Below are 72,089 nucleotides of genomic sequence, written 5' to 3' on the forward strand. Positions count from 1 at the left end.
GAATAATGTTGCTATGAATATAGCTGAGCAAGTGTTCTTGTGGTATAATTGAGCTTCCCCTGGGTATATGCTCAAGAGTGATACAGCTGGGTCTTGAGGTAGATTGATTCCCAATTTTCTGAGAAATGACCATATTGATTTCCAAAGTGGTTGTACAAGTTTGCACTTCTACCAGCAGTGGGGGAATGTTCCTCTTGTTCCACATCCTCTCTAGCATAACAGAAAGCACTCTGTAAAGTTTTTTTAAAGCTAACTAGGAAAATGTTCTCTCTTGTGAGGCTGGTGGTGTATAATCTAAACTATGCTGCAACAAATTGAGAACTATCTAGGCAGAAACACAAAGGCAAGAGTTGACAGAATGTCTCTACTACATAATAAAAATAGTTGATTTCTTTGATTTATAAAGGTAAATGCCAGTGTAGATATAGACTACATTCATGCCCAGTTCCATCTTTCTCCAGGCATAGTCCCAAATCACTTTGCTTGTTATCTGTAATAAAGGAATATATTGTTTTAGGTAATAAATGTTATTTCACTTTTATCCCTTTTATTGGACTAAGTCACTTTTGTAAAGTCACTTAATTATTAAAATTTGGCACTTTGAAGGTTCTTCATTATCATAAATCATCTATTCATAATTTAAACTTCAATTAGTAAGAATGAAAAAAAATTGAGTCACAATACTTCCAAAATTTTTGTCATGTCATACAAATGTTGTATATATTTTGACTTTTCTTATATAGTTTAGTCATAAAGCTTTCCAAAAGTCTTCCCCAAAGCTACAGATACATTTTGCTTCTTTTGGAATATAATACTAGAGGAATCTGTGAAAGGGAAACAGCATACACATCCCCAGAGACAGAAAAACAAGGGCATGTCTGCCTAATTAATTTTGGCAGGCCTTTGGTCTGGTTCCCTCGGGAGCCATTATGCATTGTAGGAATGTAGAATGTCATCTGTGAGGTTGGGCTTCACATGAAACAAAGAAAAAGACTGCTGATGGACAGATTTCTGGCTGCAAAAATTGCCTCAAATTATCCCCTTGACTAATATTGTTAGTGAGAATACACTCACTTTGGTTATTAAGGAGAATTTAGCAAAACATGAATTGAAGAACTGGAACATAACTATGTCCTAAAACAAATTTCAACTGAAGAAACCATACCACAAATCAAAATGAATAGATGATTTTTCAGTGAAGATGTGAAGGGCATTGGGAAAGACACTGAATTCTAGCTGAGTGAACTTGAGAAGCAGCCAAGCCTTCTCAAAGTAAACCGAGAACCATTGAAGATTTAGAGACGATACAATGAGAAGTCTGATACAAGACTAGTTATTTCTCTATTAAATTTAGACATTTCATTAGCATCATACATTCTAGGTTTCCAGTGAATACATGCATAGAAATCATGGGATGCGAGCCTGTGATTCATACTTTGCAATGATCAAGATAAAATAGTACTTAATAGTTGGGATAACAGAGAGTGTTTGTGGAGCTGACGTCCAAGTATCAGGCACGTGAGTCACATGAGGCTGAGTTTAGCCAGAGAAGCTATGTCATGCATATATTAATATTAGTCATAGAATCCCAAACTTTAGTCAGTGGATGTACTCATTGACATACAGACATTTTTTGATTTGATTTTTAAAAAAATTTATGTGTATATTATTTGTCCAAAGTAATGAATTTCACTATGTAATTTTCATACAGGTGTATAATGTAATTTGATCACTTTTATTTTTTTACTATCCTCTTTTGTCTCCTTTCATTTCTCATTGTTCCTCTCCCCATTCCCAATTAAATATTAAAGGTTAAATAATACTCCATTTTGCTTTATTTGTCTGTTGAAGGACATCCTGGTTGAATCTATAACTTTGAAAATGTGAACAGTTCACAAACATGCAGGCATCTCTGTTGTATATTAGTTTAGGTTCCTTCAGTTGAGTACCCAGGGATTGTACAGCTGAATCACATATAAGCTCAAATTTCCAGGTTTTCCCACTAATGTCCATATTAATTTCTATAGTATCAGGACTAATTTACATTTCCATAAGAATGTATAAGGATTCTTCCTCTTATATCCTTGCCACTATTTGCTGCTTTCATTTTCTTGATGACATCCTTCTTTCTTTTATATTAAGATGAACCTTAAAGAAAGTAGATTGAGCTGAAGTTCTAAGGAAAACGTTCCCTTGGAGAACACCATATCTACCTTGTTAAAACCATTGCTTCAGGAAAAATTCATGAAATGATCTCTTTGTCCATCATCAAACTAAATATTTATAATTAAGTTAAAGAAAAGAATACTAGATCAGGGAACTCCAAAGATCAGTTGTCAAACTGAACAAACCATTAAGCTAGAAATATTGACAAAATCATGAATTTTTCAGATTGAGTAGGTCTATTATGTAACCCCGGCTGTCTGTAACTTGCTATGTAGACCAGGCTGGCCTCCAACTGTCAATATCTACCTTCTTCTGCTCTCTGAGTGCTAAAATTAAAGGCCTAAGCTTCTATGTTTGACTCCAAATCAATTTTCTAAACTCTAGAATCTAATCTAAAAAAAAGTCTAGAAAGAAGCCAATGAAGAAAAAGCAGCTAAATTTTGTCACAAAAAATATTAGTTCTGGGTTTCTTACCTCATCATTTCTCAGTAAAGTTACCCAGAGTTATTATTTTCACTTTTTTATGCTGCTTTAAGGAATAATTTTTTATTTTCACTTATTGATTATTAAAATGTATATGTTCAAGTAATATTATACAGACTTAGTAGCTTGGTTACACCTCCCCCACACATCCTAATAATCTTTCATAGGAAAAATGCAAATCAGTGTATCAGTGTATTTAGCAAACATTCTTTGCCCCACATTCTTCAAAGTCAATGCAAAGTCGATACTTTTAATAGATATTAAACCTTAGAAATATTATGAGTATGCCAGGAATTTGAGAACCACCTGGGGCATAGAAAAAATATTAGTTTTCACTGTTAGAGAAATCTATATAACAGGAAACAGATAGATAGAGCTCATTCCAAGGAAGCTTTAGGTGAGTTTAAAGTTTGGCACTAGTAAATCAACATAAGTATGCTTCATGGTCAGGGTTTGTGAACCATAGTAATTATTTTTTAAAAGGTGTATTTAATTTATGTATATGAGTGCTCTACCTGCATGTATGACTTTATGCCAGAAGAGGGCATCAGATCCCACTACATGGTTGTGAGCTATCTCGTGGTTGCTGGAAATTGAACTCAGTATGAGCAGCTGGTGCTCTTAACTGCTGAGTCATCTCTTTAGTTCCCAGTAGTTCTTATAGCAACTCTTGGAATTTGAGCCAAAAAAGCATCAAGTGCCACATACTGCAATGATAAAGGGTGGAACAAATAACGGAGATACAGCACAAATGCACTGATTCACACAGAGTCGTATTTAATATGAATAGACCTTTGGAGATACAGCAGAGACAAGAAACATGGTTTCGTTGGAGAGCTCATTTCAATTAATGCTTAGATGGTGGGAAAATGATTTTTCAGAGTTACTTGTGTTTTTTTTCTTAGCTTTTGCTTGTCGCTCCAACGATAAGTTCTTTGAAAATAAACATCCTTTTAAAATGTTATTCCCAAAGTTGTTTTGACTTGCATTTCCCTGATTGCTAAGGAGGTAGAGCATGATCTTAAGTGTCTTTTGGCCATTTGAACTTCTTCTGTTGAGAATTCTCTGTTCAGTTCAGCGCCCCATTTTTTAATTGGGTTAATTAGCATTTTAAAGTCTTTATAAATATATAAAGAGATCTTTATATATTTTGGAGATCAGACCTTTGTCTGTTGCAGGGTTGGTGATGATCTTTTCCCAGTCAGTAGGTTGCCTTTTTGTCTTAGTGACAGTGTCCTTTGCTTTACAGAAGCTTCTCAGTTTAAGTAGGTCCCATTTATTCAATGTTTCCCTTAATGTCTGTGCTGCTGGGGTTATACGTAGGAAGTGGTCTCCTGTGCCCATGTGCTGTAGAGTACTTCCCACTTTCTCTTTTATCAGGTTCAGTGTGTTCAGATTGATATTGAGGTCTTCGATCCATTTGGACTTGAGTTTTGTGCATGGTGATAGATATGGGTCTATTTTCATTCTTCTACAGGTTGACATCCAGTTGTGCCAGCACCATTTGTTGAAGATGCTTTCTTTCTTCCATTGTATGCTTTTACCTCCTTTATCAAAAATGAGGTGTTCATAGGTTTGTGGGTTAAAATCCGGGTCTTCTATATGATTCCATTGGTCGACTTCTCTGTTTTTATGCCAGTACCACACTGTTTTCATTACTGTAGCTCTGTAATAGAGTTTGAAGTCAGGGATGGTAATGCCTCCAGATGTTCCTTTATTGTATAGGATTGTTTTGGCTATCCTGGGTTTTTTGTTTTTCAATCAATAAAGTTGATTATTCTCCTCTCAAGGTCTGTGAAGAATTTTGATGGGACCTTGATGGGGATTGCATTGAATCTATAAATTGCCTTTGGTAGAATTGCCATTTTTACTATGTTGATGCTCCCAATCCAAGAGCAAGGGAGATCCTTCCATTTTCTGGTATCCCCTTCAATTTCTTTCTTCAATGCCTTAAAGTTCTTGTCAAATAGATCTTTCACTTCCTTCAGGGAAATGCAAATCAAAACAACTTTGAGATATCATCTTACACCTGTCAGAATGGCTAAAATAAAAAACACCAATGATAGCCTTTGCTGGAGAGGTTGTGGAGGAAGGGGTACCCTCATCCATTGCTGGTGGGAATGCAAACTTGAGCAACCACTTTGGAAAGCAGTGTAGCGGTTTCTCAGGAAATTCGGGATCAACCTACCCCTGGACCCAGCAATACCACTCTTGGGAATATACCCAAGAGATGCCCTATCATATGACAAAAGCATTTGTTCAACTATGTTCATAGCAGCATTATTTGTTATAGCCAGAACCTGGAAACAACCTAGATGTCCTTCAATAGATGAATGGATGAAGAAAGTGTGGAATATACACACATTAGAGTACTACTCAGCAGTAAAAAACATTGACTTCTCGAATTTTGCATGCAAATGGATGGAAATAGAAAACACTATCCTGAGTGAGGTATCCCAGACCCAAAAAGAGGAACATGGGATATACTCACTCATAATTGGTATCTAGCCACAAATAATGGTCATTGAGTCTATACTCTGTTATCCTAAAGAAGCTAAATAAGAAGGTGAACCCAAAGAAAAACATATAGTTGTTATCCTGGGTATGGGAAGTAGACAAGATTGCCGGGCAAAAAATTGGAAACTTGGGGGTGGGGTGGGACGGGGGTAAGGGGAGACGGGGAGAGAAAAGTAAGAAGGGGAGAATGGGGGGAACTTGGGGAAACGGGATGATTGGGAGAAAGGAAGGTTGGATAGAGGAGCAGGGAATCACATAACTTAATTAAGGGAGCCATCTTAGGGTTGGCAAGAGACTTGAACCTAGAGGGGCTCCCAGGTGCCCAGGGCGATGTCCCCAGTTAGCTCCTTGGGCAGCTGAGGATAGGGAACCTGAAATGACCCTATCCTATAGCCATACTGATGAATATCTTGCATATCACCATAGAACCTTCATCTGGCGATGGATGGAGATAGAGACAGAGACCCACACTGGAGGACTGGACTGAGCTCCCAAGGTCCCAATGAAGAGCAGAAGGAGGGAGAACATGAGCAAGGAAGTCAGGACCACGAGGGGTGCACCCACCCACTGAGACAGTGGGGCTGATCTATTGGGAGCTCATCAAGGCCAGCTGGACTGTGACTGAAAAAGCATGGGATAAAACCGGACTCTTTGAACATGGCGGACAATGAGGGCTGATGAAAAGCCAAAGACAATGGCACTGGGTTTTGATCCTACTTCATGTTCTTGCTTTGTGGGAGCCTAGCCAGTATGGATGTTCACCTTCCTAGACCTGGATGGAGGGTGGAGGACCTTGGACTTTCCACAGGGCAGGGAACCCCGACTGCTCTTTGAACTGGAGAGGGAGGGAGAGAGGAGTGGGGGAGGAGGAGAAGAGTGGGAGGAGGGGGAGGGAAATGGGAGGCTGGGAGGAGGCGGGAATTTCTTTTTTTTTTCTTTCAATAAAAAAATTAATAAAAATGTTATTCCCGTTTTGGTGGCATCAAATCAGTCACACTCAGAAAATTTAAGGGACACCTAAATTTTAAGATGATAACTGTGCCAAGTTAAGCGGAAATGGAAAGGTTGAAAACACTCAGCTAAGTTGAATACAGCAGTGGATGGGGAAATACAATAATATAAAATACACATTGCATATAATGCTTTTTCAAAAACTGAAACAGTGAATTTCTTTACCTTTAAATTTTATTTGACATACACTTTTTGACCAAGTTCTTAAAGGATTCTTTCACTTGTTTGTTTCTAAGGGAGTAAATAAAAGGATTCAGCATTGGGGCCACAGAGGTGTTGAGGACTGCTACACCCTTAGTCAAAGCCACTCCTTCTTTTGCGGAAGTTTTGACATACATGAAGATACAGCTGCCGTAGGAAATGGAGACAACAATCATGTGGGAGGAGCAGGTAGAAAAGGCCTTTTTCCTTTGCTCAGCAGAAGGGATTCTTAGGATTGTCTTAAGGATGAAGAGATAGGAGAGAATCACTAATGTTAGTGTTACCATGAGAGTGAATATTGCCAGGAAGAATGCCAAGAGCTCCAGGAAGGCTGTGTCTGTGCAGGAGATGAGGAGCATGGGAGAGGAGTCGCAGGCAAAGTGGTCAATGATGTTGGAATCACAGAAGTCCAGTTGGAGCCCCATGATCACAGATGGGAAGATGATGAGAAATCCAGCCAGCCAAGAGCTGATTACAAGCTGGATGCAGACCCTGTTGCTCATTATTGTGGTATAATGCAAGGGCTTACAGATAGCCACATAGCGGTCATAGGACATGGCAGCCAGAAGGAAAAATTCAATCGAACCCAGGAGTATGAAGAAGAACACCTGGGCCATGCAAGAATTATAGGAGATGCTCCTATCCCCTGTCACAATGCTCACGAGGAACCGAGGAATGCACACTGTGGTAAATGAGATTTCTAGGAAAGAGAAATTCCGAAGAAAGAAGTACATGGGCGTCTTGAGGTGTGAATCTACCAGAGTGAGAGTAATTATGGTCAGATTTCCAGTGATGCTTAAAATGTAAGTGAGAAATAGAAATATAAAAACCAAGATGTTTAGTTTTGGGTCATTTGTTAATCCCAAAAGAATAAACTCCCTCACGGATGTTCTGTTTTTCATTTCTTCTTGTGTTCTGCCAGGCGGAGAGCTGTGAAAATGAATTAGAGAGTCAGAATTATATTAGTTGTGACCAGTGCTTGTTTAATCATATCATTGATGGTTTCTAAGAACCTGAAACATTAAATCATTCACCAGAGTACACTGCATTTTAAAAGTGAATATTAATTAACACAAAACAAGTGCATGTCTGATGATTGCTTTGAATCTAGAAATATATATATATATATATATATATATATATATATATATATATATATATGATTTTCGAGACAGGGTTTCTCTGTAGTTTTTGGTGCCTGTCCTGGAACTAGCTCTTGTAGACCAGGCTGGCCTCAAACTCACAGAGATCTGCCTGCCTCTGCCTCCCGAGTGCTGGGATTAAAGGTGTGAGCCATCATCGCCCGACTAGAACTATTTAGTATTGAAGAAGTCACTTAATAGATCTAGCAAGTACATCGACAGATGAAAATAATGCCTCTACATATCTTCTGTTGTACTGTATGAGCAGATATATCTGAAAACTAGATAAAATACTTAAAATGAAAAATATTATTTTATTCTCAAAACTATCTCAACAGTGAATGCATTACTTTTGTGAATTAAACATTTTAAATGTTATTTGTCAATTTTAGAAAATATTTTAAACTATTCCTGACTCTGTGAAGAATTACTAGTTTAGCAAATGAGTCAGAGTCATCAAAACCAATATTTATATAACCCCAAACAAATAACTCAGAAATTTCCAAAGTTTAAAAACCTTTTTAGTGTTTCTTTACTGAATTGAATACTACTTTTTTTTTTTTACTTTATAGGAAAGATTCTAACAGCCAAATAAATAACTAAGGCCATAAAATAATTAGAAGATGGAGAAAGAATAAATGAACTACAGAATAGAAAATAGACTTAAAATTGTATAATGCTGTGTGGTCACAGCTAAAGAGCTCAAACCCAAATGCTCAGTTTTTTTTTTTAACTAACTCTTAGTGCTTTATGCCTTGCTTCTGGATGATGGTTCACACTTCTCATTTACGTCTACTGTGATTTTCATATATAACAAACTCACACAGTGTGTAGCTGAAACTTGGAAAGATAATTGGGCTATACACAGCAGCAAGAACATACTATGGGGATGAATATAAAGAAAATCTCTAAAGTAGGAGGGATCTGATAGGTGTTATGGTCTTGGGTGTTGGTAGAAACTGCCAAAAGTCAAACTTGCCCAAGCAATGTGTTCTACAATTGGTAGTCCAATTAAATTGAAAAATCCTTGGGTTTTAATAATGAGCTGCAAAAAGCTCGGTGGGCAGGCAGCTCAGGACAGTGCACTCTATATGTTTGGCAGTCTCAAACTGAAAAAGTATTTATTTTAATTGAGTAAAAGTGTATCTGGCTGCAACTTACTATTTGCTAAAGGCTGTGGTTACAGGACAGTGAAGATGACAACCGATTCAGAACCAGAAGTCATGGTATCTTGGATTGTAGTTAAGACTCTCAAGAACATTTAAGATAGATAGGAAGAGAAAAGTGGGGAAGGATGAGGATAGGGAAGAGAGGGGGGAGAAAGGAACAAAATGAAGAAAGAAAAAATGGGAAGAAAGAAGGCACATTGTCAAGGTATTTGAAGCAATACTTACAGCAAAGAGGCAATAAAGTTGTGTGTTTTGTTTGCTCCCTAGGTGAAGCTCTTAGCTGGTAAAAGAGGAAAAGACAAGAATCATGAGTGAAAATCAAAGCCATATGACCTATGAGAAGAAATTGTTGAGACAGAATATGACTTGAAATGCCTAGTTTTAGGTCTAACACTAAGTACCTGTTTTCTAAAATTCTAAGAAAGGACACAATACTTACTATGGGAACTATGAAAACCAACAAATACCATTTTTCCACTTTGGTTTTCAGTAATTCTTGGGATAGAAAGATGGGTTGTAATTTTAAATATTTTGCCTTTTACAGCACGGACAGATAATGGTTTTTCTAAGCATTCGTTCCAGAAGCATTTTCATTTTATGTTTTCACCTTCTTAAAACAGACACAAGGGATTCTCCCAGCAAAGCAGAGTTAAAACATCCCTGGGGAGAGGTGGTGTTGATGAGTGTGCCCTGAATAATTAGGTGAACTACAGAAATTGGCTTTTGAAATATCCCGTGCTAGAGATATGTAGAGTTCAAACAGTAGTGAAGAAACACCAATTTATTTTGTGTTTTTTATTTATTTTTTAATACAGAGAACTTGCAAAGGTAATACAATCCTGTTTCATATAAACATGTCGTGAAGCAGAAAATAGCAAGAGGAAGTACCCATTGGGACATGAGTGTGCCACGTAATGATTGTATTTGTTAATAAAAAAAACATACTGGGTAATTTAGGCAAGATGTAAAGTTAATAGATTGGCATATAATCAGGATACAATAAAACCTGAGAAATAATATTTTTACAATTCACAAAACTAGTATTCCAAGCATTTTCTCGCTAGTTATCTAGTTCATGTTAGAAAAAAAACAAGTTTACTTTTTTTCTATTATATTCTACTGATTTATTTAATCTGGTAAACAATTTGGGGTCTGCTTTATTACTGTGAGGCACTGAAGATTTAAATGTAGTATGCTTACTTATTTTTATGTGTTAATTTGGTATCCTGTTACACTGAGGAAAATGTTTATCAAATGCTCAACTTTCCTGATTGAGTCTTTCCTTGGAGTATTTTATGTTAAAGATAATGATCGTCTACAAATGAGGACCCTTTGATTGCTTTCTTTCCTGTTTGTATCCCCTTGATCCCCTTCAGTTATCTCCATACATAGAACAGGTGTAGAGAGAGCAGAGAATCTTGTCTTGTTCCTGATTTTTCTGGAAATGTTTTGAGATTCTTTCTGCAGAGGAAGGTGTTGGCTGTGAGAGGTCTGTATTTGCCTATACTATGTTAAGATTATGTTGTAATTTTCATCTTTCTAGGACGTTTTTCATGAAACAATGCTGGATTTTGTCAAAGGCCTTTTCTGCATCTAATGAGATAACCAGGAGTTTTCGGGGGTCTTTAAGCTGGTTTATGTGGAAGATTACCTTACTGATTTATGTAAGTTGAAAAATCCCTGAATTTCCATCATGAGGTCAACTGGATCATGGGGGATAAACTTTTTTTTGGCGTGTTCTTGAATTCAGTTTGCAAATAATTTATTAAGAATTTTTGTACTTACTTTCCCAAGGGATATTGGTCTAAAAGTTTCTTTTTATATTTTTGTATGATGTACTATCTGATACCATTAGGGTGACTGACTTAATAAAAAAACTTAGAAAATATGCATTCAGATTCTGTTTTCATTAATAATTTTAGTCTTATAGTTATTCATTTTTCACTGAAAGTCTGGTAGACTTCTTCTCTAAAACCTTCTTTCCTGTCCCTTGGATTCTTTTCAGCTGGGATATTTTGTTAGGGTTTGTGTGTCTGTCAAATTCACTGGAGCTGGAGTTATAGGTGGTTGTGAACTATCCAATAGAGGTACTGGGAAGTTAAATCCAGTGTCCTAGAAGAACAATACATTCTCTTAGCCACTGAGCCATCTTTCCAGCTTCAGAACCTCTCTAATTTACCATAAGGAAATAATAAACACATCTTATCAGTGATTGTGGATACATTTTTTTAAATACCGATTAACCACAGGGTGTTATTTATTTTCTTTCCCAACTATTTTAATTGGTCTGTGATGTCTTATTTTTTTACCTTTAATAAATCTCTGAAAATGTTATTTTCTATTTCTGTTGGTCTGATTTTTGGTTTTGTGATATTAATTTTGCTAACTTTGTACTAGAGGAAGAAAATGGCACTATTATGAATATCCTTTCAAATATCATTACTCTTAATTTTCCCCTAGAGTAATAAAATGACCAGGCTAGAATGGAGAAAACCTTAGTTTCTTGGATATACATTTATAATTTCAGCATGAATGATGACAATATCACATATGAGTTTAATTTAAAGAATGAGTTTCGTAAGGGTAAGATCTGGGTGAAATATAGTTGTCATCGAAAGGTTAATTCTGTAAGGAGATAATGGAGATCTGATTTGACTTCTAGCTCTTTGATCTAAGGGCAATCCTCTTTGCAGAGTCTCTGAAAGCTTGCTTCACCTGCTTGTTCCTTAAGGTATAAATGAAAGGGTTCAGCAGAGGTGCAACAGAAGTAGTGAGAACCGAAACTCCTTTGTTTATGGCTATTTCATCCTTAGCTGAAGGCTTGATGTAGATGAAGATGCAACTCCCGTAGGTGATGGACACCACAATCATGTGAGATGAGCAAGTGGAAAAGGCCTTTTTTCTTTGCTGTGCAGAAGGGAATCTCAGAATTGTTCTGATGATGTATGTGTAGGATAGAACCACACAGATTAGGGTAATAATGAGTGCAAAGACAGCCACAAATATAACCAGCTGTTCGATTACCCATGTGTCTGAGCATGAGATCTTTAGAAGGGGACCAGCATCACAGCTGAAATGATCAATGGCATTGGAGTCACAGAAGTCGAGTTGGAGACCCAAACTAAGGGGTGGGACGATAATCATTAAGCCAGACACCCAGCATGAGATGACGAGCAGGGTACATACCCTGGAGTTCATGATGGTCGTATAATGAAGGGGTTTACAAATAGCCACATAGCGATCGTAGGACATAGCTGCCAAGAGAAAAAACTCCGTAGCTCCAAAGAGAATAACAAAGAATATTTGACTTGCACAAGCATTATAGGTAATGGTATTGTCTCTGCTTGATAGACTGTATAGGAATCTAGGAATACAGACTGTGGTAAAGGAAACTTCTAGGAAAGAAAAATTTCTAAGGAAAAAGTACATAGGTGTTTTAAGATGGGGATCCACCAAGGTGAGGATGATAATGGTCAGGTTTCCTGTTATACTCATCATGTACGTGAGTAATAGGAAGATAAAAAGCAGAACTTGAAGTTGTGGGTCATCTGTTAGTCCCAGAAGGATGAAGGTTGTTATCGCCGAGTGGTTTCTCATTACTGCCCATTGAAAGTTAAGGTTTCAAAAAGTCACAGCTGTGAAAGGACTCTGAAAGATATGGATGCCAACAATCTTATGTTTATTTTCTAGTTTATATCATAACAAGTGTCGCCATTGCCTGGATTTTGCAGTGGAGATTCTCTTAAGGACTCATGTTATTGTAAAAGTGGCCAAGTCTGAAGAATAATCTATTCCTCTCAAGGATTTGCAGATGTAGTTGACTTTAATTCATTATGTAGCTAGGACTTACAAATGTGTTTAGAGAAGCATTATTGCCTCAGACAAATTCTGGATATTGAATGCTTGTAGATATCTAAGAATATAAATTTTCTTCAATACCACTATCTGGATATTGCTTTAAGCATAAGATGTTTTTCTCCTGGAAAACAATCAAGCAACAGAGATGATAGCAGAATTATTAGGACTTGGAAGGGGGTTAAGGTACATCTGTTGTGTCTATAGTATCAAAAAAGGCTATGTCCCACATACCCATGGAAGGAATTTACTCATATGTTTTTGTTATGTATTTTTATTAGTTGATTGTCATCATTTGCCTTCCAAATGCCCACAAGCCAAGTACATTTTACTAGTACTGATCAGATATTTATAGACTGTGCCTTTGTTCAGGGTCTTCTCAAATTTTTTGAAAAAACGTGTGACCTCATTGGGGAAAAGGAAAACTGGGGGTTCCTTAGAGAGAGTAAGGTAGGGTAAATACAGAAGAAAAAGGTAGCTAAAATAACAATATGGATGTCTGAAAAATCCACAAGGAATCATACTATTAGCTATTTACCTAAAATCCCTATAATGCATGCAATTCAGTTTATAACTATACAAATATAGTTTAAAGTAAATTTTCTAATCTGGTCTGATGGTGTTCTCCAAGTGTCAAAGACCGCATAACAAAAATCCTAAACCAGACATGTGAATTCTTCTTTTCAATTGTTGGCAAGGACTAAGGGGATCTCAAAACATATAGTTTATTGCTATTGCCTTGGGTAACCCTGGCTCCAGAGATGGAAGGTAAGTCCATATTGCTGAAGACATCATGAACTTCAGAAATAGGGCCCAGAAGCCCTGATGTGGAATTGACTTAAATGCACCCTCCATGAGGACCAGCATTCAGGGTGCCAGAAGGAATCATGCAATTTCCCAAAGGGAAGAGATAACTAGTAGTCCTACTCAGCTATGATGTTGATGAACCACATCAACAACCAGCATGGCACAATAACCCTATGGGTGCAGTAGTGGCACCTATACCTTGGCAGTGACCAACTACTTTCTAATTGGACTTTATAATCAGCCAATTAGAGGTGCCAATACACAGTGCTAGAGAAATTGTGTTTGCTTGGAGGGGTATCTATAACCGCTCATTTACTAAATTGGCATAATCTTAACAACAATCTGTAAACATCTGTCCCTACACTTGCAGATAGATGCAGTCTTCATCCTTCAAGGAAACCTCCTTTTACAATGGATAGAGACCACTGCAGAAACCTACGATTCATCACTATGTAGAGCTGCGGCACCCTGTCCCAATATCTACAAAGCGTTCCCACCACTAAGGCTCAGGGAGCACTGCAGGAGAGGGGGTAGACAGATTATAAGAACCCGACCAGGGACATTGCTGTGAGATTGTGTCTCCTAATAACACCAGAAACTACACCTGTAATACCTCACCAACATGACTTCCCAAATAAGGATGATCCCAACAAACATGCCAAACTAGACGAGGAAAGCTCATGAGACTTCAACCCTACACAAAGAACTACAGACACGAGTAAAGCTGGGGGTGACAGAGGTGATGATTCCCAAGACAGATCACACCACCTGATTGTCTAGGGCCAAATGTTCAGCCCTGAAAACATACACACAAGTTATATTATATGGACTCAACAGGTTATATTTAGGAATATATATGGAAATATAAATACATATATGCAGTCATTAATACCTGATGGAAAATAGGAAGTGGTAGAGCAGAGAGGGATAAATGGGAGGGTTTTAATGGAGGAAAGGAAAGAGAAAAAATGTAATTAAATACAATAAACAATCAAATATCAAAATAAAATAATATTAAAATAAATATTAAAATTAAAATATCAAAAATAAACAACCAAACACCAAAGATATTAGTGTCACATCATCTGACTACTCCTGTGTAGTTTAAGATTTAACTGTGTTGTAACTTTAATTCCACCTCTGCAGTGTTTTTAAGACCCACAAAATCTTCATTTCCGCTGAAGCCCAATGACGTCTAAATCTTTCTCTTGCTTGCCATTGGTACAACCTTAAAAGGTAAAGTTTTATACTTCTTTAGGTTGGTCTCATGTCATCATTCAGAATTTTCTTGTAGCTTTGGATCTCTATTTATCAGTTTTGTTTTGTTATTTTTCTCTATTAATGTCATCATAATAATATGATCATTAATATTAATAGACCTCTTGATTTAATTTTCAACTTTATTAAAATTCTATATTCTCCAGGAGTCAAATTTAGTATTTACATTGATGTATTCTAAAAGCTGGATCTATTCATCTTATGAAGTCTCGCTCACCGTGCCTATTCACACTTATATTTTTGCAAGTTCTTTCTAGGTACCTCTTGCAGACAATATTCTGCTGTATGCAAACTGGATACTCGACACTCAATTATCTTGTGCCCTATGTGAAGCTCCCCCTTTCCCATTCTGACCTTCTTCTCACATGTTCTATTTAACACAGAGCAACATCCTTTGCTTTATCTGGAAGGCTCTTTATGGAAAACTCCTTTTTGACTTTTCCAGTTTCAACACTTGTCATTTCTAAATTTTTCCTGCAGGCCTTCAATTCCACTAGGATTGACCACTTTTACTGCTTCATGTTTCTACAAGTTCTTGCCTCTAAATTAACTAATATAATTTATATATGTGCGCATATGTTATTTTTGACAGACTAATACCATCTATTACTTTTTCAGGGCTCCTCTGGGACATTCGTTTCTCAACAGAAACTTTATGTGCCTACCCAGAGAAGGGAAACGTTTTTGAGGTGAGTGGTTTCAAGGCTGGCTGTTTTATATTGGACAACCAATAAAGAGGTTTATCCCTGAGAGAGATAATTGAGATAATTCTTTTTCTCCCGGGGTCCAGTAGAAGCCTCTCTTCACAGCAAGTGGAAACCATCACAGAAAACCCTAACTGTACACAATACAGAGATCAACTGGTCACGAGGAAGCCCAGCTCCAGTGGGTACATCGACACGGCTGCCATGTCAATGGCTTTAATTAAGTTAAATGAACTTTTCATAGAGCAATTGATTTTATTCCTTTATACCAGTATTAAAATGGTGATTTAACTGTACATTTCTTTTCACTATTCAGTATCTACCTCATCAAGTAATATTTCTATGAATAAAAATCTTTACATAGAGATAAGTTAACAGACCTATTTTAAGTAATAGAAAATAATATCACTCAATACATATAATTCAACAAATTATAGATTTTTGAAAATTTGTTATTAAACTCGTTTGCCTATCCCATCTTATTTTCTCTAATCACTATTAAGCTATTAATGCAACCAAATATTATTATAGTCTGAATACTCCATTATCTACCACTTTGAAGATTAAAGACACAGTCCTAATATAGTAGTAAATCTCTGCCTTCTGCAGTAACTGGGAATCAATCACAGCATGCACTAAGGGATGAGTGGGTAAGTTAAGGTTACATTTCTAGGAATGTTACTGTTTATTTTTTGCCCTTTTGGTGAATGTGCTACTGCTTAAGAAGTGTGAGTATATGTAAATATGTAGCTATACAGAATATCTTAGATAAAAATATCAATAGCTAAAAACATTGACTATTTAGAATTATGTCAATTAATGTTGTAAGTGGAGAGTCAAATCTAATCTAAAAGGAAGAAATTAACTAGGGTTAATAATTCTCAGAATTGTGTTTGAGGATTCAACACATGAAATTGGAGAAATATTTGCAAAACAAATATTTAAAAGAACTGATCTCAAAAATAGATTTTGATTTCACATAACACAGTAGTCAAAAATTAAGCGAATCATTTGGACAAAAACCATGAATAGACATCTCTCCAAGGGGACATAGAAATATCCCAACACACAAGTGAAATGATTGCTATTATTAACCATCAGAGAAACACAAGTCAAACCATTATGGGATGTTATTTTATGTGACTAGGATACAACTAGCAATACAAATAAATACTATTTGTGGATATGTAGAATTTGGAAACTTACAAAATGTTAACGGGGGTCAACTACAGGAAATGTTATAAAAAGTTCATGTCTATGACTGTTGTGTAGCTTGTGGGGCTCCTAGCAGTAAGATCAGGACCTGTTCCCGGTCCTTGAGCTGGCTTTTGGGAACCTATTTCTCATGCTGGGTTGCTTCAGCCCAGATTTGATGCAGGGAGAGGAGTTTTGGTCCTGCCTCAACTTGATGTGCCTTGCTTTGTTTATGACCATGGGAGGCCTGCTCCTTTCTGAATGGAAACAGAGGAGAAGTGGATGTAGGTAGAGAGGAGGCAGGGGGAGGAAGGAAAAGAGGGAGGGGAAACTGTGGTTGAGATGTAAAATAAATAAAAAAATATTTAATAAATAAAAAACTCAAAAATCAAAGCGAAGATACAATCTAGCAATAAAATTTCTTGCCAAATAATTCAAAAAAGACAGAGAGAGACAGAGAGAGAACTTGATTGGCAGTAGTCAGGTGTTGGGAACATTGGCAAATGGTGTGTTCTTAAACATCTTTAAAATTTTAGTACTGGGATGAGCAAGTCTAGAATCCTGTGGCATGATTCATATTTCCTTACTGTGCACTGAAAAGCATTAAGAGCAATGCTAGCATGTTAAGCTGTATTATAGAATACTAAACAAAGGAAAACAAAGTCTATGAAGAAATAATAATCTTTTGAAAAGGATGCATATGTTCTTTGTTTGCAGTGTCTTCATGGTTTCATGGGAATATATAAATGTCCAAGCTCACTAAACGTAGTTATATCTGTCTACCTATAGTACTTCAATAAAGCTGTGTGAAAATGCATATATCAAAACTGTATACTTTTAAATAAGCTGTAACTTAATCACTTACAGGCTGTGACAGATTCTGCACAGTGACATCAGTTCCTACACACACTGCTCTCAGTCCCTTGTGAATAAGCTGTGATCTAATCCTATCTGCTGTTACCAGTGTCATTTAGGAAAGTCGCATGATGCTTACTCTGATTTTTCTCCAAGCTAGATTTGGCTATTTATTTAAAACAGTTCCCCCTTTCTATTTGATTCTTTCAAAAACTTTCAATTTAACAAGGTATTTTTTCATTTGAAATAATTCCTTTTATTATTTGTTTCATATCTATATCTATATTGTTCTGAGGCAGTATTTCTCTGTTTAACAGTTCTGGCTGTCTTAGAACTCATTAGACAAGGCTGGCCTCAAACTCATAGAGCTCCATCTGCCTATGACTACCGAGTGCTGGGATTAAAGTCATGCGCCACCACTGCCCAGCGTGTTTTATTGTTGAAAAGGAAATATTTGCCCCTACATCAGAAGATAGATTCCTTCAGTTTTCCTTTTGCACGGATTATATTTTCTTAGAATCTGTTTATAAGTCCAGGATCGGGAAGATTGTGAGAAAGGGCGTGCTTACTTGATAATCCCGAGTCTCCATGGTCTTTCCCCTGACCGCCAAGCTTCCTTTGCTTCGCTCCTGAGGCACGTTACTGGTGTACGGTTTGTTACGTGGAGTGCTTCAACCTGACAGCCTCTTGGCTCTTGTCTTCTTGGGGAGTGAAGAGCTCTCTATCCTTTTTATACTAGAAGATATCACTTAATTTTATGTTGTCTGTTTTCCTTTAACTGTTGGAAATTACGAAACAGATTCAAATGAAGTTATCTTCTCTGGTGTTTACTACTTGATTAGGAATTAGTTAGGCTGCATGTCTTAAAACTCATTTCATTTGTACCAAAGATTTGCCAGTAATTTTATTTAATGCTTTGCCACTCGCTTTCAGAAGTGCCTGCAACTGACAAAGTTACTAAATGTATGTAAATCTCTAAGTAGTATTATCAAAATAATTCCAGAGTTAGTTAGCACCCCTACATTTTCATCAGGAAATAGAGGAGTAAGTTTTGGTACTAGTGTAGAAAATTAGAAACAGAATATTTGAAGTATGATTCTCAAGAGTATCATAAAAACATACATTGATGAGAAACACTTAGGCAAGAGGATGTTTGCTGTTTAACTTTGACTTTATCATCCTCCATCACTGCATCCTATACATAAGAAGTCACCTACTCACATATATTCCTTATCATTGAGACACCAATGAAGGACTATCATTTGTTGTTCTTTTTACCTGTATTAATTTTCTCATTTTGTTGATGTCATTTGTGACTCTTCTGGATATTTTTTCAGCAAAATAAAAGGCTGGACTTCTGATCATGGAGTGATATACACCCCTATTCCTCATGCAGCATTAATTATTTATAGTGGTAGCAATGAACATTTACATCTCCTGCAAGCACCGTCTCCAGGGTTCTTACTATTTCTTCATCATTGGATGAGGCGATCATCCCCCAGGAGATAACGATTAGTTTGTTGTACAAATGATGTTTTACTTACTGTACTCTTAAAAATATTTCTGCAAATAATGTGAGCCCTTTGGGTGTGGAAAAGCAAATTCTTCCTTCTTAGGGAAATGAGTCTTATAAATCCCACAGGGTGAATATAGTACAGCTCAGTTCCTTTTCAAAAGATCATCTCAGGAAAGTGAACAATTACACAGAAAACTCTGGAAGATGGTGCTGACCTCGTTGAGATGCTGGCAAAGCAGACTGACCAATTTCACACAATTACAGCCTGCTGCAGCCTGCTACAGCCATTGACTTCTTGGTGCATCTCCCAAGGGTTTTCAAGAAATCCGGAAAATACAAGTTCTTATTCTGGATCACACTTAGCTCGCCAGGACTGGTTTAGTGTTACCCTCTCTGGAAAACCATTATCCATCATTTTTGATGATTGTATTTTGCCATTATTATAACATAATTACATTACATATAATATTATAACATAATTATATTCCATATAATATGTTATAACATAATTATAATGTATTATATAATAATTTTATTATTATAATTTCATTGTGTAAAATTGTACTTGCTAAATGGACATTTGGTTCTCTTTTCCTCACCAGGCACTGGTAGCCACTGGCATCATTACATTCTGAATAGTTTTGCCTTTTCCCAAAATTATTAAACTTGATTATGTTATGCTGTCTTTTCGGCTATGCTTTTGTCTTCTTTCAAGGGCTGCTTAAGTATTTTTTTTATTTAATTTCTTTTTTTTGATTTAATTTCTTATTTGCTTTACTTATATAGCTTCATATGCCTCTACCACTTTTTTAAAATCCATTCATCATTAGTGAGCATGTCTTACTCCTCCACTAGTTTTTCCATTGCTATGTTTTTACTCTTCTTTGTATGAAGATATATATTCATTATTATTTTTGATTTTTTTCATATAATTATTTCTCCTTCCTTGGATCTTGTTAGGTCCTCCCCACATCCCTACCCACTCAATTTCACGTTCTCTCTCTCTCTCTCTCTCTCTCTCTCTCTCTCTCTCTCTCTCTCAAACAACCAACAAACAAAAATACAAAATTAATCATAAACAAATAAACAAACAAAAAGCACATAAAACCCAAAGACTCCCTTTTGAATTTGTCAACTGCTCCTGTTCATGGGCCCCGCACTGGAGTATACCGAGCATCACTCCTTTGAAGAAAACTGTTTTCCCCTTTCCCAGAAGGTATCAATTCTTTGTTATTGGTGGTACTTTGAGTTCACATGCCTTTCTTCATAATGAGTGTTTGTTTGGTCTGAAATTCTGCAGGTCTTGTGTGTGTTCATAGTCTCTGTGAGTTCCTATGTGCATCAGTTCCTTTGTGCCGGGAAGACACTGCTTCCTTGGAGGCACCCTCCACTCAGGCTCTTACATTCTTTCTGTATTCTATTCTACATAAGTTATGCTTGCTTTGTGTCCTAATATGTGGTCATTTCTGAGAAAAAAGTTCTATGGACTGCTTGGAACTTCTTCTTGTGTTTTGTTTGAATGTCCTGTAGATGCCCATTAGGTTCATTTAACTTATGGCATTATTTATTCCAGCATTTTTCTATTTAGTTTTTGTCCGGATGACCTGCTAATTGGCAGAATTGGAGTATTGACATCACTCTTTATTGCCATGTGAGGATCAGCATGTGATGTTAGCTGCAGGAATGTTTCTTTTATGAACTTGGGTGTTCTTGTGTTTGGTGCATGCATGAATGAATTAAAAAAACGAATTTTAATATCCTATTGGGGGATTTTTCCTTTAATGAGTGTGCAGTATCCTTCCCTATCTCTTCCGATTAGCTTTGTTTGAAGTCTATTGGTTGTTATCACCCTAATTTGGTTTCTAGTTTAATGTGGCTAAGGCAATTTCACAGACAATTTTCTTTCCTAGTAGTGTTCAGTTGTCAATAGATCCTTCTCTCCACACTGGGACACAATCTGTCCCAGACATACACAAGTCTCCCACAGTGTCACAGCTAGTGTAACATCATCTGCTGTATCCCTGATGTGTCCAGAAGACTCTGTTTCCTTGTATCCATCCACCACCTCAGGCTCTTAAGTCTTTTCTGTCCCTTGATATGGCATATATACTCCATTTTGGGCTATCTGTCCCTTTACTTTGAACCTCATTGTATCTTTATATTTAAATTTAGTTTTTGATGGTATAGTTTTCAATTCCTTTCACAAATAATCTCAGTCTTTAACTTTTCCAGTTCACTTGGCCACAAAATTTAAAGTAATTTTGCTATAACTAAGATAATATCTCTGATATTTGTAATTATATTCTTATTTTAAATTCCTATTTTACATTCTTAATAATAAATCAGTTTTCTTTATCATTCATCTTAATATATCATATATATATATTTCACTTTTTAAACAGTGAGTAAAGAGTTTCAATATACATTATAAAACTAATCTTTGTCAATTTCAAACTATGCTGTTCATGTGGAGTGGCATTTTATGACAATATATTCTGACTTTTATGACACTGATTTCAGACAAGCACTTGTCCCAGAGTCTTGCTGAGAACAGGGAGGAGGAATTGTAGCAGTCAGGGGGGTGTCATGATAGGGGAACCCACAGAGAAAGCTGACCTGAGCTCACGGGAGCTCATGGATGCTGGACCAACAGTCAGGGAGCCTTCATGGGACCAACCTAGGCCCTCTGTATGTGTGTAACAATCCTGTAGCTAGGTCACTTAGTAAGTGTAGTAATAGGAACAGCGGGGCTGCGTCCTCGGCACCCTGGCCGCCTGGCTAGCTTATGCCCCGAAATAACAACACACAAACTGTATTCTTTTAAACACTGCCTGGCCCATTAGTTTCAGCCTCTTAACCCATTTCTAATAATCTATGTAGCACCACGAGGTGCGTTTACCAGGAAAGATTCAGCATGTCTGACCTGGTGGCTGGCTGCATCACCATCTGCCTCAGAGAGTAGAGCTATCATGTCTGCCCGGGAGAGGGGAGCATGGCATCTCTGAGCTCACTTCCTCTTCCTCCCAGCATTCTGTTCTGTTTACTCCACCCACCTATGTTCTAACCAATAAAATGGGCCAAGGCAGTTTCTTTATTTTTTAACCAATGACCTTCCTCCATCAAGTAAGGTTTCTAACACTGAGAGCACTCCCTGGCTCTTAGTTGGCTTTGGGTAACATTTTCCCCATGCTGAAATATCTGGCTGTGCCTAGACATGAGGAATCTTGCCTCAACGTGATGCGCCATGCTTTGTGCAAGTCCATGGGAGGCCTGCCCTTTTCTGAATGGAGATGGAGGAGGGGTGGGTGAGGAGAGGGTTAGATGGGAAAGGGAAGGCAATGGGAGGAGAAGAAGAAGGAGGTGAAACTGGTTGGTATGTAAAATAAATGAAAAAATATTATTTTAAAAAAGAATACTTGGTTGGAGATATGGCTTAGTGGTTAAGAACACTTGTTGCTCTTGCAGGGGACCTGGGTTTGAGCCCCAGAACACACATGGTAGCTTACAACCATCTGTAACTCTAGTTCCAGGGGATCTGAGAATCTGTTCTTACCTTTTTGGGCACAAGGGACACACATGGCGAATGTTGATACATGTTAGGCAAAACCCTCACAATAAAACAAAATGAATATATAAAACATTTTAAAAAGGAAACTTATTTAAATTTATTGTTCAGCTACCTTTCTTCCTGTGGAATGGAGTCTTTGACCTATATAATTTTTCTTCTTCTTGAAGAAACATTTCTGATAGGTCAGATCCACTCATAACAAACCCATCCAGGTTCTGTTTGTATGAGAAAGTCTGTATTTTTTCATCCCTTTGAAGAATAAATGAAACAGATAGAACTTAGTGTCCTTTCCTTCACAACACTTTACAATTCCTATGTATTTTCTCTGTGCTCCTCTGGGTTTGCGTTTGTTCTTCTAACCTGCTCTTCTTGTACCTGGAGTTTCTTTTTGTAGCTATTTTATCTTTGTTTTTCTGATTTTGAATCTGACACTCATAGCTGTCATGGAAACCCATCCAGGGTGGTGTGTGTTCTGCTCTAATTTTCTTGAATCCATGTTTCATTTTTTCATAAATTAAAACTTTTTGATAGTCATTGTATTTGCAAGTGTTTTTTCTTTTCCCCTCTGGCATTCCACTGTTTGAAATGCCCTTTAATTTTTGGAAGCTTAATTCGGAAAGTTCTGCTTTGTTAATTTAACATTACTTTTTGTTTAAAAAAATCCTGTTTGGTACATTTCCACTAAACTTTCTTTATGAATTACTGGCTCATTGTTTTTTTCCACATCCACTCAAAGGTTTCATGTCTAATTGCTTCTGATTTCTAGCATTTCCTTTTGATTTTTTTCTTTTAGTCTTAATTCATCTTGCTAAACTAGTAGGAGTGAATTGCATACCATCTACTTTTCCCATCAGAGCCCCTACCATATTAACAATTAATATATTTAAACAAGTCATCATGATTTTAAATTCCTGGTCAGAGAACTCCAATCCCTAAGTTATGTCTGGTTCTAGTACTGATGTCTTTTGTAATGTTTGTGATTGTTTTGTTAAAATCAGAACATATTTTATTAGTTATTCAGTTCATGGTGATCTAGTAACAAAGGGAATAAGGTACCTGACAGATTCATATTTAGTTCTTTCTTTTGTCTCATTTGTCAACTTACCTTCTGCAAGAACTCTTTCTGAGTAAGGAAGTCTGCTTTTACTTCACAGGTATAACCTAATGTCATGTCATAGTCCTGGTGTGGAAGTAGCTAATGACAGGGTTTTTAATTTTTTTTAATGATGAAAACTGTCTTTTATGAATGCTTCCTTAAGCTGTGACTTTCATAAATGAATTTTTTACTTTTTGAGCACTCATAAGGTAAAAACTATGTATAATATTTGATTCTTCAAAGATAAATTACTAATAATTTGCTGTTGAGTGAAAATATCATTGTTAAAGATATACCTGATCATGTGTGTTTGAGTAGTGCATGCTTGCATGTGTGTACATGCACATATGTCTCTGTGTGTGTCCTCTTCTATTACTTTTATCTTGCTGTTTGAGAGGGATTTTCTCACCAAACTTTGAGCTCACCAGTTCCAGGAATCCTCCTTCTATGCCCCCATCCTTGTGTTAGACTTCCTGGTATATACCATCACACCCATTTTCTACATAGATGTTTGGGATCCAAACCAAGACCTTCATATTTGAACAGGAAACACTTTACAAACTGAATCAATTCCCATCTTCTAAATTCCTTATTGATATATAATTTTACTTGTTATACATATTATATACGGTGAAAATGAGATGAAGTAAAAAATTAAAGGTCATTTTTAGTGTGGTAATAAATTATTGTAATAACATATTACTTGTGGAGAAAGAGTTAGACTTGTAAGGGTATTTGTCAATGCTTGTGCATACTGAAGTAACAACAAGACTGAAATTATCACCCAATCAAAGAATTGGTTACATTTGACTGCAGTTAATTTTATGCATCTTTGAGTTTTCTTGTATTTCTCTCCTCTGTGAGTAGAGCCACAATGTGCCCTCTAAGTGCATGCATGCATAAACTCTGATAATGTGTAACTTGCACTAAGCATTTTATTTGGATTTAATACTGAAAATGATAACACAGACTAGTGTCTAAACATATTTTATATATTTTTGGATCTAAAACACAGTATTCCTTGATATTGTAACTGAGTGCTTGGCTGGAGAAATAATTATAATCATTAAGATCTTACTGATAATGAAATACATGTAAAAAATCTCAGAAGCGATATTACCCAGAATTTTATTAGTATTTCAGTATCTCAGATTATCTGCAAGGTTTCTTCATTTGTTACAAATCTTTAAACAGACAATAATAGAAAAAAGCAAACGCTTCTGTGTCAATGGACCCAGTCAGTTTGAATGCATGTAGTACAGCAATTTGTCTGTAAGTTTCTTTTTCAGTTTTCCTGAATTGGATTTGATGTTTGAAGATAAACTTTGCTAATCAAGAGGATAAATTATTCCTTACTCCCTCCTTTCCCTTTGTCATCTCTATTTCATGTTCTTTATCCTGTCTGTCTACAGTTTATATTCATTTACTTAACCTTTACACTTATTTTTCACACTTTGGATTTTTTTTAATTTTATATTTCTGCTTACTTGCTTTAACTTACCAAGCCAACTTATATAATTTCATTTTTTTATAAATTGTCTCAACAAAGATTTATAATAAAATAAAATGTCACTTAATCTCTGTTTTATAATTACACTAGTTTAAAATGTACTTGAATGAAGCTTGCATCATTCCATGGGAACACAATGAAATAAATAATCAGAACTTCATATTGCTATTGAATTGTTATTTCTTGAATTCACATAGGAAATATATGGAGCTCATCACATTAACTTGTGAATCAGATCAAGCTGAGAATCAAGAAGCTAAAAATTGAATCATGTACTGGTTATCTATCAGACTCACAGCTTTGTCCCAAGACAGTTACTCTTCTTAGTGGAGCGCAGGACCTGAGGGACTCATTAGGCACAGGACCAACCTTGGAACACTATTTTAATTTTCTTGGCGACTTCCAAAAGTCATTGTCTTGGCTATTAACCTGTGCTAAAGGAAACCTCTGTAAAAGAGATAATAGAAAAAAGAAAATCATTATTGCATGTTGAATGATGAATGAAGTCTAAGACATCAGTACTTGTGGTGTCCAGGAAAATCAACAGGAAGCCAGCGTCCACTGTTCTAGCCACGTCAACACTCCTGTTCATTCAGCGACTCATCATTGGGAATGACAACTGTACCAGTGGAAAGGATATGAATGTAAAGTCAGGAGAACAATGAACCCTTAGAAGTTATGATTTTCATTTTAAATTTTGATTAGTAGATAGAGACAGTTTCAGTTGGAATAATTTGTCACTTAAAAAATAGTACCAAAGAATAAAATAAATTTCATACTTTTAGGTATGTTTACTTATATTTTCCTTAGAAAAATAATTTTAAAAAATCCAATGCATTTCATCTTATATTTCTATTTAATATATATATATATATACATATATGCTACGGATTATTAGTATGCTTAATATATTTTAATAATTGTTGGGCGCAAATCTATATAGAGTGGAGCAGAAGTTTTCATTCAGTTCTGTCTTTAGAGGTCCTCTTTCCTCATGATCATGTTCATTTCTTTAAAGAAAAGAGAATTCTCTGGACCATGGTTTTGAAGGCTTGCTTCACTTGCTGGTTCCTCAGTGTATAGATAAAGGGGTTCAGGAGAGGAGCCACTGAGGTGTTGAGCACAGCTACTCCCTTGCTTAAAGTCACCCTCTCCCTTGCAGAAGGTTTAATATACATGAAGATACAGCTGCCGTAAGAGAGGGAGACAACGATCATATGGGAGGAGCAAGTGGAAAAGGCCTTTTTTCTTTGATTTTTAGAAGGAATTCTCAGAATTGTTTGAATGATATATGTGTAGGAAATAATAATTAACGTCAAGGTGACCATGAGTGTTACCACAGCCAACAAAAATGCCATGAGTTCTAGAAGGTGAGTGTTTGAGCAGGAAAGCTGCAGAATTGGAGAAGAGTCACAGATAAAGTGGTCAATTACATTGGAGGCACAGAAGTCTAGGTGTAGCAGAAGGACAATTGGTGGAAAGATGATCAGGAATCCTGCAGACCACGAGCTAACGACAAGAAGAACACACACACGGTTGCTCATGATTGTTGTGTAGTGCAGAGGTTTGCAGATGGCCACGTAACGATCATAGGACATGGCAGCCAGAAGGTAAAACTCTGTCACTCCCAAGAAAATGAAGAAGAATAGTTGAGCCACACAACCGCTGTAGGAGATGGTTCTATCTCCTGTCACGACAGTAACAAGGAATCGGGGAATGCAGACAGACGTGAATGATATTTCTAGGAGTGCAAAATTGCGAAGGAAGAAATACATGGGTGTCCTCAAACGGGCATCTGAGAGGGTGAGGATGATGATGATGAGGTTTCCTGTCACACTTAGCATGTAGGTAACAAGAAGAAATGTGAAAATCACAAGCTGCCACCGTGGGTCATTAGTCAATCCAAGAAGAATAAAATCTGTTACTGATGTGGAATTTCTTCTAATAGTCTCTGCTTCTAACGCCATTACTAAATGGATGAAGAAATAAGAGATCAACTTTGCAAATAAAGAACTTGTTACCTGTTTCTAGCTTATTTTATTGGGCATAATGTCCTTCAAATTCATCTATGATGTCATAGATTAAAAGACAGCAATGTCTACTTTGTAAAGCTGGACTTTATTATACAATGTGTGCATGAACACACATTGTATTGTATATTACTTTATATTTGTAACATAGTCCATGAAATCTTAATATTTTCAAAGAGTATAAATCTGTAGTTATACAGGATAAATAAGTCTAGATAGCTAAATGGGGGTGTCTATTAACTAGAGTATACTTAATACTGTTGTATTGTTTATGACAATTTACTTTGGGAGGAGATTTTTATGTACTCTTTCAGCAAATGGAAAAACAATAAATAGAAGGTGATGTATAAAATGACTTTCTTTATTGCAGTAATCATTTCCTACATCTATGTATCAAAACATATGTGTATACATTATATATCTAATGAATAAAATACCCAACTAAACTCATATGCTTAAAAATCAAAGTCACCACCATTGTTTAAAATTGATTTTGTGGTAAATTACACAAAATACCTAAAATCTCTGTTCTTACCTAATTTCATAATCATGACTTTATTTTTTCATATTCTCTTATATTTTGTCACAATTCCCTGAAACAAGGAAATGACTTTCAGTGTAGTTCTCTAAAAGATTTTTATGTATTGTGCTTTCCTCTACCTTTTAAAACATTTCTCTATTATAATTCTTTTTCTCTTTACAAACTTTTATACTTTTTGGAGATAAAGTTGTAGTTCAGAGTAATATGTTCCTGGTATGCACACATACTTGGACATGTCTGATAGATGAAAGACACTCATGTCTATGTTAAACGACTGTGTACAGGACATTTCCTGTCTGCTATAATGAATTTCTGTAGGAATGTAAATACTCTCTTATTGAATATATTTTATTTACCCTATTCCTATCTTGAGCCTACACTGTGATGTATAAAGCAATACTTACATAAAATGACCTAATTTTATTTTGTTGGTGAAACAAGTCTTGCTATGTAGCCAGTCAGGCCTTGAATTTATACTCTCCTGCCTCAAACCCATGAACCCTGACTCTGCAGATGCAGCTCCTGCTCCTGGCTCTAATTTTACTTTTGTAAACTGTAAGCGCTCTTACCTGTCCTGTTTTCAGCCTTGTAAACCACAGTTGCTTATTCTCTTTGTGACTCATAAATGACACAGTTCAACATTCAAGTTTTCAGGAGAGAAAAATAATTTTCTTTCTTCCATATTTTGCATCCATGATCACTTTTGATGTGATATAAAGGTTTTTTTTTACTTGTTCATTCACGCATAAAGTCATTTAAGAGCTTGAAGTATGTCCTGGTATCCAGGCGACTTGCCCAGTCTCATCTGTCCTCTACAGTCTTTGCAGAAGCAGAATGACATTTCCTCAGCCTTAGTGGCTTAACTTGATAGGTGAATGAATTTACCTCAAAATTTTATATATAAGTTTTCTTGGAAATGAGAGAGTCTCATTCTCCAACATTTGCTCTTTATGGTCATATGGCACACAGCTTCTAGTCTTTTGGTTTTACACAGCAAATCCTAATCTTTGCTATGTACAAAATCTATGTGCAAAGCCAAAGCAAAATATACTTGCTTAGTATAGAAAATGACTTGTTTTCAATTTTGTACAAAATGATCCCTAGTGTCCTATATTCTAATAAGTATTGTAAGCTGATAAGATGATAAGAACATGAAAAATTATTTAGTCCTATGATTTATAACATAGTTTTTCTACAGTAAAAGATTAAATTGTAATGCTAATTTTTAATTCATATACTTAAATAAAATTGAATTGTCTAATTATATTTGCGCATATAAAATATATGTTGAAATTGCTTTTACAGAATACAAACAATACTTATAAAGCAAAAAATTATATTTATAAAAAAATATACTTACTTTTTTCCTAAATATTACTGGTTATGGTCATTCCCGTTTCTAATGGTTTATTAGTTTGTTTAAACATAAGTGTTTTTAGGAATTTTTGAAAAAGTTTTGTAATTGATATCTATTCTGTTATCTTGTGCTTGTAACCAAATATCTAAAGTATTAATAATAAAATAAAATCCTAAGACCTTTTTAATCTTTAGAAAGACATACACCAACTCATGAATCCAAATGACTAAGGATCTATAGTTCCAGATTATTTTGTCTATGTGACCTAAAGAAATAATATCTTGATATACAAAACATAAATGATCATAAAGCAAGGCTAATACAATTTCTTTATTAGCCTGATAGTGGGTGATATAATTGATATCAAAGCATTGCTATTCAGCTTGGTCCCAATTTTATCTGTTCTATTTAACATGGACTCAAGGGGATTGGCTGACTGAATAAACAAAAGACACCATGGAGATTAGATCCTCAGGATACTAATAAACAGTGATCCGAATAACTCCATATAACTCAGAATAGATTAGATATAAATGACCTGAAATCAAAGCAGAAAAATATACAAATGATTAAAAATTTATAATTAACTGAAACTTTACAAAAAGAAGCTAAACATTAGAGAAATATAGATTAGAGGCTGGAGAGATGGATTAGCAGTTAGGAGCACTTGATGCTCTTGAGGAGGTCCAGGGTTTGAACACATAGTGTGCACATTATCTGTAACTCTAGTTCCAGGGGATCTGACACATTCTTCTCATGTCCATTGGCACCAGGCACATAAATGGTGCACATGCATACACACACACAAAACTCTTATGGACATAGACAAACATAAAAATTGGAGATCAATAGCATCTAAATGGCTACATACTAAACTGTAAATGATTAGGATTTAGGGGAAATCATAATTCATTAAGAGTTTTAGAATGATCTTATGTGTTCATTATTCAGCATGATGAAAGATATCAGGCTTATTTTTACGATTTTATAAGTTTCAACAAGTTATGATTATAGTCACTACCATTTGTTCATTTAGTCATTATTTTTGAAAACTCACCCTGTATTGAGTTTGGATATAAATTATAATCATACAGAAATAATAAAGACAGTTCTCATTTAGATTTTACTTTCACAAGACAGACTAAAATTAGATATAATCTTGCAATCTGTATTTTCAAGTCAAGTACAAATAACATTCTTCATACATAGATATTGCATTTTATTTAATATTTTATATTATAATATGATTATAAAATTTCTTCATTCTCTTTCCTTTCTCTAAACACTCCCCTGTACTCCTCTTTGCTCTCTTTCAATTCTCTAGTCTCTTTTTCTTAAGTTGTTGTTTTACACACACACACACACACACACACACACACACACACACACACACACTTCTAAATGGATAAATATAATCTTCTCAGTCTATGTAATGTTATTAGTATGTATATATTTTCGAGCTGACCATTTGGTATTAGATAACCAATTGGTGTGCTCAATGGGTGCACTGAATATATTTAATTATGCTAAAGTGTTAATATAAATAATAAGTGTTTCGTTGCCTAATAGAATTGATTTCATATCACACAAAGTTGATTAGCTGGTCACAGTTTAATATTTTAAGGGTCTGTTTCTTAGGAATGCTTTTTATTAAGAATTTTTAATACAATCTTTTATCATTTTTTTACATAGCTATTTCTGTTTCTACTCCTTCCCCTCCTCTCATTTCACCCTTCCCTCCATCCATTCCTCAGGAAGGATAAGGCTTCCCACAGGGTATCAACAAAATCTAACATTTCACTTCAAGGCAGAACCAAGGCCTTCCCCTCTATATCTAGGCTGAGCAAGGTACCCCTCAAAAAATAATGGGCTCCTATATGTTAGTTCAAGCACTAGGGATAAATCCTGCTCCCATTGCCAGTGGTCCCACAAACTGCCCAAGCCTCACAACTGTCCCCCACATTCAGTGGGCCTACTTTGGTCCTATGCAGGTTCTCCCACTATCAGTCCAGAGTCAGTGGGCTCTCAGTAGCTCAGGTCAGCTGTTTCTGTGGGTATCACCATCACGGTCTAGACCTATTTGCTTATATTATCTCTTCTCCCTCTCTTGCGCTGGTCTCTTGTAGCTCGGCAAAGTGCTTTGCTGTAGATCTCTGTATCTGCTTCCATCAGTTGCTGGTTGAAAGTTCTATGATGAGTGAGTACATCCCATGTTCCTCTTTTTGGGTCTGGCTTACCTCACTCAGGATAGTGTTTTCTATTTCCATCCATTTGTATGCAAAATTCAAGAAGTCATTGTTTTTTTATTGCTGAGTAGTACTCTAATATGTATATATTCCATACTTTCTTCATCCATTCTTCTATTGAAGGGCATCTCGGCTGTCTCCAGGTTCTTATTTGATTTCTAGCCATAAATAAAGGACATTGAGCCTATAATTCGTGATCCTAGAGAAGCTAAATAAGAAGGTGAACCCAAAGAAAAACATATAAGCATCCTCCTGAATATTAACCTTCATCAGGCGATGAAAGGAGACAGAAACAGAGACCCACATTGGAGCACAGAACTGAAATCTCATGGTCCAAAACAGGAGCAGATGGAGAGAGAGCACAAGCAAGGAACTCAGCACCACGAGGGGTGCACCCTCACACTGAGACAAGAGGGATGTTCTATTAGGAACCCACCAAGGCCAGCTGGCCCTGGTCTGAAAAAGCATGGGATAAAACCGGACTCGCTGAACATAGCGGACAATGAGGACTACTGAGAACTCAAGAACGATGGCAATGGGTTTTTTCTTTTTTCTTTTTATTGAGAAAAGGAAAAAAAAGTATCCGCCTCCTCCCAGCCTCCCATTTCCCTCCCCCTCCTCCCACCCTTCTCCCCCTCCCCCCACTCCTCTCCCCCTTCCTCTCAGGTCCAAAGAGCAGTCAGGGTTCCCTGCCCTGTGGAAAGTCCAAGGTCCGCCCCCTTCCGTCCATGTCTAGGAAGGTGAACATCCAAACTGGCTAGGCTCCCACAAAGCCAGAACATGAAGTAGGATCAAAACCCAGTGCCATTGTCCTTGGCTTCTCATCAGCCCTCATTGTTCGCCATGTTCAGAGAGTCCGGTTTTATCCCATGCTTTTTCAGTCACAGTCCAGCTGGCCTTGGTGAGCTCCCAATAGATCAGCCCCATTGTCTCAGTGGGTGGGTGCACCCCTCGTGGTCCTGACTTCCTTGCTCATGTTCTCCCTCCTTCTGCTCCTCATTGGGACCTTGGGAGCTCAGTCCAGTGCTCCAGTGTGGGTCTCTGTCTCTATCTCCATCCATCACCAGATAAAGGTTCTATGGTGATATGCAAGATATTCATCAGTATGGCTATATGATAGGGTCATTTCAGGTTCCCTATCCTCAGCTGCCCAAGGGACTAACTGGGGACATCACCATGGGCTCCTGGGAGCCACTCTAGTTTCAAGTCTCTTGCCAACCCTAAGGTGGCTCCATTAACTAAGAATTGTGCTTCCGTGCTCCCCTATCCAACTTTCCTTTATCCCAATCCCACTCTTTCCCCAGATTCCCCCCATCCTCCCCTTCTCACTTTTCTCTCCCCATCTCCCCTTACCCCCATCCCACCGCACCCCCGAAATCCCAATTTTCTTCCCGGCAATTTTGTCTACTTCCCATAGCCAAGAGGATAACTATATGTTTTTCCTTGGGTTCACCTCCTTATTTAGCTTCTTTAGGTTCACCAATTGTAGTCTCCGTGACCCTTATTTATGGCTAGAAACCAATTATGAGTGAGCACATCCCATGTTCATCTTTTTGGGTCTGGCTTACCTCACTCAGGATAGTGTTTTCTATTTTCATCCATTTGCATGCAAAATTCCAGGAGTCATTGTTTTTTTTACCGCAGCGTAGTACTCTAATGTGTATATATTCCACACTTTCTTCATCCATTCTTCCATTGAGGGCATCTAAGTTGTTTCCAGGTTCTGGCTATTACAAATAATACTGCTATGAACATAGTTGAACAAATGCTTTTGTCATATGATAGGGCATCTCTTGGGTATATTCCCAAGAGTGGTATTGCTGGGTCCAGGGGTAGGTTGATCCCTAATTTCCTGAGAAACCGCCACACTGATTTCCACAGTGGTTGCACAAGATTGCATTCCCACCTGCAATGGATGAGGGTACCCCTTCCTCCACAGCCTCTCCAGCAAAGGCTATCCTTGGTGTTTTTGACTTTAGCCATTCTGACAGGTGTAAGATGATATCTCAAAGTTGTTTTGATTTGCATTTCCCTGATTGCTAAGGAGGTTGAGCATGACCTTAAGTGTCTTTTGGCCATTTGAATGACCAGTGGTTGTTAACTCCAGTCACTTTTTTAGTAGTAGGGTTTGTGTGTTTCCCTTCTTTGAGTTGCCTTGGTGAAGGGTCTCTAGATGTCTGAGTTATTGTGGTCATTGTTGGACTCCTTGGTTAGTGATTTTCCTTGTATTACTTTCTGTAAAGCTGGATTTGTGGCTACGTATTTTTTAAATTTGTTTTTATCCTGGAAAATTTTGTTTTCTCCATTTATAGTGAATGAAAGCTTGGCTGGGTATAGTAGTCTGGGCTTGCATCCATGGTCTCTTAGTTTTTGCAGTACATCTATCCAGGACCTTCTGGCTTTCATGGTTTCCTTAGAGAAGTCAGGTGTAAGTCTGATAGGTTACCTTTATAAGTAACTTGGCCTTTTTCTTTTGCGGCTCTTAATATTCTTTCTTAATTCTGTATGCTTTGTGTTTTAATTATTATATGGCGAGGGGATGGGTTTTTTTTTTTTGATCCAGCGTATTCGGTGTTCTGTATGCTTCTTGAACCTTCATAGGTACATCCTTCTTCAGGTTGGGAAAGTTTTCTTCTATAATTTTATTAAGTATATTTTCTGGACCGTTGAGCTGTACTTCTTCTCCTTCTTCTACTCCAATTATTCTTAGGTTTGGTCTTTTTGTTGTGTCTCATATTTCCTGAATGTTTGTGATGAGAGTTTGTTGGACTTGCTGTTTTCTTTGATCAGTGCATTTATTTTCTCTAGTTATCTTCAGAATCTGAGATTCTTTCTTCTATCTCTTATATTCTGCTGGTTATGCTTGTTTCTGTAGTCTCTATTCGTTTACCTAGATTTTCCATGTCCAGCCAGCCCTCTGTGTTTTCTTCTTTGCCTCCATTTCAGTTTTCAAGTCATGAACTGTTTCCATTATCTGCTTGATTGTTTTTCCTTGGATTCCTAGGGTATCATTCACTGATTTACTCAATTCCTCAAACTTTCTGTTATACTTCTCATCCATTTCTATAAGGGCATTTTTTTACATGCTGTTTAAGGGCCTCTATCACTTTCATAAAGTCAGTTTTTTCTACTTCTTCTTGATTAAGGTGTTCATGTCCTCCTGTTGTGAGGTTGCTGGGTTGGTGGTTTCATGTTGCTTTTCAGATTGTTGGGTGAATTCTTGCATTGGCACCTTCCCATCTCTTCCTCCGAATGCTCCCCTATGGATCTTCTTTTACAGGATCAGGTTTTCTTGCCCACTGATGTACCTTCCCAGTGATGTCACTCCCCAGTGATGGCTCTCTTGGTGCCCAGATCGGAACTCCGTGCTGCTTGGGTAGCTGGTAAACAAAGGGCCTACCTTGCTTGCTGCAGGCAGGCTATGGAGACAAAGGAACTACAGCCCTCTCATTTGCTCTCCGGATTCGGGTTCAGTCCCAGCCCCTGAGCAGGCTGGGCTGGGAGATGATATGCCGCCAAAGAGTGGAAGGAGGGAGGGAGATGGGGGGGTTTCTGGATGTAAGCTGGGTGGGATAGGAAGAGAGAGGAGGTATCGGGCAGTATAGCCCCTGCAGGATGACCAGGAAGTGTAGGAGCAGCAATGGGTTTTTGATCCTACTGCACGTACTGGCTTTGTGGGAGCCTAGGCAGTTTGGATGCTCACCTTACTAGACCTGGATGGAGGTGGGGGTTCCTTGGACTTCCCACAGGGCAGGGAACCCTGATTGCTCTTTGGGCTGATGAGGGAGGGGGACTTGATTCAGGGAGGGGAGGGAAATGGGAGGCAGTGGCAAGGAGGAGGCAGAAATCTTTAATAAATAAATAAATAAATGAAGTTCTATGATGACAATTAAGGTAGTCATCAATCTGATTACAGGGAAGGCTGGCTTAGGTGTCCTCCAAACTGTTGCTTAGAGTCTTAGCTGGGATCATCCTTGTGGATTCCCGGGAATTTCCCTATTGCCATGTTTCTTGGTAGCCCTTTCACGACTCCCTCAATCAAGGTATCATTTTCCTTTCTCTTCCTCACTCACTTTCCCCTCATTGAGCATTCCATTCCCTCATGTTCTCCTCCTCCCTCTCCTTCTTCCCTCCTTCTCCTCTTTTGATCTCCCTTCTCCTTCACACCACCTCCCAATATTCTCAGGAGATCTTGTCTATTTCTCCTTCCAAGGGGGTTCCATATATGTCTCTCTTAGGGTTCTCCTTGTTACCTTGTTTCGGTGGGATTGTGGACTATAAGCTGATTATCCTTTGCTTTTCATCTAATATCCATTTATGAGTGAGAGAACAAGCAATATGTATTTATGAGACTGGGACAGCACCTGTTGCTTAGGCTCCTGGATCAAATGCTTCCATAAAAGACAGCAGCATATGTCATCATAAAAACAGAGCAAAAGAGAAAACAAAAATTGAAACTTGGCGCTACATGAATTTTAACGTATGTGGTCCAACATCAGAGAGCATTAAGGCTTAATGAAAAAACTGATAGAGAACGGACAAGCAGTAGGTATGAGTGAGACAGTGAGTCATCAAATACACAGTTCCTATAGATAGCTGAAGTCGGTGGTTCAGATAAATTCCAACATGGTAGCTTGGATAAACTCAAACATGCTCACATGATAAAGGGAAACATAAGACAACGAAAGAGTGGTGTAGTCATGCTGTTAATTTGAGATTATTTAGAATTACTGAGTAATCCCTACTCTTTTATTATAATAATTAAGTTTAGGGAATTCTAAACTCTTTAATTAAATTATATTATTTATTGTCAAATATATTTAGGTTTTAAATGAGTAATTTTTGGCTCTTGAACATCTGTTTTTTTCTGGAATATGTAATTTATAAAAATCTGTATGAGCCTACCTTGATGTTTTGTATGAGTTCTTTAGTACTTTTATGGGGGAATAAATCATCTCAACATTAGCTAATCCTGAAATTCTAAGATTGCCATGTATATTTTTTATTTTGTACCTCTCTTCCATGGGAGTTGATAAAATGTTCATTGAATTATCATCCCGACTGGAGTTGCAGTTCAGACATATATTGACCATGTGTTACGGCTTATTTCCTATTATCCTCTTTGCTTCATCTTTAAAAGAAAGAGAAAAACTTTTTACTTAAAAGGAATTGCTCAATTTTAGACATGAAAAACCTTCAATATAGCTCAATACATAATACTCACAAAAATAAAAGTAATACTGCTTCGTAGTGTTGCTTTACTTTGTTCAATAAATTGAATGAATAAAAGCAGCTACTTCACAGATGCAAGGCAGTTGGTATTCTCCTCTTCCTCATCCTCTAGCTTACACTGTATCTTTACGTTCACAGCTCTGTAGTTTTCAGTCATGGTGATGTTTGGCAGAGAATCCATTCAGCTACATCTATTGCTGTATTGTGAATTGTTCCTGCATAATACGGTCAATGTAGGCAAACCAGTTTTTACTGATATAGAACTTGGTATATGTTTTTGTAGGAAAAAAAAAAGTTCTTTAGCTAAGCATCTTTCATTTCCAGTCTTGCCAGATGTCTCAAAAGTGGAAATGGTTCCATCTTAAAATACAACAGCTACCACACAATTGCAATCTAGCTGTTTTAAAAAGACACCCATGCTTGGTGGCACAGGACTGTAATCTCTGCATATGGGAGGGGAGGCTGAGACAGAGGCATCTCCAGTACAGGCAGCATGAACTACATAGGGAGACCCTTACTTAAAAAAATACAGCAAATTTAAACAATATATTTTTAGACTGGAATTTTACTGATTTTTTTAACCTTATGAAAATTAGTGAGATTTATATTTGGAAGGTTTGTATTTGTTTTTAGAAAACTGTTACCAGGGCTGGAGAGATGGCTCAGAGGTTAAGAGCACTGGCTGCTCTTCCAGAGGTTCTGAGTTCAATTCCCAGCAACCACAAGGTGGCTCACAGCCATCTATAGTGAAATCTGGTGCCTTCTTCTGGCCTGCAGGGACACATGCAAGAAGAACATGGTATACACAATAAACAAATCTTAAAAACAAGCGGGACAATGGTGGCACACGCCTTTAATCCCAGCATTCAGGAGGCAGAGGCAGTCAGATCTCTGTGAGTTCAAGGCCAGCCTGGTCTACAGAATGAATTCCGGGACAGGCTCCATAGCTACTGAGAAACCTTGTCTTGAAAACAAAACAAATGAACAAAGAACAACAACAAAGAAAACTACTACTACCCATATATAAATATTAAGAAAACATGGTACATGTATAATCACCCACTTCTTTGCAAAGTATTTTGTTTGGTTATTCACTGTGTATCTGTTTTCATCATTTTGTGCATGGAGCACAATTGTTTCCTAGATATCGAGTGATAAATACTTGAAACAGTTTGATATCTAGAATTCTAGGATGTAGTTCTTTTTAAATTAAAATACTATTTTGTTTTTTAATGTGTGTAGGTACTTGCCCATGGAGGCTGAAGGAAAGTGTTGTATACCACAGAACTGGGGTTACAGATGGTTGTGAGTTACTGTGTAGGTGCTGGGAATCTATTCCTGATTTTTTTTTGAAGAGAAGTCAGTGCTCTTCGTTGACAAACCAGCCCTGAGATGTGTTGCTTTCACATAACTTTTTACAAATAGAACTAGAAGAACAATGAAAGCCCAGGCCAAACTGAGTAGAACTGACTCATACAGAGTCACCATGGGGCCCCAGTCACTGTTTGGGGGCTCTTCCTACTCTTTTCCCAGCACTTCCCTCGAATTGGGAAGTAACTCGGTTCTTTAAAACTCCCAAGTTAATCCAGAAGCACAAGCGTGAAAGTCAAGACGACAGAAGTCAAGATCTGCCACGCGTTTATGATGCTTGTGATTTCAGGCCAACATGAGCCCATATCAGCAGGAACAAAACCGATGAGATCAGGATGGGATCAAAGATGGGACACATGGAGTCTGTCTCTTTCAATGATGACAATAACTGGACTAGTCCTCTTAAGGAGAAATTTAGAAAATGTACATGGAAATCATTTTGAACCACTATACCACTTATGGGAGTAAATAAAGCAAACAATAAAAATCCATTAGCAATATGATATTTAGCAAGAGATTCTATTAGTAAATTATTAACAGTCAACTCAGTGTATCTTGACATCATGAATCCAGGTTTTGCTGTTAAAGAGCCAATTTAAATACTATATTTTAAGTTATTATCTTTAAAATCTTAAACTATTAGTCTTTTGTTATATTATTAATTTCCTGATAAATTTTAGATAATATTTTTCAATTTTAAGGGACTGTACAAAGTAAGTACTCATGTGATTTATCTAAGCTGAGGTATAATGTGCACAGTACACATGCATGCTGTAGAATTAGCTTCCTATCAGCAATTCTCAGGTAATTACTAGGTCCTCAGACTAGAAATCAGCTTTCCATAAAGCTGAACTCCCATAGGTCTATCATAATTTTGTTAGTTTTCCTTGAATTGCTTTACAAATTTTATGTTTTACGATATATATATATATATATATATATATATATATATATATACAGTTATTAAATCTACAAGAGAAACATTTTAATGGGGAGCAGTAATTATAGGTACCTCATCAACTTGTTGAAATATTCAAATTAAATAATATGTTAAAACAATTATAGTATGTCTTCACTGTAACAATAGCTGTAATAACCAGTACATAGTTCTATTTAACCTTTTACTTCATTTCTTTTTATTATTATATAAAGAATATAATTCACATGCTTATAATATTTTCACATATTTTAGCAGGTATTTATATTTTTTACCAAAGCCACCAATGATTGTATTTATTTGATTTCACACAATGTTCAGTAGAACCAGATTACCTGGTAACATTTCTATTACATGGTAAATATAATAATTCTGTAATTCACCTCCTGACACACTTTCTATTATGCCAAATGTGCTGTCTACATAAAAATAAAGTACTCCTATTCAAAATCCTAATCATTAGCCTAGACTTTCCCTATCATCTAAACATATTCCATTAACGATTTGAAATCTCAAAAAAATCATGAATCAGTATTTAGTTTTACAAAGTTTATTAAGTACAATGAGAATAAATTTGTAATAAGAAGATATAACTGCACTGAGGGACAATTTTGTTATGGAATTCACAATAGACAGAGACCCACACTGGAGCACTGGTCTGAGCTCCCAAGGTCCCAATGAGGAACGGAAGGAGGGAGAAGATGAGCAAGGAAGTCAGGACCACGAGGGGTGCACCCACCCACTGAGACAAGCGGGCTGATCTAGTGGGAGCTCACCAAGGCCAGCTGGACTGTGACTGAAAAAGCATGGGTTAAAACCGGACTCTCTGAACATGGCGAACAATGAGGGCTGATAAGAAGCCAAGGACATTGGCACGGGGTTTTGATCCTACTTCATGTTCTGGCTTTGTGGGAGCCTAGCCAGTTTGGTTGTTCACCTTCCTAGAAATGGACGGAGGGGGGAGGACCTTGGACTTTCCACAGGGCAGGGAACCCTGACTGCTCTATGGACTGGAGAAGGAGGGGGAGAGGAGTTTGGGGGAGGGGAAGAAGGGTGGGAGGAGGAGGAGGGAAATGGGAGGATGGGAGGAAGCGGATACTTTTTTTCCTTTTCTCAATAAAAAAAAGAAAAAATCTAAAAGGACTTCATTTTTAGAAAAAAACATAAACTTATAAGTAAATACATAGGACTGAAGAGATGGCTCAGCCGTTAAAGGCAAGGTTCACAACCAGAAAAAAACAAGTAAACACATAGATAATAAGTAGAAAGACCCATAGATAAATGAGCACACATAGAAATGAGTTGAGTGTATAGAACATAGTGGTTACTCTAACGATGCAATTTTATTAAATACCAAAATACCAATCCTATTACAGATTATGCTTTTATTTCTCCCTTGCCTATAAACCCAGAAAGAAGAAATGATACTTTTAACATCTCAGGTGCTTTCACCTGCCAGAGAAAAGCACTACCTTCTGGATAGTGTCCTTGAAGGCTTGCTTCACTTGCTGGTTCCTCAGGGTATAGATAAATGGATTCATCATAGGTGCAACAGAAGTATTGAGGATAGCTACTCCTTTGGTCAGGGATGCTCTTTCTTTGGCCGAAGGATTGGCATACATGAAGATGCAGCTCCCGTATGAGATAGAAATGACAATCATGTGAGAAGAGCAGGTAGAGAATGCTTTCTTCCTCTGACTGGCGGATGGGAGTTTCACAATTGTCATGATGATGAACATGTAGGAAAGAATAATTAATGCCAAAGTGAAGAGCAGTATCACTATCGCAGAATAAAACCCAATCACTTCCAGGAGCCATGTGTCTGAGCAGGATAGCTGCAGGAGGGGGAAGTAGTCACAAGCAAAGTGATCAATGACGTTGGAGCCACAGTAATCTAACTGAAGAAAAAGAATGACTGGCGGAAAGATGTTTAGGAACCCCGTCAGCCAGGCAGAAAAAACCAGCAATATACAGACTCTCCTGTTCATGATGGTTGTATAATGTAGCGGTTTGCAGATGGCCACATAGCGGTCATAGGACATAGCAGTTAGAAGGTAGAATTCAGTGATTCCCATGAAGATGAAGAAAAACAACTGAGCTGTGCAATTATTGTAGGAGATAGTTTTGTCTTTGGTGACAATGGTGCTAAGAAATCTAGGGATGCAGACAGTTGTAAAGGTTATTTCTAAAACAGCGAAGTTCCTGAGGAAGAAATACATGGGGGTCTGCAGATGGGGGTCTACCAAGGTGAGAGTAATGATGGTCAGGTTTCCAGCGACACTCAGAATGTACATGATGATTAAAAAGAGGAAGATCACCACCTGAAGGTCAGGGTCATCCGACAGTCCCAACAGAATGAATTCTGTGGGCACTGTGCGGTTTTTCATTGTGGACCTTCGTCTCATCCCCTCTAAACATAAAGGTATATTTCTCTATACTACAAAACACATAAAATAGTATTGAAGATAGGGCATGGCATTTAGAAAACATTTGTAAAGATGAAGTCTTATGAAATAAGCAAAAACTTGCCTTTCCTTATTTTCCACTCAAATGACAAATAACCTCTGTTGCTCAACCTGCTGTCTGAAAAACACATTATAGCTATTAAAATTAAAATTCTGATATCACTTGAACTTCTTTTCAATGTTTTAAAATAGATCTACAATAATTTAAAAAATTATTGAGTTGGCTGTTGAAGCATGAAAAATAGTGTAACTGATCTTCCTGCAACATTGTAAAAATTAGTCTAGAGCATGGCATAATCTAAACACACAGCTCAAAAACTTTAGAGGTAATTTAACCTTACCTACAGATTTATATTTTGTAAAATTAAGTGCACTGCGGTTTAGGAAACTTTTCAGAAGTTCAGAAACAATTGGCTCTGATGACCGTCTCACTGGAGAAGCAAGCTGTTTACTTGTGGACATGTTCAGGCATTCTCATGTGTATTTCACACTTCAGGCCCTTTGGATAATGATATTTTTCTCCTTGTGTGATTAAACTCTTTCTTTTATAATACAAAGACAAAAAGAAGACAAGACAGGAAAACCATTTTTACAATAAGTCATTAACTAGATATATTTAATTCACATAATGTGCAATTCAATTTTAACATATTTCTATATAAATGAACACATAATATTTGTAGTAAGTAAATAATCTTCCAAATAATTGAAAATCCCCTTTGAAAACTCTATTTCTATTACAGTATAACATCAAACATAGGGGCTGTGAGAGAATAATCTGGTACCTAGTCTTATCTTTCTGTTTTGGGGTCTAATTAATAGTATTTTTGTTGATAACATTTATTCAGTTTTTAGTGTTAAAAGGACCCTGGGCCCATAGAAATGTATATAAAATATTTCAAGCTATTTTTAACTTGGCACACTATATAATGGGTTTCATTATTACATTTTTATGCATATACATCATTGTATCTTACACTGTACATAGGGCAAGAGTAAGAACTTGCTTCATCATCTTGCCTCTTTCCTTGTCCCTGGTCTCCTTCCTCCTCCTGCTCTGCTTTCATTACACAGATGCACACACCCACACACATATGCACGCACACATGCATGCACGCACGCACACACACACGTACAAGCACACAAACAGCCCTTCTTTCCTTTATATAGTCCCTTAAGACCTCATTCAATTTTCACATTACATATATGTATGTAGAGATAATACTGTAAATGCTTAAATAAATTGAAATATTGTTCAATACATAAAGGTAACAAACTTACTTCTGGGTTCATCTTAAAAACAAAGTCTGAAATCTTACTTTCTTAATTAGCCATAATTTCCCAGCTGCCAAGTTGGCTCGGTAACTGACTTGATTTCAGTTTGACGGACGAAGGTGATGATAAGACTCCGCTGTGTCTCTCCAGATCATATTTCTCTTGCTTAGAGACTAGAGTTTGACTCTTGGCATGCTTAGTTTCTTCTTCTTCCATGGACAAACACAGGGAAGCCTGTGCTGATGGAGGACCTCTTCCATTTGCTCCTCTTCACACAACACAAGCACTTACTAAAACATTTTTCCTTTCCATTTACCTGGGTGTTTCAAGTGACGATTTGGCAACACTATAATTTACACCCATAAAATAAGTAATATTTTCCTTAGGCTTAAGAGAATCTTACATTATTTTGCAAATGAAGGTTTGAGTAATCAAAAAATAAGGAAGATTGCTATCTCAGTATGCTGTCAAGATGGACCTGGAGTTGGTCTTACTTTATCTGTATCTTTCTGTTAGCCCCAGGGAATTAAGTAAACAAAGAGTGCCATAGAGAGTCATCATTAAGAGACAGATGAAACTTGCTTCTTTTTGTTAATATTGACAGGAAGTATGCAAAAATTCACAGTAATGGTGATAGTTGGAGATAGAGACAGAGACCCACACTGGAGCACTGGACTGAGCTCCCAAGGTCCCAATGAGGAGCAGAAGGAGGGAGAACATGAGCAAGGAAGTCAGGACCACGAGGGGTGCACCCACCCACTGAGACAATGGGGCTGATCTATTGGGAGCTCATCAAGGCCAGCTGGACTGTGACTGAAAAAGCATGGGATAAAACCGGACTCTCTGAACATGGCGAACAATGAGGGCTGATGAGAAGCCAAGGACAATGGCACTGGGTTTTGATCCTACTTCATGTTCTGGCTTTGTGGGAGCCTAGCCAGTTTAGATGTTCACCTTCCTAGACATGGACGGAGGGGGGAGGACCTTAGACTTTCCACAGGGCAGGGAACCCTGACTGCTCTTTGGACTGGAGAGGGAGGGGGAGAGGAGTGGGGTAGGGGAAGAAGGGTGGGAGGAGGGGGAGGGAAATGGGAGGCTGGGAGGAGGCGGAAACTTTTTTTCCCTTTTCTCAATAAAAAAAAATTCACAGTAAATGAGGCAAATATATGACTGATATGTAATAGAATTTTATTTTCTTTTAAAAATTTCATTTTATTTTTAATGTGTGATTATCTATGTGTGTGTGTGCGTGCGTGCATGCACATGTGTATGTGCAAGTGACTGCGGATACCTGCAGAGGTCAGAGACCTTGGATTTCCTGGTACTGGATTTGCAGGTGGGGAACTGAACTCAGGTCCTCTGGAAAAGCAGTATGTGCTTTTAACCATCTATCTAGTCCTGAAGTTTACTTATTTATTTATTTATTTATTTATTTATTTATTTATTTATTTATTTTACTGCATGAGTTCATACTTTTCTTTTGGATCTGTCTTCCCGATAGATGCCATGCCTATATCCTTTGAAGTTTGGTAAAGTCTTTTTGCTTTGCCACAATGAGATGTTACTTTGTTTTATTGTAGGACTTAAATGTATTTTTAAATCAACAGGGTTGAGAACCTATGTGTTTTGACTGTCTTTCTAATCCATTTTTTAAAAATTTTATATTTATGTATGGATTTTTATCTTTTTAAAAATTTATTAGATTTTTAAAAAAATACCAATCCAAGTTCTCACTTCCTCCCCCCCTCCACACACCCTCCAAGCCCACCCCCATTTAATCCTCAGAGAGGGTGTAGGACCCTCGCCCCTTATTCTCAAAGGGGGAAGAAGTTTCCTAGCAGAATGTTTTCTCAGGAAGATAGTGGCCTTCCCCTCTCCCATTTAGGAGATCCCAAGCACAAGGTCACTTAGCCCAGCCAGCCAGCCACCTGGTACAGGCTGATCAAGATGGTCTTGCTCTCATAGCAGCATTGTTTGTGATAGCCAGAACCTGGAAACAACCTAGATGCCCTCCAATGGAAGAATGGATGAAGTAAGTATGGAATATATACATATTAGAATACTACTCAGCAGTAAAAAACAATGACTTCTTGAATTTTGCATGCAAATGGATGGAAATAGAAAACACTATCCTGAGTGAGGTACTCACTCATATTTGGTTTCTAGCCATAAATAAAGGACATTGAGCCTATAATTCGTGATCCTAGAGAAGCTAAATAAGAAGGTGAATCCAAAGAAAAACATATAGGCATCCTCCTGAATATTAACCTTCATCAGGCGATGAAAGAAGACAGAGACAGACACCCACATTGGAGCACTGGACTGAAATCTCAAGGTCCAATCAGGAGCAGATGGAGAGAGAGCACAAGCAGGAACTCAGGACCACGAGGGGTGCACCCACACACTGAGACAATGGGGATGTTCTATCAGGAACTCACCAAGGCCAGCTGGCCCGGGTCTGAAAAAGCATGGGACTCGCTGAACATAGTGGACAATGAGGACTGCTAAGAACTCAAGAACAATGGCAGTGGGTTTTTGATCCTACTGCACGTACTGGCTTTGTGGGAGCCTAGGCAGTTTGGATGCTCACCTTACTAGACCTGGATGGAGGTGGGGGTTCTTTGGACTTCCCACAGGGCAGGGAACCTTGATTGCTCTTTGGGCTGACGAGGGAGGGGGGCCTTATTGGGGGAGGAGGAGGGAAATGGGAGGCGGTGTCAGGGAGGAGGCAGAAATCTTTAATAATTAATTAAAAAAAGATGGTCTTACTCTAAGAACAAGAAAAAGGTGATTTACCAGAATGTGAGGGAGCAAAAGACCTCACACCTGTGCCAATGCAGCTTCGAAAAGCCTCTTTGTAGTTATGCCTTTAAAAGCTTACCCCACAGAGGAGATACAACTACTCTCTACCTCACTGCAACGGGGATGGAGATGAGTTCCAAACACGTTTGTATTAATCTGATTAAACCTTGCTTATTACAGTCTGGGCCTCTCTAGTGGTCTCTCTCTGGGGGTTGTAATCTAGGCAACCAAGGGTAAGGCACATTGCTTTGTGGAAGGTCCAAGGCCCTCCCTACTATATCTAGGCTCAGCAAGGTATCCATCCAAAGAGAACAGCATCCCAAAAGAGCCAGTACATGCAGTAGGGATAAATCCTGGTGCCATTGCCAGTGGCCTCTCAGTCTGCCCCAACCATGCAATTGTCAACCACATTCAGAGGGACTAGTTTGATCCTATGCTTGTTCCTTCCAAATCTGGCTGGAGTTGGTAAGCTCTATTTCCTCAGATAAACTGTTTCAGTAGGTGAACTCATCATGATCTTGACCTCTTGGTTCATATTCTCATTTCTTCCACTCTTCATGGACTTAGGAAGCTCATTTCAGTGCTCTGATGTGGGTCTCTGCCTGTTTCCATCAGTTTCTAGATGAAGGTTAAATGATAACATTGAAGATAATCATCAGTCTGATTTCAGGGCAATCAAGATCGGGTCCCCTCTCCTCTATTGCTTAGGGTCTTAGGCGGGGTCATCCTCGTGGATTCCTGGGAATTTCTCTAGAGCCAGGTTTCTGCTAAGCCTATAATGGTTCCTTCAATGAAGATATCTCTTTCCTTGCTCTCATCTCTGTCCTTCCTCCATCTCAACTATCTCATTCCCTCAAGTTCTCCTCAACCCTTTGCTTCTCCGTTCCTTTTCCTCTTCTACATTCCCTCTTCCCCCATCCACATGCTCCCAATTTTTCCAGGAGATCTTGTCTGTTTCCAATTTCCAGGTGGGTCTATATATTTTTTTCTTTGGGTTCATCTTATTACTTAACTTCTCTAGGATCATGAACTATAGACTTAATGTCCTTTGTTTATAGCTAATATTCACTTATGAGTGAGTTCATACCATATTCATCTTTTTCATCTGGATTACCTCACTCAGGATAGTTTTTTATAATTCCATCCATTTGCATGCAAAATTGAAGATGTCGTTGTTTTTTTTTTTTAACCACTGAGTAGTACTCTAATGTGTAAATGTGCCTTCATCATCCATTCTTCGGTTGAGGGGCATCTAGGTTGTTTCCAGGTTCTGGCTATTACAAATAATTCTGCTATGAACATAGTTGAACAAATGCTTTTGTAGTGTGATTGAGCATCTTTTGGGTATATGCACAAGAGTGGTATTGCTGGATTCTGAGGTAGGTTGATTCCCAATTTTCTGAGAAACTGCCATACTGATTTTCAAAGTGGTTGTTCAAGTTTGCATTCCCACCAGAAAAGGATGAGTATTCCCCTTACTCCACATCCTCTCCAGCATAGGCTATCATTGGTGTTTTTTGATCTATCCAGGACCATCTGGCTTTCATGGTTTCCTTTGAGAAGTCAGATGTAATTCTGATATGTTTACCTTTATATGTTACTTGACCTTTTTTCTTTGTAGCTCTTAATATTCTTTCTTTATTCTGTATGCTTTGTGGTTTGATTATTATATGTCAAGGGGATTATTTTTTAATTCAGTCTATTTGGTATTCTATAAGCTTGTACCTTCATAGGGATATGCTTCTTTAGGTTGGGAAAGTTTTCTTCTGTGATTTTGTTGCATATATTTTCTATGTCTTTGAGCTGGAGTTCTTCTCCCTCTCCTACCCCTATTATTCTTAGGTTTGTTTTTTTCATGGTGTTCCCAATTTCTTGGATGTTTTGTGTTAAGAATTTGTTGGATTTATTGTTTTCTTTGACCAATAAGTCTACTTCCTCCATAATATCTTCAGCACCTGGATTCTTTCTTCTATCTCTTGTATTCTGTTTGTTATATTTGTCTATGTAGATCCTGTTTGTTTACCCATATTTTCCATATCCACAACTCCCTTGGTATATGTTTTCTTTATTACCTGCATTTTATTCTTCAAATCCTCCACTGTTTGCTTCACCTGTTTGATTCTTGTTTTTTGGTTTTCTTCGAGGGATTTATTAATTTTTTTCCCAATTTTTTCTCTGTCTTCTTCTACACTTCTTTAAGGGAGTTTTTAATTTCCTCTTTAAAGCGCTCCATCATTTTCATAAAGTTATGCTTAAAGTTGTTTTCTTCTACTTCTTTTGGGTTAGGATTATCAAGTCTTCCTGTTGAATGTCTGCTGTATTCTGTGTGTTTTGCTTTTTATATTTTTGGATGAATTCTTGCATTGGTGCCTACCTATCTCTTCCTTCAAATGAGGCTGGCAGTGTCTTTGCATCTTGGTCCATTCCTTGCAGTGGCTGTCTGAGTGTTTGGGAGTTTTTCTTGGTCTGCACTGTACTGTCAATGTCTGACTCAGAAAGATTTTGAGGTGTCTATATGCCTGCTCTATAGATCTTCTCTCCTGTTTGCTCTCTTGGTGCTCTCTCTTCATCCCTTCAGTGATGTAGCAAGTTCTTGGTCCCCTAAGTATTATAGCAAGATCTCAGCTCTTAGGCTGGATGTGGCTAGTAGCTTGGGGGATTCATTGGATGGGTTTGGGTTTTGGGGGGAGCCTAGTCGCAGGAAACTCCCTGCTGGCTGGCTAGAAAAACCAAGGGAGTTGGGGACTGCCCAGGGGTTTTGTCCTACTGGGGAGGTCCTAGAGAGTGGGTTGTCCCACCCTGTAGCTGTTCACTCACCTTTTAAGTCCCCTCAGTATTGGAACAAGACTTGTTTCAGAGTTCCACCGTGTTGCAGGAGGATATGCATGTTTGGGGGTGGGGTGTGTCTCTTAAGTCCCCTCAGTATTGAAGCAAGTTTTATTTCTGAGTTCCACAGAGGTTTCAGGAGGATAGGCAGCTTTTGGGGGCAGGGTGTGGGTAGTAGTTTGTATGGCCACTGGATGGGTTTGAGTTTTAGGGGAGCCTAGTTGCAGGATGTCTTAATATTCGGGTAAATCCATTCAGCATTCTTAATGATACTAACCCAGGGAAATTATCTTCAAGTTGCATTTATTGCATTCTGGCTTATTCCACTGTATCACTTTTTTATTAAGTTTTACTTATACATATATATATTCATACATATATTCATATATATATATATGAATCTTTTTTGTGAAAATAATTATGACTTAAAATGTTGTAAATGTGGTATTTTCAGATTACACTACACTTCACAATTTCTCTATGTTCTTTTGAGGAACAAATGCATTAAGCGTGCATGCATTCAATTCCTTAAGTGCTGGTCGCTGAAAAGTTTTACAGCTAAGTGTAACTAGCAGTGAGACCAATAGAAAGAAATAAAAGACTAAAGAAACCTTAGTTTCTGGTGTTCACTTCCTGATAGAGTCCTTGTCCCTCTCTGAAGTTTCAGGAACACAGTGCTTCCTGCTTGATTTTCCAAACATGTACTAGAATCACCTACTACATTCTAATTATAGTGTCCTAAGACTGCTCTAGCCTATAGCTCTATACTCTGACATTTCTCCCACAAACCATTTCCAAAATCCCACGGGCCACATTGTATTTATCATAGCATTGACCTATTTCTTGATACCAGTTTTTGTTAAATTTTGTCATTGTGACAGAATACCTGAAAGAAAAAAACTGAAATGTAAGGATTATTTCAGATCATGGTTTAAGGGGATAGATCTACATTCATAATGACAGGGAAGGAATAATTGCGGCTTAACTCAAGACTGGGGTAACGAGGATATGAGGAATGTAGATACATTATATCAGTAGTTGGGAATCAGAGATAACTAGGACTGTAACTGAGTTTTATCCAAAATTTAGTTGATCTGCCTCCAGTGATCTTTTCCCTCCAGAAATAACCAGCTTTTAAAGGTCTCATAGCCTTCTTAAACAGTAACGCCCACTGAGGGCAAGTGTTCAAACTCATGGGCTAATATAGGGGACATTTCATATCTGAACAATAATACTCTTGCACATGGGAATCCATAATTCCTTCACAAACTCAAGCTGTGATCTACATCATCACCAGTCTACTGTGATGGTGTTGGATTAGGCAAACCACTGAGATAGAAGGCCATAGAGACTTTGATCTTCAAGTTCCCTCAGTATTGCACTTGCTTTGGTGGCTATAGAATTTTTTTTTTTGAATTTTTCAAGACAGGGTTTCTCCGTAGCTTTTGGTTCCTGTCCTGGAACTAGCTCTTGTAGACCAGGCTGGCCTCGAACTCTCAGAAATCCACCTGCCTCTGCCTCTCGAGTGCTGGGATTAAAGGCGTGTGTGGTGGCTATAGAATTACATTCTGGTCCTGAGCCAGCCTTGGAGGCCAAAGTAGTCTATTCCATTCTGCCCTGACTGTGGTAATCTTGGCTTAGGTTGCCCACTTGTATTACAGATTGTTGATGTGTTTAGGAGTTTGGGAATCATGCCGAAGGTTTTACCAAGATTTCTTGAAATCAGCTTCAGGAATTTTAAGAGGAACACATAAGTTCTATAAAAGTAGGTATTAATACTTGATCCTAAGAAATAAGAATAGCCAAGAAGCCACACTATTACCTAGTGAGTAAGAAAAATGTCATAGTTGGCTCAAGAGGAGGATGCATAAACTCTTGATAAAATATTCAAAACAGATGTTCTAATAAATGTTCAGAAAACTGGATTATAGTATTCATGTATGAAATTATAAAAAATAAAGTACAGATATAAAGTTCTGAAACTTATGGGAGAAATTTAATAGAAAGCTCAAAATAATAAAAATGAAATGCAATAGAAAGCAACATCATCAAAACTGAACAATCCAAAGAATTTGTGAAGCTGATGGAAATAAATACTCATAATAGAAAAGGGAAAATGAAAATAGCTCACAAATATTTGAGAATAAAAAGAAATGAATGAGTCATTAGCATTCAACATGGAGTAGTGAAAAATAAATGACAAAAAGCTTATTTAAATAAATTACAGAAAACATTATAGGTTTTCTTATTTCTTACAGACTAAGGTAAAATATCTGAGAACAGGAAAATAAAGATTTCTAATTAAGATTATTTCAAGAAAAGCTACCTCAAGTCTTGGTGTAATCAAACCATCAAGATGGGAGCAAAAAAGACCCTGTGAGCAGCAAGAGGAAAGAAAGAAACAGCATTCACAAGAGATCCAATACCCCCAGCAGAAGACACCTTACAAACAGGAAAGAATGTGATATAAATTCAAAATGAGGAAGAAAAAAAGCTGTTCTGATAAGGGGAATGTTGTGCAATATTTAATCAGGTCAAACTTGTTTTCTTAGAAATTATTTCTCTGTGTTATAATATTCAAAACATTTTATTTTCACCCTCCACCTTCCTCCCTTATATCATCACTTACTGTCTCTCCTCCCTTGAAGTGACCCTCCCTTCATGGCCACGTTAACCACATAGAAGGGAAAACATGTGACATTGTCTTTCTGCATCTGGTTACCTCACTCAGAATAGTTACTTCCATTTCAATCCATGTGAGTGTGAATTTCATAAATTGGCTTTTGTTAACAGCTTAATAATATTCCACTGTGGAAATGTATCACAGTTGGTAGACATCTAAGTTATTTCCAGCCCCTGACTGTGAGTACAGCATCATGGACATGGATAAGCAAGCAATGCAATATAGAGTCTTTTGGGAACACACCTAAGAATGGTGTATGTAGTTGGGTTGCATGATACCTATTTCTAGTTTCCCGAGAAACCTCCACACTGATTTCTATAGTGTCTGTAGAAGTGTTCAGTTCAACAAAGAGTGAATAAGTGTTTTCCCTCCCTAAATCTAAGAAAACATTTGCCACCTTCTAAAATGTATTTATCTATCATCTATCTATCTATCTATCATCTATCTATCTATCTATCTATCTATCTATCTATCTATCTATCTATCTATTAAAATTTTAGTCACTCTGATTAGGGTAAGATAAAAATCTCCTTTAAAAATGCTTTAAATATTTTCTTTTATTCTTTTCTTATACACTACATCCCAACTGTAGTTTTTCCTTTATAATCTCCTCCCAGTTCCTCCCCCTTCTGTTTCTCTCCCTCAGATCCACTCCTTCTACATTTTGTCATTGTGACAGAATACCTGAAAGAAAAAAACTGAAATGTAAGAAGGATTTATTTCAGATCATGGTTTAAGGGGATAGAATGTGCCTCTGACTTAAATATTTTCAAATACCTTTTACCTATTCTTTTCATACGTTCATTATTAATTACTCCTTTCAAATATATTAAAATTGGTATAAAACACTTTATTCACGTTTCACATTTCTGTTTATATGTTATGGCGCTCTACATAATAATGTGTATTAGATGTAACATTTTCTGATCTGCATTAGTTGGGAGAACATGAAAGAAAGCACGAACATTTGAGGATGAAACACTCTTACAGTATAACTACTAATTAGCAACAGAGACCTCGAGGCAGAAGATGAGTTATTGAAGGCATGCCCATATGGTTGGAATAATTAGAGTGTAATCCCAAATTAGCTTTAGTGTTCTGAAGGAGTAACTCATTTAATTTACAGAGAAAACGAGTGTTGCACATTTTAAATTTTACAAAGTATCATCTTGCATTTAAGATGCTTTGTAAGAGAGCATATTGCTTGTAGGGAATGAGAATGGAGAACATATAGAATATTTAAATGCTATCAAGATGTCAATTTATTTTGAAAATATGAGAAATACAATTTGTAACTTTATTCATAAAGTATTTGATTTATGAATAAATATATTTACTTTATGGACATACAAACATAATTAAATCTGCCATATGGTATTCTCCCATAGAATATTTCTTAGAAAAATGTGTCATCCCCAGAAAATTTTATAGGGGAAATAAATTTTATTATTTTAATTAGTTATTTGGGAATTTTGTACAACATATTTTGATCAGATTCATCCTCCTTCGCACAATTCTTCTCAGACTTGGCCACCATCTTCTCCCTCTACTTTGTGTCCTTGTCCTTTTTGGACCACCAAGGCCATTTGTGCTTCTCAAATATTGTTAGGTGTGTGGCCTTTGACAGGAATGTGATCCACTTATCCAGGTCTATACTGTTAGAAAAATGCTAACCCTTCTTTTCCTTGCCTCTAGGAATTGTGGACAGTTCCTAGACCAGAGGTGGAACTTTGTGCCTGATTTTCTTTCTTGGAATCGCATTTGGTCTGGCTTGTGTTTTCCCAGGCTGTCAGTATTTATTAAAGATTTCAAAAAGCAATGCATTATGTATACTTGATTGTAGAAATAAAAGAGGCAGACTGTGAAACTATTAAATTTATTATATCATAGCACACAAAGAAACTATAAGAGAACAATGAAGCTTAATACAGATATTTAATAATTTCAAGAATATAATTAATTATATCTTAATAGAGTTCTTTATTTTTTTCTTTTTTTTATTGAGAAAAGGAAGAAAAAAAAACAAGTTTCCACCTCCTCCCAGCCTCCCATTTCCCTCCCGCTTCTCCCACCCTTCTCCCCCTCCTCCTACCCTTCTCCCCCTCCTCCCACTCCTCTCCCCCTCCCTCTCCAGTCCAAAGAGCAGTCAGGGTTCCCTGCCCTGTGGTAAGTCCTAGGTCGTCCCCCCTCTGTCCATATCTAGGAAGGTGAACAGAAGGAGGGAGAACATGAGCAAAGAAGTCGGGACCACGAGGGGTGCACCCACCCACTGAGACAGTGGAGCTGATCTATTGGGAGCTCACCAAGACCAGCTGGACTGTGACTGAAAAAGCATGAGTTAAAACTGGACTCTCTGAATATGGCGAACAATGAGGGCTGATGAGAAGCCAAGGACAATGGCACGGGGTTTTGATCCTACGCAATGTGCTGGCTTTGTGGGAGCCTAGCCAGTTTGGATGTTCACCTTCCTAGATATGGACAGAGGGGGGAGTTCTTTATTTTTAACATACATTTAATTTCATTTACTTACAGAAAACAATACTTTGTGTACTACATCCTTGAATGCTTGCTTTACCTGCTGGTTCCTTAGGGTATAAATGAAGGGATTTAACATAGGCACAACAGAGGTATTGAGAATTGCCACTCCCTTGGTCAATGACGCCTTTTCTTTCGCAGAGGGGTTGGCGTACATGAAGATGCAGCTTCCATAAGAGAGGGAGATGACAATCATGTGAGAGGAGCAGGTGGAGAAAGCCTTTTTCCTCTGGCTGGCAGATGGGAACCTCAGAATGGTACTGATGATGCAGATGTAAGATAAAATCACCAAGGCCAACGTGAAGAGCAGAGTCACCAGAGCAACATAGAAACTAATCACTTCTAGAAACAATGTATCTGAGCAAGACAGTTGTAAAAGGGGAAAAAAGTCACATGCAAAATGATCAATGATGTTGGAAGCACAGTAATCCTGCTGGAGCAAAAGCATAAGGGGTGGGAAAACAGTCAGAAACCCTCCCAGCCAGGCACACAGCACGAACAGGGTGCAGAGTCTCCTGCTCATGATGGTCGTGTAGTGAAGGGGCTTGCAGATGGCCACATAGCGGTCATAGGACATGGCAGTGAGAATGTAAAATTCACACACCCCCATGAAGATAAAGAAAAAGAGTTGAGCAACACAGCTGTTATAGGAAATTGTCTTATTCCGAGTGACAATAGACCCTAGAAATCTAGGGATGCATACACTTGTAAATGAGACTTCCAAGAAAGCAAAATTCCGGAGGAAGAAATACATTGGTGTTTGTAGATGAGCATCTAAAAAAGTCAGAATGATGATAGTCAGGTTGCCAGTGACACTTAATATATATGTGATTAATAAAAAGAGGAAAATCACAATCTGGAGGTCAGGATCGTCAGAAAGGCCCTCGAGGATGAATTCTGTAATCTCCGTGTGGTTCATAACCCCTTTTCCTCCTTCTGTTTCCTCTTTTAAAGACATATAGCGAGAAAGATTTAAAGGAGAAATTTATATCTGTGATTAATATCATTCTAACTAATACAGTTCTAAATTATCTTCTGTAGTTCATGACAATTAGGTATGGACTATCATCTTTATACTGTTTAGTAGATATTTATGATGTAACTTATTTAGTAGTCTCTTAAGTATAGCAGGAGGTATCAGGAAACTTTTGCATTATAAGACTTGTCATTAGAAAATGGAAAATAAAGTCAGTAATTTTTGCCTCATGACTAATTAGATGGGATATTATTAAAATTTGTGTAAGTAATATGAAACATATCTAATTAATGCATTAATTAATTAATTAAAGCATTTCTAATTAATGCTTACATTAGAATGGACTTCCTCCTAAAAACACAAATGGGTGATTCTTGAGATTTTGAAAGGCAATAACAGATGATAATAATACAGAACTTAGCTTTGAGTTAATAGTGTCCAATTAAATGCTATTTTCATCACTTTTGATCTTGAAATTTTAAAATCTGTATTAATTTCAATTTAGGCACAACATGGATGTAATAATAGCAATAAACACTTCATTATTATAAAAAAAGAAAGGTAACAATAACTTTATTATTTTATATATAAGAAATCAATGATTCTTTTTAACAAATAAAATGTTTAAAGATTACTATTCATATTTAAGTAATTAAATTTATTTTAATAACAATATTTTTGAATAGCTGTTAAGGACAAACCCAAATCATATGTATATATTATATGATGAATCTAATAGAATTTGTAATTATCTAAAAAATAGAAAATGTATATTTTAGGTATTATCTTTCACTTCATATGTTAATATATGTAACACTTGATTCTGTCTACAAAGTTATAAATACGTGTATTGTACAAAGTAAGCTGCCTTTTGAGATCACAGAGACTTGTACTATTTGCTTTTCATTTTTCTCTAACACACAAATTGGAAAAGTCATTACTTGCCTTAGGTCTCGGCAGCTCTGTCTCAGTGTGTTTCCATTTGGTCATACTTCTGCTTATTTATGAAACTTCATGACAGATAAATTTATTTCCCAGCTTGTTTGATCCATATAAAATCACTCCTTTGGGTCTATTCATCCGCAAGGACACCTAGAGATACACGGAGAACTGTTTCTGCTCATCTTCACCTATTGCGTTAATTCTCAGCTATTTAAACACAGCACTAGAGGATATGGTCGTCTTTAGATTTAACCTGTGATGTCCTGAAAACTGCCTCTGTATGCCTTTATAGAGACAGACTTTTGCTCTGAAGAACAGAGTGTAAAGGCATGGCTGCTCTGCTGGACACTTTTGACACTTAAGTGCATCAGGCTTCATTTAATTTTTCTTTATTTTATGATGACTGAATAGAAACTATTAAAAGTCCTCAGCTATGGGAACATGCTGCAGTCTTCTACAGTCATCAGGAGCAGCTCAGAAGAGAGTACTATTGATGGAGAGAACCGAGCATGATTTGAGAGCACTGCTGTACGATCACGGGATGCTTAACCCAGGACCGCACTTCCGGCAGCTTGTGCTTATGGCACAGATGCTCCGGGCTCTTGTTTTGACTTCAAAAGACTTGAGCCCTTGGGAACTAAGCAAAGTCCTGGCCATAGCTATGCTCTCTTGTAGACCTTGGGGGATTTCTAGAAGCCATCCTTCAATACTTTACTTACCTCTAGCTCTGCTCACTAGTGGAGCTCCCTCGAGAGTGGGTTCACCATTGTCGTCTGCTACTTACGTACATTAATTACAATTATTTCGCATTTCATTCTTAATAGTAATTCATGAGCAATAAAATGTGCTTTCTTGAAAACCTGGAGAACTTTGACAATTTATATTTGATATATATCTTTCAAATGTAAAATTTCTACATATTGAATGGCTTATTTTAGTTTTGTTGGGTGTCAGAGTATCATCAAATAAAAGGTTATAATGCTGTGTTAAATAATAGCAATTAAAACCTACATGTTGTGCGACAATGAAATAAAATGTCATTTTTCAGTAAATTTAATCCTCATTATAAACTTTAATATCTAATTTCATTATTATATTTATTGTACTTTTTAGCCTTTATAATGTTTTAAACAATCTATTCAATATTCTAATGAAAAATATTATAGAGCCCTAATATTTTATTTATGTGAAATTCTTGTTAGTAAGTTATACTAATTATTCTTTCCCACAAGTTTAGTTTCTCAAATATTTTACAATAATATATATAACCAGACAATTAAGACATAATGTATTTATTATTTAATAGGTAAAAAATGTAATTGGTAAAAATGTATAATTCATAAAATAAATGTTACACATTTGAATAAAACAACTAACCTTTCATTTGATATAAAAATGAGGTGGCATATATGATAAATTTTAATTTGTTTTTTCCAGCTTACTGGAGTACAAATGACATCTGTGTACAATTAAGGTACATAACATGGTGCTTTGTTTTATATATATATATATATATATATATATATATATATATATATATATTGTGTGTGTGTGTGTGTGTGTGTGTGTGTGTGTGTGTGTGTGTATACAATAATAACAATTATTCATACAGAACTATAGTATGGGTGAGATGTAAACTTGAGAATTTCTTTAGTGTTAGAGAGTGTGAGGTAAAGAAGCAGCTTGTCAGATATGGCTCTATATTACAAAGAGTGATATCTTTATCAACTTAATTCCTTGGAAATAGTAAAAATGTTGTTCCCTTTTTTAACCACAAAATATTAACTAATAAAAATATTTCATCACGAATCATTGGAGGACAATTTCTATTAGTGTCTCAAACTGTGCTCTTTTCCTTTCCTGTAGTTAGACTTAGAGGCTCATTTCAGGTTTTGTTTATTTTAATTTTCAAGAATAGCCCAGATAGTAAATCTTCTTCGCTCTTTCATTTCTTTTGTGTTCATCAAAATACAGATTCACTGTATTCATTTATGTGATGATCTATGGACATAACTAAAAATGACAGGCCTAGATGAAAATACTTTGTTCCCTGCCTTTTGCTTTCACGTATTATGTTTCACGTATTGTATTTCATCTACCTAGTTCTGCTTCTGCTGCTGCTGCTGCCCCGTCATCCTTTGCTGACATAAAAATTAAGTTCTTTGGCCCTCTAACAAGACTGAAGGTAATGGCTCTCTGGGAATCTTCCAGGCCTTCCATGCCATGCTGATACATCTGGTCATCTGGAATCTGAGCAGCTACTAGTTTCAATGACCTATGTGAAGACAGTCATTATTGGGGTACCAAGACAACATTGTGTAAGCCAGTCTAACAAATTTTATTTTAATATAAAAAAGAGTAGTTCAAAATGTGAACTTTAGATTTTCAAAAAATAGATGTTTATATTATGCCATTATTGTACAATGACTATATATAATAATTATATAATATAGTAACATATTAATGGCCATCAAAATGCTCTAATTTAACCCATTCATCACATGGCACAAAATTGTGACAATGTAATTGTATAGTTTGTCATTGGCTTCTCTGTTGTCACAGTTCCAGCCCTATGCTTAAATTCCAAGACGGGTATCCAGTATTTTTATCTCATTGCCAACACATGCACTTGAAGTTTCTATTTGCTCTATAAAACATTAGTCGTTGATAGAAATAGTTAATGCATAATTTATATGAACATCTCTACTTTAGAATGATTTGTGACATTTTTGGATATCACATTTTCACATTGATTGTACACTGATATCGTGAAGAATGGATTGCACTTTATATTTTTTCTTATGTACATCTAACCTATTTCTAAAAATTTTATTTTTCTTCACTTAGATTTATAATATATATATATTCTTTGGTTCTACAAGACAGGGTTTTGCTGTAGCTTTGGAGCCTGTTCTGGAAGTAGCTCTTGTAGACCAGACTGGCCTCGAACACAGAGATCCACATGCCTCTGCCTCCTGAGTACTGGGATTAGTGAATCAGAAGGTGCTGTGCAAGTGGCTGGGAGAGCTGTTATTGACAATCATTCACCTATGGACCCTGTGTTTAGAATTTTAGATTGGAGAGAGAAAGAGAGAGAGAGAGAGAGAGAGAGAGAGAGAGAGAGAGAGAGAGAGAGAGAGAGAGAGAGAGAGGAGAGAGAGAGAGAGCTTGTGCGTGTGTCCCTGGTCAAACAGCATCTTGACAAAGCAGATGTAGGGTCTTCCACACAGTTTGGCCCTGAGCATTTTGGTTGTGTGTCCTTGTCCTTCCTCCTTGATGACAATTCTTTGTACTAACTCAGGCATAAAACCACTAACTTCTGGCATCTTCTCACTTTCTCTGTGCTAACAACTTGAGCATCGTGAAGTTCATGGCACCATCAGTGACAACCACACCTGAGGTCATATTTCCAGACGCAAAAGAGAACAGGAAAGCCACAAAGGAACAGACCCATTTTAGCTGCTGCTGGGATCTAGCCAAACTGAAACTTTAAATCTCATTTGGCCCTTACAATGTATGGTTCTTACTAAAGGAAGCATTAGGATTCAGAGACCTCATAATATACATTAATTCACATAAATATAATGTATCACATAGCTAGCAATTGTCAAATATACTTTCGGATAACCCCTTAAACACAGTTCTTGCAACAATTTCAACAGAACAGAGACACAAAATAAGTCCTGCTTTTTAATTAACAGACAGCACCACACTGATATATGATTCTATAAACTTCTAAATATATCAAGGTCCAAAATAAAGTCTGATGTGATATATTTAGTTTGACTAAATATTGAGCTTTCAGTTGGTGAGTTGATGTTGAAGTCCCCAATTCACTTTCTTCTGCGTGTTTGATATTTCTCCAATTTTCACAGTTTTACATTCAGAACGCCTGAAACAATGAGAAGTAACTAATGCCAGTTATTCAACTAAAAGAAACCTTTCTAAAAGACTCTTTAGTTAATTTTCTCTGAAGTAGTTTGCTGTTACTGTAAATGTTTCTGTCTAGTTTTCTTATTTTATTAAGAGTGGACATGTTTCTTTTACTAAAGAAAGGAATGAACAAGGATAAAAAAAACAGAAAACTATCAAACAGAAGGCTATTTCAAATTGTGTGGCACTTTTCTACATATATTTTATCTACTGTCTCTGTGGGCTACTAAAGGGACTAGTATAAAACATTAGGTTGTTCATAAAGGGCATACACCCAAAATGCAAGGAATATAAAGCATGATACACATTAGTATTGAAATTAAAGATAAAAACATCAGAGAAAGTGACCAGTGAGATTAGGAAATAATTATAACCTTAGAATACCAAGTGAGAATGTGTTTCAACACAGGCATTGTCTTTGGAGACAGAATCTGAACTCATACCCAAGGCTCCACAGTGGTTTTTGACTTAGCAAGTTACCACATTGTACTAAAAAAAAATCAGTATCTCCATTCTTTTAGATTTTCTTTCTTTAATAAGTTTGTTTATTTATTTGTTTGTTTATTTTACTAGTGGTCATGGTTCATGTTTTCCTGCTCAACCTGTTATTCCACAGTAATGACAGTTTATGAGTTCCTTATTTTTACTGGCCTATTCCTTATTTTGACCTGGTGAAATACGAGAAATTAGTGTCTTCCTTTAAGGGACCATAATTACATAGGCACACTCAAATAATGCAATGTTACTGAAAATTGCTATAATAGTGCAAACCCTTGGTAAAAGTTATGAAAATATAAAAAGATAGAAATCATTAAATTTTGTTTCACTTCAAAACCAGGCTATCATAATGGGTTTTATTGTTTTGAAATTACATTGTTTTCCTTTACACCAGATAATTGTGGTCACTGATCTAGATGTTTTGTTAATCAACATTCCTGAGCATTAGTCCACTCACTTAAGAAAAACAAAACCCAAACTAAATGACTGCAGTAACAAAAACACTCTGGAAAATTCCCTAGGCAGCTGTGAATATTAACTAAGATATGAAATAAAATGTACTCAATCAAAAGATGACAGAGAATAAGTGCTTTATAAAAGCATTGTATTGTGGAGGAAATTCTCATCAGATTTGTAGGTTTTGTTAAAATAATTATGACTACCCTTTTATATATTCGGAAGCCAAATACAGATAAACACAGACAACATAAAACATTGCCTACAACATATGCTTTCAGAATAATTAGGAAATAGAGAATATTGTAGACTTCAAATTATTTCTAGGTAGTAAAAAATAAAACTGATAAGTGTAATTATTAGAGAGATTTCTTAAAATACTAATTTTGTAAAAATCTTACTATAGTTTTATATTAGTATCAGAGAAAATTTCAATGTAAGCTTATCAAAACTCTTTAATCCTACAAATCAAAACAGTGTAAAATATTTTTATTATCAAGAATCAGCACACTGATATGTATACTCTAACAAATTATTTTCTACCCAGAATTGTAAAATAATCTGTGGCTCAAGTTTATGAACTCAAGTTGCTTTGCAGAATCCAGAGCATTGGGTGTTTTAGGGCAGTCTGGTGCATAGCCCAGACTGCCATCTTACTGACAAACAACAGTCAAGCAAACCAAGAAAGGAGTACACAAATACCAGATTGTAAAAGATAAATTACATTTAGCATACACATGTGTCAAACAAATCATGCTATAATAATGTTCAGATTAATAGTAAATCAACACAAATGTACTCAGTAGCACAGGAAGGAACAGGATGAGAGATTACAATAAAGTTTATTTTGTCTTTATGTCGTTACAACATTTATACTTGTTAACAGGTACTATCACTTGCTTCTATAAAGTATTACTTTATGAACTAAATCCTTGAAGGCTTGTTTGACTTGTTGATTTCTCAACGTGTAAATAAAAGGGTTCAACATGGGAGCAATTGAAGTGTTGAGAACAGCCACCCCTTTGGTCAGCGATGCCCTTTCATTGGCAGAAGGTTTGACATACATGAAGATGCAGCTTCCATACGAGATGGAGATGACAATCATGTGAGAGGAGCAGGTGGAGAAAGCCTTTTTCCTCTGGCTGGCAGATGGGAACCTCAGGATGGTGCTGATGATGCAGATGTATGACAGAATCACTAGGGCCAGTGTGAACAGCAGAGTGACAAAGGCAAAATAAAAGCCAATCATCTCTAGACTCCTTGTGTCTGAGCAGGAGAGCTGTAAAATGGGGAAGTAGTCACAGGAGAAGTGATCGATGACATTAGAAGCACAGAAATCTAACTTAAGGACCAGCATGAGTGGCGGGAAGATGGTCAGAAATCCTGCCAGCCACGAGGTGAGGACAAGAAGGGCACAGACTTTCTGACTCATGATGACGGTGTAATGCAGTGGCTTGCAGATGGCCACATAGCGATCATAAGACATAGCGGTTAGAAGAAAGAACTCAGACACTCCCATGGAGATGAAGAAAAATAACTGAGCCAAACAGTTGTTGTAGGAAATGGTCTTAACTTTAGTAATTATTGACCACAGAAATCTAGGGACAGAAACACTGGTGAACATAATTTCTAGGAAGGAGAAATTCTGGAGGAAGAAATACATAGGAGTCTTTAGGCGAGAGTCAAGCAAAATGAGGGTGATGATGGTTAGGTTTCCACACACACTTAATATGTAAGCAATGAATAAAAAGAAAAAAATTACAACCTGAAGCTCTGGGTCATCTGAAATGCCCAACAGCACAAACTCTGTAATCATAGAGTGATTTTTCATACTGATTTACTGTTAACAGAATCTATTGATAAAAAAGAAATCAAAATATGAATTTAATATGGAAGAATTGAAGAGTTAAATATTCATATTGCTGTATGCAATGAGCTAAACCTTTTATAAAAGTCCTTTTATAAAATTTTTATCAAATCTCTCTATTCCTACTGACACACAATTATATAAAATATATTATATATATAACAAATATATAATATATACTAACTTGAAAAAACATGTATTTATGAACTTTGACTAAGGTCACCGTTCTTATTTTTATATGAAATATCTATGTCTGGTCAGAAATTGTATATACTTTACCTTCAAAGCACAGATTCTTGCAATGTATCTCAACTCTAAAATAATTTTTATGTTAATACATTGTTTTCAAATTTCCTATATTTTGTTTAATTATGGTTAATAAAAATGCTAATTTAAAATATTATGCCATAATTCAAATTTCTATAATTTTTTGGTAGAAAATAGTCATATAACCCCATCTTTGGCATCATGGAAATATAGAGCTAAATGAGGTTTGCTTATCAAAAAAGTGCCGGCTAAGATCAAGTGCAACATCAGTTCTTATCAGGTTCTTAATCTATAGGAAAGAAAACACAAGTTAGAGAGATTAATTATAATGTAGACAGAGATAGGTAATGCACCTATGAGAGTATTTATGTTATTTTAATATTTTTTTTACTGTGATCACTTTAAGCTTTTCCTTTAAAATTTTTCTGAGTACATAAAATTTTAAGGCTTTTTTCCTCAAATCTCAAAGTATACTATTGCCTTTCTTTACAAAGACTGATAAGAATATATAAAATTTTCTATAAGATTTACCTATCCAAACCACAAAACTCTATACTGTACAATCCTGACTTCAATCCCTTCTTTCTCTCCTTGTACTTTGCAAAGATCATAGTGTCTGAGAATCTATGAATTACATTTTCAACCGTATTCATCCTATGGGGCAACACATCAAATGCTAGATATTAAAGTTAATGATTGGTATTAACTCTTAAGATTTTTAACTTTTACTATTTTATGTTTCTGGCTCTCAGCATTGTTTCTCTCTCTCTCTCTCTCTCTCTCTCTCTCTCTCTCTCTCTATATATATATATATATATATATATATATATATATATATATATATATAATATGTCATAAAACCACAGATCAGATTATTCTTGTGGTTTGAACAATGATTTATATATATCCTAGAAATGTAAAACGCAGTAATGTAGTACTAATAAAGTAGTTTTCTAAACATCTTGAACTTTTTTTTTTTAATAAAAAAGCCTTCAGATGTCAGAAAAATATGTATTTGTTCCAAAGTATGGAGCATATGCTTGGTATGTCTGATGATACCATCAATCACGTAATCCTAAATTTGTCTTTATTTACTTAAAATCAAAATGAATATGTCCGTAGTATTCTTCAAATAAATTTCTGTGGTCCAGCTCATACTTGTCTCTATGACACAAAATATCTCACGTAGAAAAAATCACAGGCTGGATTGCTTGTGAGATTTCTGACAGTCTCATACAAAGCATATTTTTCTTTAACACTTTTATTGTCTCACAGAAACAGAGACAGAACTATCCGACTCCCTGGAAGGCAAAACATTTCAAAGTGCCTTGGTTAGGTTAGCTTGATCCTGCACAAAGAGAGGAGAACTTTACCTTCTCTGGTCACTGTGGATTAATGAAGGGCAGGATGCAAGTGGAGGTAGTTCATAAGATTCTGTGACGTCACAGCACGTCGTTCTGGAAAGCCAAACAAGATAAGGAGACAGTGGAAAAACTGTACCAATCAGCTGGCAATAACAAGCCTAGCTTCCCTTTTACCAGACTAAATTTTTCCAATAGGCAGATAGATTCAGTATATACAGTGAAGGTAATTTATTGTAGATGCCTCTGGGATTAACTAAATCCAATCCTACAATGACTCTTCTTTAAACACAGCACACTTATTTTATTCATTAGTAAGTCTCTCCAGTACAGAGAAAAAGTGACAAAAATTAAAATAATATCTTTAAAATTAGAATTTTACTTCAGTTGTATTTTATTTAGAATTTTATAATTAATATATGAGAATCTACTATATGTTAGTATATAGAAGCCTATCAATATGTTTCCTATCAGGGTTTCCTTATCCTCAAGGCTTCAAATTTACTAGCATAAAAACAGAATGTTCTACCAAATGCTTTTATGGATTAAGGTATATAATTTTTAATCCACAGTACAAATATCACAAAGCAGTGATTACACAACTATATCACATTATACATTCTATAATTCTCCTGTTCTGCTATTATTAGTACATACTACTGAGTGTTATTCTTGTCACATTATCCAGGCAAACTCTAAACAAAGCAATATGCAAAGATCTCATTATAGGGTTGTTCTTGTGTCCTAAGGCTAGCAACTGAATTATGGAATTCCAAAAAATTTCCATGTGAGTGTTTGAAGAAACAGGAAAATGACATGAGATCACTGGAGTAGAGTAATAGATAAGGGAATAACAGGATATACATGATATGAAAGGGAAAATTGGCAAAACAGAGAATCTAATTGGGGAAGGAAGAGGGAGACAAGAAAGACAGAGGAGGATAAGAGTAAAGTTGAAAAACATACTAACTCTTTAACAATATCTGAAATACATGTAAGTCTGTGTATACATACACATTTAAAATTTAAATGAAAATTTCTCATCTGGGATGTGCCACAGACTATCTAACAAAAGCTCCAGCAAATGGGATGCCTTTTTTTGAGTTGTTGGTCAGATTGATTCTAGAGATCCCTAAGTCATTGCAGGCCATTGATTTTGTGCCTGGGTGGCTCTATTGGAGGAAGTGAAGTCCCCATTGCTGAGGACACCATGCATTTTGAATGCAGAGTCCAGAGACCCTAAGCTGGATCTGAACGGAATGCTTCCTTCCTGAAGATTAGCTTTCATGTACAACAAAGCACCATGAATGTTTCCAAAGGAGGAAAGCAGTCAATAGTCCTGGCCTTTTGTGATGCCACTGAACACAAGCAAGGACAAGCATGGTATGATAACTCCAAGGATCCAGTAGGGGACACACACATATTGGCACTAATCAACATTTTCCTGGTTGAACTTAAGGCCTGATCAACAACAGGAGAATCATGAATGGTACTGGAAACCTAGACTATCAGCCAGCACTAGTGAATTCATAAATATTGGAGGGGATCCTATAACCATCACTTTATGAAACCAGCATAATCCCTAACTATATTTTATGTAGTTGCCCTTATACCCTCAGATAAGTGTAGTGCTCACTCCTCATCAAGAAAACTTCTCTTTGCAAAACATAGTGACCCTTACAGAAAGTTACAACTAACAAAAATACAGTTGGTGTAAAATGGTATCTCAGAGTTGTTTTGATTTGCATTTCTCTGATAGCTAAGGATGTTGAACACTTCTTTGAGTGTATCTTGGCCATCTGAGGTTCTTCTGTTGAGAATTCTCTTTTTGAATCTGTACCCCACCTTTTAATGGGATTATTTGGTGTTTGGAAGGCTAGTTTCTTGAGTTCTGTATATATTTTGGATCTCAGTCCTATGTCAGATGTGGGGTTGGTGAAGATTTTTTCCCCAATTTTATATGTTGCTGCTTTGTCTTATTGACAATGTCCTTTGCCTTACAGAAGCTTTTCAGTTTCAGGAGGTTCCATTTATTAATTGTTGATCTCAGTGTCTGTCCTACTGGGGTTATAGCAGGAAGTAGTCTCCTATGCCAATGCACGCAAGACTATTTGCTACTTTCCTTTCTATCATCTTCAGTGTAACTGGATTTATGCTGAGGCCTTTGATCCACTTGGACATCTTACCCATGTCAGAATGGCAAAGATCAAAAATTCTAATGACACTTATGTTGGAGAGGATGTCGAATAAAAGAGCATTCCTCCACTGCTGTTGGAAGTGCAAACTTGTACATCCACTTTGGGAATCAATATGGTCGTTTCTCAGAAAATTGAGAGTCAGCCTACCTTAAGAGCCAGTAATACCAATCGGGCATATACCCAAAGGATACAGATTTGTACCCCAAGGACAGCTACTCAACTATGTTCATAGAGGCATTATTCATAATATTCAGAACATGGAGACAACCTAAATGGCCGTCAACTGAAGAAAGGATAAAGACAATAGGTATAGCTACATGATGGAGTATTACCCAGTAAAAGAAAAAAAGTGACATCATGAAAATTTCAGGCAAATGCATGGAACTAGATAAAAAACTATCCTGAGTGAAGTAACCCAGACCTAGAAAGAGAAACACAGAATGTTCTCACTCATAAGTAGATATCAGATGTAAATCAAATGGTAACCAGGCTATAATCCTCAGCCCCAGAGAAACTAAGTAACAGTGAGAACCCTAATAGGTATGCATGGATCACCCTAAGAAAAGGAAGTAGATGAGATATCCTGGGAAAACAGAGGGTGGAGATAGTGGGGAAGGGGAGGAAAGGGGTGGGGAGATGAGAACTCGAGGGATCAGGACGGTTGAGCTGTAGACTGGATGGAGCAGTAAATGATGGGGGATATATCTTGATAGAGAGGAACACTAAAGGGTTAGGGAGAAACCTGGTGCCAGGGAAGGTCCCGGTAATCCACAAGGATGACCCCAGCTAAGACTCCTAGCAATAGTGGAGACCGTGCCTGAACTGGCCGTTCTCTGTAATCAGGTTAGTCCCCTAGTTGTCATCATAGAGCCTTCATCAAGTACCTGATGGAAGCAGATGCAGAGATCCAGCCAAGCACTGGACCGAGCTCCTGGAGTCCAGGTGAAGAGATGATGGAGAGATTGATGATCAAGGCACGGGGTAGGGGTGGGGTCAAGATTGTTATGAGGAAACCCATAGAGGCAGCTTGTGGGAGCTCAGGGACTATGAATAACTAGGTAGCCGACATGGGATTGACTTAGGCCCTCTACGTCTGGGTGACAATTACGTAGCTTGGTCCATGAGTGGGATCAGGACCTGTTTCTATTGCATGAGCTGGCTTTTTGGAACCTATTCCCTATGGTGGGATGCCTTGTTCCTCCTTGATGCAGTGGGGAGGAGCTTGGTCCTGCTTCTGGTTGATGTGCCATGATTTGTTGATTCCCATGTGAGGACTTACCCCATCTAAGTGTAAATGGAGGAGTAGTAGATGGGGCGGGGGAGAGGAAAGCAGGGGGAGAGAGCCAGGGGAGAGAAGTGAGGGAAAACTGATTGGCAAGTAAAATAAATAAAAAATGCTAAAAATGCAATTGTGGAACCCAGTCCCAATAGACACATTTACAACGAAACTGCTTTACTTGAGGCTTAGATAATTACAGAAGAAGCGTCAGAAAGATTGTAGCAGCTAGGAAAACGGGAAGTTTGGAGAGAGATTGTGTCTCTAGAAATGTCAGAGAAGCTGCACTCATAAAGTCTCAGCAACACAGCTGCCTTAACAAGACCTGAACAAGATGGACATATCGACACCAGAGAAGCAGAGCTTGGGAGGTCTCCATCCTCTGTATACGCAACTCGGGAATGCTGAGAAGTGAGAGGAGTAATCTTACCCAGGGAAGAAAGAACACAGCAACTGGTTTTCCAATAGCAAGTGGTCAGCCCTGAGAATACATACGTGTGTGTGTGTGTGTGTGTGTGTAAACAATTGCAGAAAAAAGAGGCAACAAATTTGAAAGAGAGCAAGGAGAATGTATGTAAAGTTGCAGGGAGGAAAACAAGGAATGAAATGATGTAATTATAACCCCAAAATTATACATAAAATGTTTTATACTCTCTAAAAATAGACATTTTTATTTTTTGTTTTTCATGTTTATGAATTGCCTTTTAAACTACTTTTAATTTGGAGCTATTTATGTTTATTAATATATGTGTTAATTACGGCAATATGTTTCAAAGAATAATCTTTTTTGAGGTCTATTTCCCCTGCAGTTACAGGAATGCCTTTGAATGGTATAGAGTAAAATGAAGGCCCTGAAATTTCTACACAAGCCCAATATCAGAAATTTACTATTGTCAGATTTAACTGTGAACAATGATTATTTATGTCTTCAATTAGTTTTGGATTTTTTTACATATTTTCAACTTTTATATTTGTTTTTCATTTTTTTCTGTTTTGTTTAACTTATTGTGTGACTTTCTGTAATATTGTCTTCGATACATTTGTAATCATTAAATATAATAATATATATTAGGGTAACTATAATGACATATATAGTTATATATATATTTTTGTGTGTATGCAACTATAGCTATCATAGGAGTTATGTCTGCTTATAGGCGTATGAGCATTATTGAAGATACATAATTATAGTTGTTTTTCATCTGTTATTCTGATTGTGGTTTAAAAACTAGTTGAGGCTATTCAACAGTGTGTCTGTGATCTCTTTCCCTATATGTTTGTTGATGGTGTATAGAAACGTTATTGGTTTTTGCAAGTTGATTCTGTATCCTGTCACTTTGCTGAACTTGTTGATCACTCCCAGAAGTTTTCTGGTAGAATTTTCTTGGAACTTTAATATATAATATTGTATAAAGCACAATAAATAAAGTTTGATTTTCTCATTTCCTATTTATACCCTTTAATTTCCTTCTGACATAGTTCAAGCTAGTGTTGAGATCATATACATACATCCATACATGTAAGGACTGGGAAGAATGCATTTATGTATTTAGGAACGTTGCATATTAATATATATAATATATTATATGCCATACATATGTTAACAAAAATTAAGAAAATAGGTCATGAATTTAAAAGAGAGTAAGTGATACATTGGAGAGGTTAGAGGGAGTAAAGAAAGAAAAGAAATTATAATTTCAAAAAATAAAAAAAAATATTTCTCTATAAGATCCAGTTGGTAGTTCTAGAACCTAAAACTCCTTTGCAGTTTTCCACAGCGGGAAAATGGCATACAACCTGTTCTTACTTTTTATTTATTCATTTTATGAATTATTTAGCTCTGCATAATTTTTCTTTTTTAAATTTTATTTATTTATTTTTAAACAATCTTTTCTCATTTTGCATTCCAATCCCAGTTTCCATTCCTCTCCCTCATCCTGCCATCCCTATCTTTCACCCACTCCACCTCTATCCACGCCTCAGAGAAGGTCAGGCTTCCCATGGGGAGTCAACAAAGTCTGGAGCATCAATTTGAGGCAAGACTAAGGCTCTTCAATCTGTATCTTGGCTGAGCAAGGTACCTCTCCAAAGAGAATGGACTCCAAAAAGCTAGCTCATGCACTAGGGATAAATCCTGGTCCCACTGCCAGAGGCTGCACAGACTGCTCAAGCCACACAACTGTCACACTCAGGGAGCCTAGTTTGGTCTTATGCAGGTTACCCCACTGTCAGTCCAGAGTCAGTGAACTCCCACTAGCTCAGGTCAGCTCTTTCCATGGATATTCCCCTCATGGTCTTGACCTCTTGCTTATATTATCACTCCTCCCCCTGGAGCTCAGGACAGTGTTTAGCTGTGGATCTCTGCTTCTGCTTCCATCAGTTGCTGAATGAAGTTCTATGATGACAAGGAAGTCATCGGTCTGATTACAGGGGAAGGTCAGTTCAGGCACACTCTCTGCTTTTTCCCTCTTCCTCCTCTTCCACATTCCCTCCCCACCTTGATCCCAATTTTCTCAGATCTTGTCTATTTCCTCTTCCCAGGGGAATCCGTGTATATCTCTCTTAGGGTTCTCTTTGCTACCTAGCTTCTCTGGGGTCATGGACTACAGGCTGGTTATCCTTTGCTTTATATCTAAGAATTCACTTATGGGTGGCTACATACTCTGCTTCTCTTTCTGGGTCTAGGTTACCTCAACTGGGGTGTTCTTTCCTAGTTCCATCCATTTGTCTGAGAATTATAGAATGTCATTGTTTTTAACCACTGAGTTCTACCTCATTGTATAAATATAGCACATTGTTTTTATCCACTATATGTTGAGGGGCAGTTAGGTTGTTTTCCAGGTTATGGCTATTTCAAATAATTCTGCTATGAAAATAGTCGAGAATTTGACCTGTGGTATGAGTGTGCATCCTTTGCGGTATGCCCAAGAGTGGTATTGCTGACTCTTGAGGAAGACTGATTCCCAATTTTCTCAGAAACTGTCAAATTGATTTCCAAAGTGGCTGTACAAGTTTTCACTCCCACCAGCAATGGAGTACTCCTTACTCCACATTATCTCCATCATAAGCTGTCATCAGTAATTTCATCTCAAGTCATTCTGATAGGTGAAAGGTGAGAGGTATCTCAGAGTCATTTTGATTTGAATTTCCCTGATGGCTAAGAATGTTGACCATTTCCTTACATGCCTTTAGGGCATTTGGATTTTTTCTCTTGAGAATTCTCTATTTAGATCTGTATTTCATTTTTAATGAGATTATTCTGTATTTTGATATTTACTTTCTTGTGTTCTTTATATATTTTGTAGGTCAGTCCTCTGTCTGGTGTGGGGTTGGTGAAGATTTTTCTCGTTTTGTAGGCTTTTGTTTTTGTCTTATTGACTGTATACTTTCCTTTACAGAAACTTCTCAGTTTCAGGAGGTCCCATTTATTGTTGTTTTTATTTTCTGTGCTACTAGTGTTATATTTAGGAAGTGGTCTCCTGTCTCTACACTTTCTTTTAATTTGTAATATTAATTTGAATGCTTCAAGCAGAATACAGTAGTAATATTGCTAATAAAATGGGACTATGGGTTGGGCTAGAAAGGAGAAAGCAGGATACAGGTCATATGAAGGGGACAATGGTAAAAATTGGCACAGGGGATGGAGATCAGCATAGAAGGAGAAAAGGAAGGGGATTTTTTAAATATTTACCTAAAATTATCTATATCTACATCTAGATAGACTCTGTGTGTATGTGTGTTGGGATGATTAATGATTATGCTCCCCACAAAGTCAGAGATTAAATAAAAAAAAATCCCAGCACTGGGCATGAGAAAACTCTGACCAAACCTTTCCTATTGGCTGGAGTGCATCCCTTGCTATCCCTATCTGTCTCTTAGATACAGACCTTTATTTTTTGTCCCCAAGCAAGTTATTTAGTCTTAATTTACCTCATATTTTCCTTTAATTGTAGCTCGAACAACATGTGCTCTGAAATGATAGAACTCACAATTTTGTCAATTATCTTTCACATATAAAATCTGACACTCACATTGGGAGGTAGGAAATTAGGGAAAAATGAATGGCTTCCTTCTATAGTTTTGAATCCCTTCAAGTTCTATTGCTATTTTCAGCACAATTTATCATATTTTCTCTGTCTGGATGACGACCACTAAAAATGCAACATAGATCACAATTATAGAATATTTATTTATTTATTTATTATTTATTCATTTATTTTTTCCATTAAAAACTTTTCACCTCTCCCCCTCCTCCCATTCCCCTCCTGTTCCCCCAATCACCCTCCCCCCCCCATAAATCCTCCTGGAAATTGGAAGCAGACAAGAAGGCCAGGCAAAAGTTGGAGGCATGAGAGTGGGGGTAAGGGTTGGGGTGTGATTGGGGGAAGGGGAGAGGGGGAGAGAGAAGGCAGAAGGGAAATATTGAGGACAGCTTGGGGGAGTGGGAGGGTTGAGATGGAGGAAGGGCAGATACAGGAGCAGGGAAGAAGATATCTACATTAAGGGAGCCATTTTAGGGTTGGCAAGAGACTAGATAATTATAGAATTTTTATTATAAAGAAATCAGTTAATGTAATTGAGGAAAATTTTATTGTACAATTCTTATTTAGGTTATATACAATTGCCCATAAATATGCATAAACACCTTGTTTAGTTTTATGTTTAGATATTCTTAATGTTTTAAGGATAATATGTTGAATGGAAATTTTTAAAAATAAAATCTTGCTAGCTTTCAATTACTATGACAAAATACTCGAGGAAACAGCTTAAAGGAAGAAGGATTTATTTTTGGCTAAGTCTTTTATCTGTTGGCTCCACTGCTATGTTTTGGGAGCTGGATGTGTCTAAGAAACACCTCAGCCCCTGAATCTATTGTAGCCACCTCCAGCTTCTGCATTGTGATGTCATCCACTCCTGGGGCCTTCCTGCATTTTGCTGTCTTG

At 36.9% G+C, this 72,089-nt stretch overlaps 6 protein-coding genes across 6 annotated transcripts; all 6 read right to left on the minus strand.

Moving 5' to 3' along the window:
• Positions 1–6,344: 6,344 nt before the first annotated feature.
• On the minus strand, positions 6,345–7,286 carry LOC142838562 (olfactory receptor 6C76-like). Its single transcript, XM_075954032.1, has one exon. The coding sequence runs from the start codon at positions 7,278–7,280 to the stop codon at positions 6,345–6,347; it is 936 nt and encodes a 311-aa protein (XP_075810147.1). The 5' UTR covers positions 7,281–7,286.
• A 4,061-nt stretch (positions 7,287–11,347) lies between these two features.
• Positions 11,348–12,286, minus strand: LOC142838565 (olfactory receptor 6C2). Its single transcript, XM_075954035.1, has one exon. The coding sequence runs from the start codon at positions 12,284–12,286 to the stop codon at positions 11,348–11,350; it is 939 nt and encodes a 312-aa protein (XP_075810150.1).
• Positions 12,287–26,076: 13,790 nt separating this feature from the next.
• Positions 26,077–27,039, minus strand: LOC142838585 (olfactory receptor 6C75). The gene has a single exon (XM_075954084.1). The coding sequence runs from the start codon at positions 27,037–27,039 to the stop codon at positions 26,077–26,079; it is 963 nt and encodes a 320-aa protein (XP_075810199.1).
• Positions 27,040–40,234: 13,195 nt separating this feature from the next.
• LOC142838593 (olfactory receptor 6C3-like) lies at positions 40,235–41,173 on the minus strand. Its single transcript, XM_075954093.1, has one exon. It carries the CDS (start codon positions 41,171–41,173, stop codon positions 40,235–40,237), a length of 939 nt encoding a protein of 312 aa, XP_075810208.1.
• A 12,182-nt stretch (positions 41,174–53,355) lies between these two features.
• Positions 53,356–54,291, minus strand: LOC142838618 (olfactory receptor 6C3). The gene has a single exon (XM_075954150.1). The coding sequence runs from the start codon at positions 54,289–54,291 to the stop codon at positions 53,356–53,358; it is 936 nt and encodes a 311-aa protein (XP_075810265.1).
• A 6,778-nt stretch (positions 54,292–61,069) lies between these two features.
• Positions 61,070–62,008, minus strand: LOC142838597 (olfactory receptor 6C3-like). The gene has a single exon (XM_075954098.1). It carries the CDS (start codon positions 62,006–62,008, stop codon positions 61,070–61,072), a length of 939 nt encoding a protein of 312 aa, XP_075810213.1.
• Positions 62,009–72,089: the final 10,081 nt, after the last annotated feature.

The sequence above is a fragment of the Microtus pennsylvanicus genome, chromosome 20 (genome assembly GCF_037038515.1).
Source record: "Microtus pennsylvanicus isolate mMicPen1 chromosome 20, mMicPen1.hap1, whole genome shotgun sequence".
In the NCBI taxonomy this organism is placed as follows: Eukaryota; Metazoa; Chordata; class Mammalia; order Rodentia; family Cricetidae; genus Microtus; species Microtus pennsylvanicus.

What these genes read in the sequence shown, in the direction of transcription:
- LOC142838593 (XM_075954093.1), bottom strand. Translation starts at nt 41,173, where the DNA reads ATGAAAAACCGCACAGTGCCCACAGAATTCATTCTGTTGGGACTGTCG.
- LOC142838585 (XM_075954084.1), bottom strand. Translation starts at nt 27,039, where the DNA reads ATGGCGTTAGAAGCAGAGACTATTAGAAGAAATTCCACATCAGTAACA.
- LOC142838562 (XM_075954032.1), bottom strand. Translation starts at nt 7,280, where the DNA reads ATGAAAAACAGAACATCCGTGAGGGAGTTTATTCTTTTGGGATTAACA.
- LOC142838618 (XM_075954150.1), bottom strand. Translation starts at nt 54,291, where the DNA reads ATGAACCACACGGAGATTACAGAATTCATCCTCGAGGGCCTTTCTGAC.
- LOC142838565 (XM_075954035.1), bottom strand. Translation starts at nt 12,286, where the DNA reads ATGAGAAACCACTCGGCGATAACAACCTTCATCCTTCTGGGACTAACA.
- LOC142838597 (XM_075954098.1), bottom strand. Translation starts at nt 62,008, where the DNA reads ATGAAAAATCACTCTATGATTACAGAGTTTGTGCTGTTGGGCATTTCA.